The sequence below is a fragment of the Gymnoscopelus microlampas genome (assembly GCF_963454915.1).
Source record: "Gymnoscopelus microlampas genome assembly, chromosome: 3".
Taxonomy (NCBI): domain Eukaryota; kingdom Metazoa; phylum Chordata; class Actinopteri; order Myctophiformes; family Myctophidae; genus Gymnoscopelus; species Gymnoscopelus microlampas.
Genome location: NC_139940.1, coordinates 19,300,538 through 19,372,626, shown reverse-complemented (window position 1 = coordinate 19,372,626; position 72,089 = coordinate 19,300,538). Strand labels below are relative to the sequence as shown.

The following is a 72,089-nucleotide window of genomic DNA, read 5'->3' as shown; positions in this document are numbered from 1 at the left end:
ATTCCACCAGTTGGGTTGGCTCCCTCTGGCAGCCAGGTCAGTTCAACTACAGCTGAACCTGGTGCATAACATCTACATAAACAGCGCCCCTGTGTACCTATGTAAGCTCTTTCAGAAGCGTAGCGAAGCCCATTCCAACCTAACCAAAGCCAGCATAGCAGACCTGACCATGCCCACGTTCACCACTGAAATGGGAAAACGCTCATTTAGATTTGGAGGAGCAGTCAACTGGAACCCTCTACCCCTGACTATAAAGAGCACCAGCAGCCATCTCCTTTTTAAGATAAGGGTCAAAGCATGGCTTTTAGAAAATGTTGCCCAATAGTAGGGTCACCTATGTGTTAGCAATGCGATTATATGTATTTATGCTGTAGGTAGTGTAGCTTTTGATTGTTTTATTTATTACTGTACTGTCTAACTGTATGTATTCTGTTGCAGTGCTGTCTGTTTGTCTCAGACCAAGGACCACAATGAAAATACTTTTATGCGTCTGTATCCTTGACGTTTCTACGATGAACATGATGTTGAATGAACATGTGTTTTTCCTGTATAACGTCTAATAAAATCAAATCAAGGGATGGGGCGATAATCGTTATCATTAAAAACGCACACAATAATCGTAGAGATTTTAATTTATTGTGAAATTGTCCTCTGTCATACACAAGGATGAATTAGCTTTTGTTGAGCGTCAAATACCACTTAAACCCTCTGTACTTGATAACACAGACCTGTAAAGACTGCATTTTATTTGGTATGCTCTTCTTTCACTCTACACAAATCGAGTCGCCAAAAATGGCCAATCTACAAGGTCACAACACGCTGCGTGCATTGTATGCTCTTCTTTCACTCTACACAAATCGAGTCGCCAAAAATGGCCAATCTACAAGGTCACAACACACTGCGTGCATTGTGAGCTTGTACTTAGTTTACACCACTGCACACTTTGTCCTTCAACGGTCAAGTGACAGGGGTTTGCACAATCATGTTTCTTCCAGCTCAGGAACGTTGCTAAAATCAAGTCAAATTTGCATTCATGCCTTCATGTCATCACACTTAATACTGCAATTAGTCCATGAGCCAGACAAGATTTAATTCGAAAGAGTGGGCAAAACCATACCTATATAAATTGTTTATAGGGTCAATATAAGTAAATACATATATGATAACCTTTCCACAGGAGCAGCTTTTTCATATTTATCACACATTTTGTTATTTTCCCCATACGTACATGACAGGTGAAAAAATGTCAAAATTTAAAACATAGTTATCATAATGAAACTTCCCCAGTTGATTACTTACATGAAGACAATGATTTATCGTATTACAAGTTATGCATTAGGAAAATATGCCCGAATTTGCATAACTTTCCAGAATCAACATTGGACAAAGCCAGAGTCAGCATTCTTATTTAATTTTGTTAAGATGTTGGAGTCAAAGGTTTTTTTAACGAGGGAATATTCAATATCTGGCTACATTTTGGGGCTCTGGGTCATGGACTAAATGTCCAATTTGCATATTTAAATATACAAATTCAGAAAACTTGTAGTACAAAAAATCATTGTCTTCATGTAAGTAATCAACTGGGGAAGTTTCATTATTATAACTATTTTTTAAATTTTGTCATTTTTTCACCTGTCATGTACGGATGGGGAAAATAACAAAATGTGTGATAAATATGAAAAAGCTGCTCCTGTGGAAAGGTTATCATATATTTATTTACTTATATTGACCCTATAAACAATTTAATATAGGTATGGTTTTGCCCACTCTTTCGATAATCATTGCTCAATTTTGGGGCTCTGGCTCATGGACTAAATGTACAAGTTACAAGTAAATGTCATTTCCAAACTTAGGACCAAGTTCTGCGAGACTGGTGAAGTCAACAAGGAAGACAACAACCAAAGACCCCTTAATTGCTTCACTGAGGAACCATAGATTTACAGGCAAGATTTGCACAACGGTACCAAAGACAGATGTCAAAGTTGCAGGACCCATGCTCAGGTGCCAGACACACACACACACACACACACACACACACACACACACACACACACACACACACACACACACACACACACACACACACACACACACACACACACACACACACACACACACACACACACACACACACACACACACACACACACACACACACACACACACACACACACACACACACACACACACACACACACGGTACCAGGGCTGACACCAAATAATGCGTAATCTGCATAACGGAACACCAGCATCACTTGCCCTTACACACAGCACATCTAACCAATTGAAGTCTGAGGTTCCGATTCTGCCAAATGTCAACGGTTCTCTGAAAAACGTATGTTTCTATATCAGTGGTTTTCAAACCTTTTCATGTGAAGGACCCCCAAAATGACATGAATTTGGCCGCGGACCCCCCCCCCCCCCACACACACCTCAAAATATTTTGTTCCAGGGACCCCCCAGAAGCAAAGATTTGAGTTAATGTTTGCTTTAAAAGAAAAATATATACATACATACACATACATACATACATACATACATACATACATACATATTCACAATTTTTCTAAAATAGCAGATCTACAAGCTCATAGCGCGGCACTCGGTGCCACGCTATGAGCTTGTATATCTGCTATTTTTGAAAAGCCAAAGTGTAAAATGATGCTTTTTAAGCTCAAATGAAAAAGTGACACAGATGCGTTCCAGGTCTTAATGGGTTCAAAACATCAGAAGCTGTGCAAAGTGCCGTACAAGGTTTAGGCAAACAGCATCAACAGGCATCCATCGGTGCACACATGTGTGCATATTTATAAACCCATTAGAGCAGAGGTCTTCAACAGGGGGTCTGGGACCCCTAGGGGGTCCTCAGAGTTACTACAGGGGGTCCGCCAAATCTTTGTGTGATAGGATTTTTTTTTTTTTGTACATTAACCACTTGAATATTATATCGCTATTCTGAGGGGAACATTAGCCGAAAATAGCCGATCTACAAGCTTTGTGAGCTTGTAGATATTTTCGGCAAAGAGAGGGGGAAAAGAGCACACTAAGTACAGAGTGAAAGTTTACTTAGTGTTGATGGTTTAAGTGGTTAAATGTCTGAAAATACACATTAACATGAAACCAATGAAAAGCAACACAAGTTTATGCAATATAAGGATGAATTAGCTTTTGTTGAGCGTCAAATCCAGTACCACTGGACTTGTACTTTACTTGAGTATTTCCAATACTCCACTACATCTCATATGCAAATATTGTACTTTTACTCCACAATTCCTACAATTATTTGAAAACATTAGTATAACTTTACTTTAGCTTTCATTTTGATTATTATTATTGCAAAACATACATCCACTTCAGCCCTATATACATTTCGGCCATTTGAAAATAGCCCATCTACAAGCTCACAATGTGTCACATCATTACGAATTGTGAGCTTGTAGATCTGCTATTTTCATATGTTATACATTTGAGAACTTGAAATGGGACATTGTGCACAATGAGTACTTTACTTTTGGTACTTTAATGCCAATACTTTTGTACTTTTTGCATAAGTACATTTTGAATTCTGGACTTTTACTTGTAACAGAATAAGTCTCAATACCACAATGTAGAAATACAAGTAAAAGTACTGTATTAAAACAGGCTTGAGTCAAAGTACAAAAGTATAAGCATCAAAAATATACTCAAAGTACCAAAGTAAAAGTACTCATTCTGCAGAAATGTCTCTTAAAGTTTTCAAAATGTATTCAAATATTTTGAAAATATCAAGAATGCAAGCTCACACCAAAGCAACACGTTGTGAGCTTGTAGATCTGCTATTTTTACTATCTCTCTCACACACACACACACACACACACACACACACACACACACACACACACACACACACACTAGTGTTTAGGGCTGAAGTGGTTAGTCCATGTTTTGTAATAATCAAAAGCTACAAAATAGCTACTAAGGGTGCGCTCCCACCGCACTTTTATTTGGTACTAGTCGGAGTGGCGAGATGTCGGCGTGGAAGACGGTTACCCTTTTGTTTTACCTCTGGGGCAGAATCTGCCAATGCTTTGTCAATGCAAATGCGTGGATTCCTGGTCTTGCGGATTTTTTCCAAGAATCCACGCATTTGCATTGACAAAACATTGGCAGATTCTGCCCCAGAGGTAAAATAAAAGTGCAGTGGGAGCGCGCCCTAACTCAAGTTTTCATATCATTGTAGTGGAGTAAAAGTACAATATTTATCTCTGAGATATAGTGGAGTAGAAGTAAATGTATTGAAAATTGGATCTCCAGTTAAGTAAACGTTTCTCAAAATTGTACTCAAGTACAGTACTTGAGTACATGTACTTAGTTACTTTACACCGTACTAGGCCTGCAAAGCTGGTGTCAGCATCACGACCGTCATGGATTAACTTCAACCTTGTGTTTGCACCTTCCCCATTTACGGCCTGTACATCTACATAAACATTCAAATTTCAAATATAAAGTGCTTACTTCATGGCCACGGATGTTATAATTATGTACGAGCCCTCCAACGTACCTGCATCTTCCGTATTGTTCATTAAAAAGCATTTTAATCCGATCGGTGGCCATTTTCCTCATAGAGTTATAATGTAGCATAGTGCAATACACCTCCCAGCCGATAGGGTAGCGTAGTTTAAAGCATATGGTGAATAGACGGAGAAAATGGCCACCAATCAGATTAAAATGCTTTTTATTGAAAAATACGGAGGATATAGGTACTTCTGAGGGCCCGTACACTAGAATAACATCCGTGGCCATGAAGTAAGCACTTTATATTTGAAATATGATCGTTAATGTAGATGTACGGACTGTAAATGGAGAAATTGCAAACACCAGGTTGAATTTAATCCATGACTGTCATGATATGACAGTCAGTCATGTTTCAGGACTACAACAAAGACGGTTCATATTCACTTCACACAGCAATGCTTCATCCTCACAATTCCTTAATGCTAAGCAGTTAATTAGCTAAGCTAAGTAGCTAACACACACCTGCAGAACACTTACCTGTTTGGTGGTCTGGATGGAGATGTTTTCACAGTCTGGTCACAGTGTGTTTTAACAGCTTTTTTCACCAAACTGTTAAACACTGATAACTCTACTCGACGTCCATGTGGAGCAACGTTACTTTAGGAGTTGTTTATTTCACTATAAGAGTCTTTTTGGTTGCAAACAGAGTGGGTCCTTTTAACTCTATGAGTGGGTCACAAACATTTGTGATTGCTGGAAGGTGTGAGGGGGAGGGGCTGACAATTAAAGGACTCTAATAGCCCCGCCCCTCCCTCCTTCCTAGAGCAGTGGTTCTCAACCTGTGGGTCACATGATTTTTTTTGAGGGGGGGGGGGGGGTTCCCTGACAGTGAAGTGACAAATAAAGGACTTTTAAGACCTTTTTAATACCAAAAACACAAGTACTACATCAAAAGTAATCAACAAACCCAACATCAACAAAATACTATAAAAACTGGTCAAACATTGGCCAAATTGTCAAAAAATATAAAATAGCCCAAAAAAATAGCCAATCTGCAAGCTCACAACGCCTCGCGTTGTGAGGCGTTGTGAGCTTTTACATCTGTTATTTTCACAATATTTATCTGTGGAGTCAAACTAAATGTAACGCCTCAACTCCTACTTTCCAAGTTCTTGTCAGGGTGGGGGGTCCCCAGTTCAAATGTGATTATTTTGGGGGGTCCCCAGTTCAAATATGATTATTTTGGAAGGTCACGGCCTGAAAAAGTTGAGAACCACTGTCCAAGGGCAGGGTTTCTCAAAGTAGGTGCCCCGGCCCCCGTTGCACCCTAGGGTGCCGTGACACAAGTCCAGGGCCCAGGGTGGGCGCAGAATACGTTGATAATATTTGCAAATCATCAATATAACACTTCAGTTTAACCACTTCACCTCACTGCGTTCTTTTTCCATCTACTGTACACCAAATCTCTTTGCCAAAAATAGCCGATCTACAAGCTCACAACACGTGATGTTCCCCCCACACAGTGGTGGAAAAAGTACTCAAATGTTTTACTTAAGTAAAAGTATCAATACTGCAATCTAGAAGTACTCTGTTACAAGTTAAAGTCCGGAATTCAAAATGTTACTTGAGTAAAAGTACAAAAGTATTGGCATCAAAATATACTTGAAGTACCAAAAGTAAAAGTACTCGAATGTTTGAAAATAGCAGATCTACAAGCTCACAACGCGTCGCGATGCGACGCTATTTTCAAATAGCCTATGTATAAAATAGAGCTAAAGTGGTTCATGTATGTTTCATAATATCATAATCTATGTCTGAAAAGTAACTAGTAACTAAAGTTTTCAAATAATTGTTGTGGAGTAAAAGTACAATATTTGCCTCTGAGATGTAGTGGAGTAGAAGTAAAAGTACTGAAAATTGGAAATACTCCAGTGAAGTAAAAATTCCTCAAAAGTGTACTTAAGTACAGTACTTGAGTAAATGTACTTAGTTACTTTACACCACTGCCCCCACAATAGGGATGCTGGGGTTCAGGTGGTTAAACGACGAGTATAAAGTCCTTTTCAATCTGTCCTAATTTAAAGGAAACTGATATTCTGATATGAAGTTTTCCCCGTGACATGCTGTATCTTTGGGGGAAAGACTGTAAGAATGTAAGGCGCTTTAAAGTAACATTGTCATTCAGGTGGTGCCGTGGATGGAAAAGTTATTTACAGGATGCAAACAGAGCTACAGTATAACTACAGTACAGTGGTGGAAAAAGTACTCAAATGTTTTAATTAAGTAAAGGTATCAATACTGCAATGTAGAAGTAGCCTACTCTGTTACAAGTAAAAGTCCGGAATTCAAAATTTTACTTGAGTAAAAGTACAAAAGTATTGGCATCAAAATATACTTAAAGTACCAAAAGTAAAAGTACTCGAATGTTTGAAAATAGCAGATCTACAAGCTCACAACGTGACGCACCGCAACGCGTTGTGAGCTTGTAGATCGGCTATTTTCAAATAGCCTATGTATAAAGTGGTTCATGTATGTTTTATAATGTAATCATTTATATCTGCAAAGTGACTAGTAACTTCAAATAATTGTACTGGAGTAAAAGTACAATATTTGCCTCTGAGATGTAGTGAAGTAGAAGTAAAAGTATAGACAACTGGAAATACTTCGGTAAAATAAAAGTACCTCAACATTTTACTTAATTACAGTACTTGAGTAAATGTACTTAGTCACTTTACACCACTGCAAACCAGGAAGTACAAAAATAAGCTTTGGAAAATGCTAATCACCACACAGGAAGTACAGGATGCACAGGAAGTCACCATCAAGTCAAGTAATCTTTATGTACAGTATATAGCATACTTGAGCATAAAGAAACGATAGGAGTTGACCCAAAGTTCTTTCCAATCGAGGATGGCCAAATGAAACACACGATAACCATAATAAATTGTAAAATCCACAAAAGCAAGACTAAAATGTAAAACACATACCAGTAAATCACAAGACTATTAAGAGTAACTAAACAAAACAAACAACTGATTAAAACGCTGTAAGGTATTACAAATAAATTAAATTAAATACATTCAGTGGACTCGAGAAAACATCAAAGGTGGGGCAACCTCAAACTAAGCTAAAACCACGAGAAAAGGGTGGGTCTTTAGATTTGATTTCAAATCGTCAACGGGGCAGAACTTAACAGTGGTACAGAATGTTATGTTTCTCAAAACAGATTCTCAATCATAGAGCCATGGAGAAGCATGCATAAAGAGAATTAAAGAGTCCCTAAAACTGGGGGATGCCACATGGCAGAGTATGACAAGGTCCCTGATGTCAAAGTTTCAATCTTTAAATAAAGGCCTAATAAAGAACACATTTGTTCTAACGAAACCCTTACAGTAGACTAATAGTAGCCTTACATCACATCATCTAGTTAGTAGTTGCGGGGTTGTAATGTGACGGTCAAGTAAGTGGAAATAACATCTTATTAGGCTTTGTTAGGTCTTATTAGGCTTTGTTAGCCTCTAGGAATTATGTTCCATAATTAGCGTATAACTGTGTTTGTTTGTTTCTGTCTAATAGCAGAGAACACCATTTCTAATAACGCCTTTTGTTACGTTTCATTTCTAATTAGAACATAATTAAGGGATAATAGTGGAAAATAAGGGTATAAAAACGTTTGTTTCTTTCTAATAAAAAAACATTATTGCTAATAAGAAACACATTATTTGTAATAACGGCTTATTATGTCAAATTAGTGTACCGTAAATTGTGCTGCGACCATTATTTTTGTGTGGTTTTTTAAAGATTTAAAAAAAAAACTGATACTTTTAAACTATTGATAGTATACAGACTGACAGGAAATGGGGAGAGAGAGATGGGGAGTGACATGCAGCAAAGGTCGTCGGGATCGGGATTTGGCATTAGCCTAGGTGCCTGGACCACTACGCCAGCCGTTCGGGCCTAGAAATGGGTTTTTAAGAGGGACTTAAACCTCGTTAATGATCTGGTCAACCTGAACGATCAGCAGACCCCTACCAGATGGTCTAACAGTACGTTTTAACAGCGGGCGACTCTCGGGCGATCGCCGGGCGACATCGTCCAAAAGATAAAGAAAATCCATCTTTCATCGCCCCCCCCGCCCACTTCGCCCTATCGCCAGTAGTTGCCGGCTCTCATAGACATTTAATGCACTTCCAGAAAATACTATCCTGATCGCCCGCTGTTAAAACGCACCGTAAGGGTACGCACTGGCACATAGGGTTTTAGCATGTCACTCACTCGAGGCCCCCTTTCCACCAAAATAACTTTGGTTCTAGAACTGGTTCCGTTCTAGATTCTTGGAACCTTGTTGATTTCACGGAACCGGCTGCGAACCAGCATGCGTTTCCACCAGTTTTAAGCACCAGTTTTATAGCCTGGGATCCAGCCTGATTCGCTATGTTCGGCGGACTTTTTTCTCTCTCTCCGCTTATCAGTCTGGAATGCGCCCCATTGACTCGTTTTGCAGAACTACACTGGAACTACATATGTTACGTTAGGCAACGTCGTTGCTGATTGGATGTTGTTCAGACGAATGACGAATCACAACGATGACACTGTTTTTTTTGTCCCGCCCCGCACCACAGACCAATCAGAAGCCACGGCACGATTCGAAACGTTTGTCATGTCCCGCCTCCCTTGGAGATAGGAGGCATTCCAGACTGAGAAGCGAAGAGAGAAAAAAAAGTCTGCCGAACGTAGCGAAGCAGGCTGGATACCAGGCTACCAGTTTTAGGCGACATTGCTGAACGTTTAGAGAGCCCGTCTGAGGAGCAAGAGTCCACAATTGCCCCAGGTTTGATTCCGAGCCTGGCCAGCAATGTGGTAAATATGATCGGTCGAACGGTCCTTTTCACAGGGACATGGCAGATACAGTTTCCCTTATCTTTTCTTTTTTTCCAATGATGATTTTTCGCTTGCTTTTGCCATTGTTTATATCGCATAGCATCTTCCAACCTGTAGAATAGTGAAACGCCCACTTTGGTTCCCAGTTCAGGGCAAGAAAAAACTTTCCGAACCAGCTTTTCCTAAACCAATTAATTTTCAGTGGACTGGAAACACCCTGAACCGGTTCAAACCCGATGGAAAAGGGGCCATAGATCAGTGGTTCTCAACCTATGGGTCGGGACCCCCAGGGGAGTCCCCAAATGATTCTGTGGAACCGAGTCAAACTAAATGTAATGCCTCAACTCCTACAACTCCAAGTGCTTGTCAGGGTGGGGGGTCCCCAGTTCAAATATGATTATTCTGGGGGGTCAGGGCCTGAAAAGGTTGAGAACCAATGACTTTGATAGCTATAGGTGCTAGACCATGACAAGCTTTAAAAGTTGAAAGGAGGGGCCCACTGTAGACCCCTGGTTAACTGAAGTATATACAGGTTTAAGTGGTTAACCCACTGCTGAAGTGAGGAGAACAGTGGGACGACGAGACCTAGGGGAGAGCGATTGGTAGGGGGCTTATAAATAACAGAAACACTTTCTACCGCCCTTTAAAGCCATTTCTTGCACTGCGGGGCTCCTTTTTCAATGCATACTGTACAGTAAAAAAAAAAAGTAATATAGGAGCCTGGATGCCGAGTTTCCAAATCCCATCCACAGATGGAGGAAAGGAGATGTTATACTGTTGAGGCGAACAACAGGAGTCCAACTTTCTTTATTGCCGTTCTGAGAGAGATTAAGCGCTTTAAATCTTATTTCAGTTGAGGTATAGCATTCCAGTGCAGCCCCCCCCCCCCCACACACACACACACTTGTATTTCATCGCTTAACATGTTGACAAATTGTATGCGTTTACGGCTCGAGCGGCACCATTCTTCTGCTGATCAAATTAGTGATTAAGGCTTTAATTAACTGAGATTGCATCCAAATCAAACACAGGGAAAAAATGAAAGCAGAGGAGGGTTTCAAATGTTCCCAAAGCTGAAATAGCTTCTCGGTAGCTGAATTAAATTAACACAGGAAGAGATCCTATCTATGTAATATTCGGGGCGTCTGAAACCGTTCCTTTATCCATGTTATTTCAGTGTTCCTAACACGAAACAGTCTGCGTCACTTCCAGAGAAAATAGAACGGTATGGACAGGTCACTGCATTTTTCAAATACATACATTATCTCCAGGAAAATGATAGCCTTTCAGGAGTTTAAGTCACCACAGCCTGTTAAAAACAGAGCAGCCTTTTGCAGAAAAAGCAACTGCAATAAGCATAGCATAGCAAAAAAAATGAATTAAACGGTGTGTCATAAAGTGAGGTCTTCATTTTCCTGAATCCAAATAAGGCCTGTGGCATACAGCCTGCACGTTCAGTTTGATATACAGCTATCTACTGTAGCTGTCAGGTGGTTTTCCAACACCATGTCCAGGTTTGGATGTGATTTTGAAGTGAAAAGAAAAGCTCTCATGAATAATAAAATGTGAAACTCAGCTTGACACGAGGGGTAGCAGTGACATCATCAGAGCGATCAAGCAGAGATCCAGCAGATTGCAAGGCTTGACACAACGCATTACACTTCATTGTCTTTTGAGATACTGGAGTTTACAGAGCTACTGGACCAAATGCATACATAAACAAACTGCTAACCAGCGTGGAGAGACAAGGACATGCTATTATGCAGACCAGAAAAGATCCCTTCACAATCCAGCGATTCCAGCCAAACCTTGTGGATGACTGACAGCAACCACATGACCTGAAACCTAAACATTGTGCTGTGTAAGCACTAAAGCAGCAGCACCAGCAGGTGACCCTCCCAGCAGAGGCTCCAAACATGGGCATAATCTAGCCAGACCTCAGCAGGCTCCAGTTCAGTCTCCTATGGCCTGGAACAGGGGTTCCCAAACCTTTCCATGCCAAGGACACACAAATAGACCATAGCGTCTGTCTGCACCCCCATTGCAAAATGGCTTTTAAAAGAACCTAGAAAATAGTAAATATTGCCGATCTACAAGCTCACAACATGTTTCTCATCGGGAGCTTGTAGCTTTGAGCTATTTTCGCTACTTTTGAAATCTTTTTTAAATCTTCTGAAAAATGTTGAAATAATGACATATGCCCAAAATAGGGACCCATATTTAAAAACATTTATATACTACACATTTTTTACAAATTGTATTTTCTTTATTTTCCGCCCCCTGCCCCCACTTTGAAAACCTATGTCCTATGACTCCCAAGCTCCCCTGCAAAGACCTGGAAATAAAAGCCAAACCAACAGCCAGTATATGGGACAGACCCCAAACCAAACCCCAGTGGAATTCACATCTGGGCCAGAACACTGGGATGCGCTCAAACCTGACTCGTCTCAGCATCATGAGTGCCTGACACCGCGCAGGATATCCTGGCAGTAGAGGTTTTAGTTAAGTGGCACTCCACCCATGCCTCAGTGAGGCGAAGGGAGCTCACCGCAAGAATTACACCCTGTGTGATTGTTTGTCACCCAGATTATTTTTCTCAGAACCACCCTCCCTCCACCAGCTTCATCCAGACTGGGCTAGAATAGACATGGCCGGTCGTTAAAGCGTTACCCTAGAAAAGCCTATAATGACTACCTATATCTGCGTTTGATTCTCTGTGGGGAGAGTTATGGTTCAGACAGAGAGAACGAGCCAGTTAAAAATATGACCTCCAGGCACAGTGCTATGTGGGTTATTGCAAACCTCCTCTTGCTCTCTTTATGCGTTTCCTCCTCCTTTTGTTCCCAAGTCGAACAAGTGGGCCAAACTGGAGTCACAAAAAATATATATTCTGACTTTCATGAGAAGTTCTTCTCACCCTGACATCTTCTGACAGTTGAGAATAAGACATTTGGTGACTGACAGAGAGGAAGCTATAACTAGTGAAATTATAAGCATTATAAGACAATGCATTGATGGCCTGTGAATTAGGGAATTTGTCAGAATTACCTAGCGCATAACTTTTGCCTTGCTTACAAGGCTTGTGGGTCTGTGAATTTGAGAAATTAGATCTCTATTCTCGACCACACACATCATAAAAACGAACTACACCAAGACGTGTTGTGGACTCTCTCTCTCGCTCAACTCATTTGTCTCATCCTGTGCTTTGATGAGTGCCTTTAGTGATGGGCTTATGGAGATTAGGCCAGGCTCTGAAGTCTGTCTCTTTGATTATAGAGACTATTTACTGGAGAGAGAGAGAGAGAGAGAGAGAGAGAGAGAGAGAGAGAGAGAGAGAGAGACACAGACAGACAGACGGAGCGATGTGCCACCACCACCCACACCAAAGCCTGCGTTTGAAGAGGCAGATTGAAACAGAGGAAGTGTGAAGGATGTTTCCCCATCTCAAAATGGAGGACGCAGACAGGGTAGAAGGAGGAGAGTCTGAGATTCATGAAAAGTCAAAATTTTGCCAGGATCGGTGTCTTAACTAGCCTGCTTATCAACATATCCTGAACAAAAGGCTTGTGGTCTCTTTACAATGCAGTGCTTGTGGTGAGATTATCCCCATATGTTCTCATATTTCAAGATAAATCTTCTAGCCTCTGTAAATGATTGTTAGAGACAGCCACAAAACTGCTGCCAAACCCTGCTCTGTTTCATGCAGTAACCTAGAGGCCTCAGGTACTGAAACGTGTTAAATCTATTCAGCAGCCTCATATCTGCTTTCCTTAATATGGTTATACTTCAAGGTGAAAAGAGCTTGTTGTGCTTTATAAGGGTGTCAAAAGCAATGGGTGAATGTCAAATTACAACTCCAGAGGCAGAAAAAGGCCTTTTATGCAAAGCTTCACAGAGGAGCAAAGGCCGTCCGCAGCTCAGGCAGAGAAGGGTCTTACTTTGCAGACCATGTATGTTAGTAACATGTCTAAAGCATTCTGGCAGTAACAAAACATGACCATGTTGATTGCGGTCACCCATTGCTGCCCCGATTTATCATAATGTCCAAACAGCCCCAATGGAGACATCATATTGCATCCCTCTGCACTCGTAGCAGCCGCAGCCAAAGTACAGTAACTGAATTACCACTAATAGTGTGTGAATGGTGATTTCTCTCTTTCTGTGACAACAGAAGAATGTGGTGCAAACCCAAACATCATTAGGAATGGAGAGGTGTGGAAAGACAGCTGTGTTTTGTAGTTAGGCAGTGTTCTCTCAATGCTCTTGGAGTTCTCTCCCTTCACTGCAGCACGTACGCTGACTATGTGAGAGGGGACAGCTGTTAGAGTCGTAATCGCCAGTGGACGGGATCTCCATTCCCAAGCCGACACTCCCTTTCCCCAACATCGGCCGCTGCTTAACCTCTGTGAGACTGGCAAAGTGTGCATATTTTTCTGGGCATTTGTATTTGTGTTTGTGTGTGTATTATGTGCTCACGTGAGAATTCCTATGATTGATAGTCATTCCAATATTATTATTTTATTTTTTGCACTTGGATCTGTCACCCAGAAAGACAGTTCACAGAACATTGAGTAAGGATTTAAGACTAAATGGCACCAAAATGTTTTCCTTGTCAAACAGACTGGAGGCAAGGGCCTGATACCATCATATTTCAACATTTGGTATTTGGATATCAAGCCGCTCATTCATTCTAGTGGTTTTAAGTTTATGTCAGATGCTATCCATTATATTCATTTCATTCCAGCTTGAGTTTGTCTGCTCAAGGGGGGCTGTGAATGAGAACTCAGCGAAAATCCATTTCTACGAAAAAGGCAGTTGAAATTCATCACACAATCCCTAGGCTTTCCCTTGAGTTTAGCATGGATATGTGATTGGTTGTAGGTAATTCTATATATAAAGAGGTGTTTCAGGCCTTTCGGGAAATTTATTTTCAAAGAGTGTGTGCATTGTCAAGCTTCATGCTCCCAGTCAAATTCTATATACAATTTCTGCAAAGGGGTGTATAGACAGAAACAGGGTGACCATAAACCAATATAAAGTCATTTACCCCATAGGTATACTGAAGCATCTTAAATGTCCAGTATGTATAACAAACAATATGTCATGCATAAACCATGTGCCATGCCCATTATTCACCACACTATGCTAAGTGCACTGTTATGAATCCACATGCACGCACGCAGAAATACAGTAACATTTACATGAACTAGGGCTATACAGCCTGTGCCCAATAGCCTATACATCATTCCAATACATACACTGACAGTCCATGTATGTATATCCACACACATACACACACCTTTGCCTCCTTGCTCATCTTGTGGTAGGCTGCTCCCCTGGCGTTGACAGGGCAAACAAGGGCTCCCATTGACAGGGTCACCCTCATCCCCCCTCAGGAGCAGATGTTCAGAGTTAGTGGGCAGTTTGAAAATGACAGATCCACTCCCGCACCATTTTACATTTCCTCCACATCCACTGACACATGCTGTGAGGAGGTGATGAGAGAAGACAGAAGACAGATGGTAGTGCCTATAAGAACAGCCTATACAAGTATTGAAAACAATATTCTCACATTAATGTATCACATTTGTGTTTAAGGTACATACAGTAGTATACAGTATGTACAAATGCAAAAATGTGGGTAGGAGAGCACTGGCTTCTGAGGCAAACATGCATAACTCATTCTTGTCAGGATTCAGAAGCTGGACCCAAGCACAGGAATGAGCAGGCAGTAATTGTAATTCGAGGGGCAAAACTAGTTTCGCAATAGATTACAATAACAGGACAAATATGGATTGACCGGGAAGATTCACAGTGACAGCACAACAGGCTGTCAGAAACGGACTTGTGGAAATCTGACACAGTTTTTAATGGAGGACAAGGCTTTAAATACATAAAGTGCTAATGAGACACAGGTGAACATGATGGACAATTAACACATGATTGGCTGGAGCTAACAGGAAACAGGGGAATAAGATTAACAACAATTAGCATGAGATTGGCTGGAGGAGCTGTTTGTTCATATGCCTGATTACCAAGGGGAAGAAGCTATTTAGAAATATACAGCCAGTGGCTCTGAAGTTATGAAGCTCTCCTTGGTGGCATCGGGACAGTCGGTAGTTGTTGTGGCTAGAATGTTTGATAAGCCTGCAAACGTAGCTGAAACTGGATGGAGGGAAACTCACATCTGCTAATGCGCTGTCCTCACAACCCTTTGCATTGCTTTGCGGTGTGCAGTTCCCATACCAGGCAGTGATGCAGAAAGGCAGGATGCTCTTGTGGTATCTCTGTAGAAGGCCCATAGTTCCTTGGGGCCCATACCAAACTCCTTCAGTCGCCTGAGATAATAGAGGCATTGATGTGCCTTCCCTACAACGAGGTCAGTGTATGTCCCAGGTGAGTTTCTCAGTGACGTGAACGCCAAGGAATTTGAAGTCGCTGACCCTCTCCACTGCGGTGCCATCACTGTAGATGAGGGTGTCTGCCTGCAGTGGTGGGTTTAGTAGAGAAGGGGGCTCAGAAAGCAGCCTTATTAGGGGGCTCCTGTGTTGAGGGAAGCAGAGGTGTTGGAGTCCATCCTTACCACCTGGTGTCATTCTGACAGATCCATCCGCACAGGCTGGGGTTGAGTCCTAGGTTTCTAAGCTTGGTGTCAACTGTCAAGTCTGGAGGAGCCTACTGAGCTGTAATCTATAAACAGCATTCTCACCTAGGAGTTCCTTTTCAGTGTGTAAGGCATTGTGTAGTGTTGTGGCTATAACATTGTCTGTGGATCTGGCATATTGGTGTGGGTCTAGGGTGGGTGGTACCCAGCAGTTGACCTAACCCTAAACTCTTTGGTAAGCAGGCAACATAGAATCCGGGGAACATAGGTATGACCCGCTTTGACATGCTTCTCAAAGCATTTGCTTACTATGGAGGTGAGTGCTAAGAGTCATTTAAAAGTCTGCCATAAAAGTCCGAAGGCGTGGCCGAGACTGTTTTCCACGCCCATTTCCACCTGATGAGTGTTTTCAATTGTTTTATTTTTTAATTCAAATAAAGCTGTGTTTGTATGAAAACTTGGGGAAATATTGCAGTCATTACGAACACAAAAGTTCATAAACACATTACATTAGCCATGTTTTTCTACACAATCTTTTTTACACAAAGGTTGATTTATGTAAATCACATGAGCAAACAATACTTTATTACTTCTACCAATTATGTAAATTTGACTTTTTGTACATTTTTCTTCCCAGCACATTTGCACTGCCTTGCAGAGGACTGCACTCACTACTGAGTGCTTCTTTATGTAAATTCTCAATTCTCAATCCGGAGCACTTTTATCATCAGTTGGACTCAGCCTTTGTACTCTGGAGAATTATGCAATAAGTATGTTCTTTTTCCACACAGAATGTAAGCCTTGTCCAAAGATAAGTGTGCAGGGACTGAATATCCATCTACCATGTAACATGTCAAACACTTACTTTAGCATAGAAAAGTACACTATGTTGATTCCATTGATTCAAGCTGGTACACAATTGATTCATTGAGCATTAAAATAAACATGCTCTGAAAATGCACACGGCCCACCCATCTTACCACTAAACACGGCAGCCTTAAGTGGTCACACGGGTGAGCCAACGCTTTCAAGATTTTCAAGTGGGGAAGCGTTGGGAACCACTATCATAGAATGTAAAGGTCCCTATATGCTTTCTTGAAAAGACAATATCCAGCTGTGCATCGCTCTTCTCCCAGAAGATGACGAGAGCAGAGAGAGAGAGGGTGAAAGACTAGACACTAGTAGACAGGGGGGGGGGGGGGGGGGGGGGGGAGAGAGAGAGAGAGAGCAGCTGAAAGTAATCTTCTACAATGGGGAGAGCCGGGTCACTGATGGGTTTCAGATGATGGTGACAGGGGGTTATACTGCATGGTCTCTGTGAAGGTTTAGTAATAATACACTGCAAAATCCTGAGTATAGAAATGTAACCTTATGGATGGGTCCATTTGGTTATATTTATACACTTTCAACAGTTACATTAACACTTACTGTGTACCTTCTAAGAACCCCCCACCACCACCACCACTAGTCCTGAAACATGACTGTCATACAAGCGTCATGTGAACCATGGCTACACCACCACCAGACCCTGTCATGATGGATTCCGATGACAAAAGAGAGAATTTTGGAAATATAATTATATTTACTGGATGCAAATAACTCAATGCAAATTACTAGATGCAAATAAGAAATAACACATTTTCTTGGTTACAGTGACATCCTGTTTGTGTTTTGGATGGGTTTTTTTAAGTAGGAGAAATTAAATGGGAAGAAATCAAATTTACAACTGCTTTTGGTGGTGCAATGCTGACATGGTTGTGTGTGTCCCAGCATGCCATTTAACACTGAAACACAGCCAATTAATAATAATAAAACCTCACCTCAACTCTATTAATTTGTGCTATCTGGAGCAGTGAACTGAGATGCCCCCCCCCCCCTCAAAGGTGCCACAACAAAGCCCCTGGTTTGTACTGGCACCAGCTTTACAACTGTCTCCAGAATCACTGACTGTCACTGAAATTGCTTTGCCCCTTTCTTGTGGAGAGGACTTCAAGACTTGTGGTTCCGAGAGCCAAGCTCATCTGTTTTTATTGGACTAATTTTAGACAGACCTCCAGTGGTGTTTTCATGTTCAGTGAGCAATTAATTGGGTCACGAACATGGACTTCTGTCTAAGTCAGCTCAAATCAACTTAAGTGGGTCGTGGTGCCAGTTATTTTTATAGCTCTAAACCGGATTACTAAACAAACTGAAACAAAGGCATCAGGAGGAGTCAGGACACTTCAGACATCTTTGTATAAGCTGCAACAACTAAATCACGCTGTGGTCAACAACAACTTTATTGGAGTTTAATCTTCTTTCAGATGTTGAGTTATTTCTTTCATTTACAAAACTCAGGCACGCACGCACGCACACACACACACACACACACACACACACACACACACACACACACACACACACACACACACACACACACACTAAAGAAAGTTTAGTGTTCTCCTTTCATGAATAATGCTGTTGGAGGTATATCAACACAACAGGAACCTTGAGTGAACATTTCAATTCTATGATTGTTGTTCAGATATTATGCGTTTGTTAAAGTTAATCACAAAAGGATTGGAGGACCATGGTTGCATTTGCACATTAACAAAACGATAGTGGCGTAATACTGAAATGCATTTGTTCTTTGTTATTGTGTCTTTTTTTTTGTTGCCTCACTTGGTTTTTTGACTGTTGCATTTCTTTTCTTGATGCATTTCAGTTACACAGGAACAGCAGATTGGCACAGATCCCAACACTGCTGTTAAGACTCAGACGATCAGCTGATGTGTGACACACAAGTTAAAAAACACACTTTTTTTCATAGCCTATTTTGGGGCTAAAGTTACTGTGTGTATCTTAACACAAAGCCCAAAAGGTCCGGACACAGCTGGAGCCAATCATTTATATGTTTTGTAGAAGATAAACACGCACACCTGCACGCAGACACGCAAGCACACACACACACACACACACACACACACACACACACACACACACACACACACACACAGAGTAATAACTGCACAACAGATGCTGCTGCCAGGCACTCACTTCACAAGGCCATTTAATTCTCATACATATTTCACAGCTAAACATGCTGTTACAAATACAATATACAGACACACACTATGATAACGCACACACATACACACTTCTGGAAGCATGCGTCCCAGTTTATCCCATGTTAGCGATATCCAGATGGGTTGATATGGCCTATTTTTCTTGACCGAAAACAACTGCGTAATACTCTAAGGCAATTACAAGAGGATATCACAGAACAATGACATAGTCTCGTATGCATCTTCCCCTCTGTGACTGAGACACGAGAGTCCTGGTTGAGCTCTCAAGGACCAGCTGGTCAACGTTTATGAGGACATTACATTCTGTGGAGCTCTAACCCCGGAGGCCACCAGACTTTCCCCTGAGGCCGAGGTCATAGGCCCTAGGGGCTCTAGACTCTAGCAGAGGTGGCTCAGTAGCACTTAACTATGACATTCTCTGGGTGGTCTCTGAGCAGTGGGCACAGTTATTTGGCATGTCGACGTAGCAACATTGCATTTGACTGATGCCTTTGGGCATTTGGCTGATGTGGCCTGCAGTGAGTGCAGCAACAGAATGTGCTACAATTCCCAAATCACACATAGTCTGAGGCAGTGGCTTAAGACAGAACGTATACAATACATGTAAGGAGGAGATAAGTGATTCAGCGGTGCCTGCTTAAAGATCTTCCAGGATCTATATATGATTTACTTTTGGTTTTATGATACATTGATCCCAGAGGTGGGTGAACCATGAGTTCATGGTTCACCCTATATGGTGGTCCCCATATAGAGTAGACTATCACTACTAAAGCAATACCGATATAAATGGTTTACATATCACTTACATTTGTCTAATTAGTATAATGTATGTGAACCCACATCGCAGAGGCTTATATGGAAAAGTATATTACCATGCATGGTGAATTTACATCGGTTTACCCTAGACTTGGTGGTAATCATGGAAGCCAATCCCGCTAGATCCCAAATGTAGTCCAGTCTGTCTGCAGGCTCTGCATCTGATGAGCCTTTCATGGGCTTGTGTGTATTGGCAGATGCAACGCTGTCTAATGGAATTAATGCCCCACTCAAGAGGGTGTGTTTGTGTTCCGAGGGCTGAGGTGAGGCAGGGGAGCTACCCACACGGTCCTGCTGTGCTGTTGGAGTCAGCAGGAGGCTGATCCAAAAAACACCCCACTCACCACTCAAGGCTATATTATAAATACAGGGCCAATTCAATCCACATCCTGTTTTTATTCATATAGTCTTCTCTAGTCTTACGCAACACGCTTCTGAAATTGTTCATGTCACATTAAGCACATATGGATGCACGCGCACACAGTGCCAAAGTCACTAGCCTTTAAGTTCTCAAACTTTTTCTGGTGACTTTTCCACCCACCCATTTATGGAAACTTGTCAACAGTCATTAACTCAGTCTAGAGAGCAATGTGTCTTCAGTGTACTTCTTGTAAAACCTTTTGATTCATTTTTTAAGAGAGTGCTCCACCTACTGGCCAATGTTGGAATTAAAATGCAAGTCATTTAAGTCTCATAAAGACACATGAAGAATCGTTTCCATATCAAAGTTTATTGCTGACATGCATGTAGATTTCTGATGAAGTACAAAAATATGTCTTTTATACAAACGTGTTTATCATCTGTACAATTACCCAGTTTCTTTTTTTTTGTATTTAGATGCCCATTGTTCAACCAAGCAGCTTACAACACATTATCCCATTGGGTTTCAATGATCTACCACCACATCATATCATATCCTACATTATCTAGTTTCCAGTTGAAATAGTCAGCAAGTCCAATACATTGGTTACATAGTGAAGACTGAGCATCTCCCCATTGGAAATTTGGGTGAACAATCCCAAAAGACAATTTGGATGTATTAGAAACTAAATATTGGATCAGTCTTCTTAAGAACGATAATATTTTGTTTCAAGATTTTAGGGTAGAACCCCCCCCCAAAAAGAAAAAAAAACATAATCTTTACACGGTTGTTGTCGTACAGCTCACAAGTTCATTTCAAATATCATGCAATGAATCACGTCTTATACAAAGAGTTTCACCACACACTATGTCCATGCTTTTCAGTCCACAGAACATTGCAGTCTATCAATACAACTCCGTCAAAATAAAATGAAAAGAAATATTGACTGTGGTAAAAAGAATCCACCAGCTAGAATGTGAAAACCTTTCTCTTTTTTTTCTCGAATGAGGGACAAATAATACATCAACATCAACTGTCTATTGAACCTCTACATCACCATTCAATAGTTGGATAATATTATGGGGCCTCATGGAATATGGCATTGATAGACATTCGCTACAGATGATCACTTTATGTCAGCGTTCAACAAACATGAGTGTGTTCATAAAAACAAAACAAACAAAAAAACACCCATTTCTGATGAACAATCTAGGCTACTACAATACTGCTTTATACCCAAGGGAATTCACATTGAGGTGGGAGAAAGCTGACATTTTCTACGATATCCTGAATGTGGTGGCTTGGTGGCCTTCGGCTATGCTCTAATGCAGTGGTGGTCAAAATGGGGTTCAGGGTCCCTCAGGGTTCCTTGAGGGGGTCCAAATGGACCATTGCAGGTCTGTAACTTTGAGTGTGTACAAATGGAACCAAATGGACCATTCTGCATCATTTGCACACAATCAAGAGTTAGGGGGGTCCTTGAAATGAAGGAGTTTGAGAACCACTGCTCTAACGCATGCCAATCGATGTGTTGAAACAAGAATTGGTGTTGTTTCAATAGAGGGCACTACGTACAGTGGGACTGGCGCAGTTGCGATGATCCATATTTACATACTGGCCAGAGCGTGCAGCCTTGTATGGGTCAAGTGGGTGGGGGGTGACAGCAGTACAAACCACTAAAAATCACTCCCATCAAAATGAAGATAATGTGCGAGTATTATTTTTTTTCTGTAAAAAATAGAACTATGCAGAGTCAGTCTCATTAGTGTAGCTTAAATTGACCACAGAATCTGTGGCAAAATGACGATTAAGAAAAAAAAAAAAACATACAAGAAAACCATACAGACGCTGTTCTTCCATGAAGGTAGCTGGGACAAGGGAAGAAAAAACAATGGCTAAGGTTGAAAGGTTTGAATAACGTCGCAAACACTTTCTTTGCTTAAAGCTGTGAGAGAAGAGGAGATGTTTTGGACTGGGTTCACAGGCACGAATCAAGAGTAGTCCAGGACAAAGAGGTCGTCCTCAAGGGGGATTTATACTTGGTTGCGTGCCGGTCTCGCTCACCGAAAATAGCCCATCTATAAGCTCACACACACACCGATGCGTTGTGAGCTTGTATTTTCGGTGCACGACACCGCACAAGAAAATACATCAAGCAATTCATGGTACATCTCCATTAGGAGATTAGCATTTCTTTGCCCTTGGGTAGGCTTGGTCCGTGTCTGGAATACCTGTCCCAATGTCTGGGAAGAGAAAAACAAAACAGTCTACACAAGTGAATAAATAACAAATCAACTTACATGAAATTACCAAGAAGCAAAAGAGGAAGTAGTAAGAAGACAGCGCCTCTACTCATGCAATCAAATTTGGATATAAATAGGAAGAAGTCTAAATAGCCTAATGCAGACAAACAAGGGCAAGCTGCAATATAGAGATGCCCAACATAGTCACAGGTTAGTAGCAGTGTTTGGGAGAATTCCTTTGGTGAAGATGTGAGTATATCCCACGTCCAAAAGGACCTGACAACTACACTTTAAACCTGTAATTTCTCATGAGACGTTACAGTATCGATTACCGCCCACCTGCTAGTCTTCTCAGGTAGCCTTTATGGCAAGATAATACAAGCATTTACAAGTCAAGCTAAAAGAGGGGGCTTGAGAACGGCAATGTGTTCAAACTTGATATTTACCCAATATACACTTAAGCATTTGTGATGGGGGATGATAGCTGAGCCATTCAACCAAGCCCCTTGTCTTAGCAAAGCCTGCTCTGGTTTTCACAGTGTCTGCCACTGAGGCAGGCCAGTTAGAAAAAAAGAAAAGAATGGGAGATAGCTTAAGGGGGGGCGTCTGCGAACGTCAGAGCTTAAAACCTAATTCATACTCTCATGAATCATATCGCACCGCAGTGTTACTTGCCGAAAAGAAACAATTTTCAGCTTTCACTACTCCGCCAGGAAGGGATCTCTCCCAACAGCCACATAATAGGACCAACTTGTCATATTGCTATAAAGCCAGATTTATTCTTACTTTATCTACAAGCTCACAATGCCTCACCAAGTTGTGAGCTTGTAAATCGGCTATTGTCCATGCTTAGCACAGGTGCACATCTAACTAAATATCAGGCTTTTATCAAGGAATACACTGAGGAGATAAAGCACCTGAAGCGTGACCTGGCAGCTCCTCAAGACAAGAATGGAGTTTATGCGTCATGAGAAAACTACAACATGACTACTAGCCAGATCATATCCCAGGAAGAGAGAATAGAAGAACACACTTCCACAGAAGAATACTCCTTTGGAGGGGAATAGTCGGAAGTCGCTATGCAAGATTTTTTTAAATCAGCTCTTAGTAGGCAAGCGACACAGTTGTACTGCGGGGGTATAAATTAGGCTTAACACAACTCTGCAGCACTTCAGAGTCAGACAGACCCCTTTATTTGTATGAGACACACTCTGGGCCACAAATCACACATGCAACACACGCACAGATACTGAAGGCGAATCAAAGTGTTAAGTTCACATTCACACGCGAAAAACACTTGTCCCCTCATGAGCCGTCTTGATGAAGGATAGAACAGGGAAGTAGAAATACCTGGAAGCCATTTGATTCTGAACGAGGCTGGAGGTATCAGTTCCTTGGCTAACAATCATTTTTAAGACATGGTTTTTGGCAATACAAAAAAAATAAAAATAAGTCAGTGCCTGATCTTCACTGTAATGGCACTGAGGAAGTGTTACCACCAAACATGCCTTGGTAGGGGAGGATAAAACAGTGTTTTCTCATTCAGTTCTTGGCGTTGTGACTTCCAGGTACCCGACACTAGCTGCCTAGATGCTAAAAATAGATTTCCACAGGGATGAGCGAAAAGCAAAGAGACGATGCATTCTGCATATAATCAAAGGGTGCATCATGTGCACAGTTTTGATATTTTGCGTCTTCGATGTGAATAGAAAAGGGTAAATGCTACTTATGTGGTTAATAGGAAACAAAAAAAGCTTATTCAGATTGTGAGCGTAACCCACTAGAAAATATTTCAAGGTTGTTTTTTTAACTGCTCCGCCAGAACACGGTAATGCTATGTCGTCGATGGTAGCATTTAGACTCCCCTTTTACAATCCCTTGTTTTTGTTTTTTTTCTTTTCTCAAGAACAGTGAACATGGTTTACAAACAGAGAAGAGAGACTTAAGCCAGAGTTATACTTTGTTGCACCCCGGTGTCATGCTCCAAAAAGAAACTGTCTACAGGCTCACAACGTGTCGTGGCTTGTACATCGCTTATTTCTGGTGTGCAACACCCGCATGCAACTAAGTATAACCCAGGCTAGAGAGAGGTAGATTGATTGATTTGAAGTTGTTGTTACAAACAGGACCAGTCCGGGTTGTTTTGGTTACAGGAAAATGGAGAGGGAGAAAGACAGAAAGAGAGAGAGAGAGAGAGAGAGAGAGAGCGAGAGAGAGAGAGAGAGCGAGAGAGAGAGAGAGAGAGAGAGAGAGTGAGAGAGAGAGACGGAGTGGGGAACATGGAGGTATGGCGGAGTGATGTCCGTGATTAGGCTGATCTGAGTTGAGGCAATACCGTTGGGGAGAGATGGGGTTGCTACATGATTCTGGTCCTGTATTGCTCAGGGTTTCCAGAGTATGATGGGTACAAAGTGTTACAGAAGGGGCAATCTCAGTATATGGGAGATGGAACACAGGGCTAAGTAGTTTCTTCAACACTCCAGGTAGGGTGTTGTTGTAGCGACTGTGGTAGGATCAGGGGTGGTGTGGAGGGGGGGTGAGGGGTCAGGTGGCGGCTTTGGTTCAGATCCTCCACCAGGCCTTCCCGACTTCACTCTACAGGAGGGGGATCCCAGACGTAGGGGGTGAAGATGCAGGTTCTGTTTTGGTGGACTCTCCTCCGTGTCTGGTTCCCTTAGCTTAGCCCAAAGCCCACCTATAGGGGCCCCTTTACCCAGGGCTGAGCCAGGACCCCTGTAGGTGCGTTCTGTATTGGGGCATAGCTTTCCCCCCTGCACTCACTGAACTCTGTGCGCCTAAGCCCCTGGGAGGGGGGCAGGGCCTAGAGGCCAGAGCCTGGGACTTGAGAGGGGTGTGAGGGACGCTACTTCCGTAGAAAGCGCTGGGCCAGGATGGCAGCGTCCAGGGGGCTGACGGGTTGAGCATCGTGACCCAGGCGGCGCACGGGGGGGATGCTGCCGAACTGCCGTTTGCCACTCTTGGCCTCGTGGATAGTGTTCTTTTCCTCTGCCAGCAGCAGCTGCTGGCGCATGTAGTTCTCAAACTCGTACTGCGAGGACTCCTCTGTCATCTTAGCCTTGTGGTGGAGAGTAGGGGGGGGGGTCTTAGAATTTTGCTAAACATGCCCACAGCAATTGATCTAAACATGCCTGCAGCTGCCCACAGCAATTGGTCTAATGTGAATTAATAATGCATCAGAAAAATAAAAACCCAATGCCCATTACTAAAACCATCATACTGGTCCCCAGTCAGGGCAGTGGGGAGGAAACATAATGGTTTTAGGCTCTTACCTCCTGCAAAAGCTCAGGGTGGTTGACCTGGTCGTCAATGTCTGGCACTACCTGGAGAGGACCACTTAGCGATGACACAGACTGCCTGTGAGACAGATAAAGACAAACAGAGAGAGGCTTGTTGATTGGAATGGGTCACAAATTTGAGGAATTACATGGAGTCTCTATACTGCAACCTTGTATGCAAACATATCAAGTCAAAACGTATGAGTGTATATTCCTAAGTGATGTTTATCATTGGTAGAACATTAGTGAATAAATACCTCGGCATGATACCAAATATTGTCAATCATACAACTAGGCCAGAATCAAGCCAGCTACATAAAGTTATAGAATGAAATCTTGAAAGTCAACTCAATCATGTAGCAATGGTAAAGCTGCTCATTCAATGTCAAAATAACATGTGCTTAATGGCACAATTCAAATTAGAACAGAAGGGTGATACATTCCATGTAGTTGTTGTAGTGTCCAGCAGGGGGAACACTCACCATGAGGCAATGATGCCGCTCAGGGACTCCAGCACCTCTCCTGCTGTCAACCTCTGCTGGGGGTCCAATACGAGCAGCTTACGGATCAGGCACACGGTGCTGTCTGATACGCGGCCATCCCTGACAGGAGAAGAGAGGAAATGGGGCGCAGGCAGGAAAAGGTTACACATCCACAGCTGTCAGCATTATCTGAAGGATGCGACTAAAATCAAGAGTCAGCAAAGAGGAGGAGTGGGAGTGGCGTAGTTAGTATTAAGGTGCCACGCTGTGAGCTTGTACATCTGCTATTCTTGAAAGTTTTTGAAAAATATCGAAAATGTTGAATAATTCTTATTTTTTTACATAAATCTTCTCTTCTGGGGGTCCCTGGAAAACCTTTTCAGATGGGAGCCCTCGGCCAAATACATATCAGTTTGGGGGTCCTTGACATGAAAAAGTTTAAGAACCACTGGCCTATCCATGCTATAAAAACAAATACATGCATGCTAGTGCTGTGTAATAAGGCACTTTGCCGACTAAAGGCTTATGGATACAAAGCACCGGGATGATTGAACACTCACTCTGGGATGGAGTACTCGGCAGCCTTGATCTTGCGGAATAGCTCTTGAGGTATGCTGTCGTAGAAGGGAAACTGGCCATAGAGCATGGTGAACAGCACCACGCCAAGAGCCCACATGTCACTGGGTTTGCCACGGTACGGCCGGCCTGGAAAAAAGACAGGAGGACAGGAGTTCAGTGTGTTTTAGATCAACATACAAGACATCAAATGGACAATTGGGGTGTGGGGTTCGAAATTAATCAATGAAAAAGAATGTTGTTTATATATTTAACATGTGCACGCGTAGTAATGTTATTTTAATGACAGTGTCCATTCCATCATTGGCTCCTATAATAGACCGCTGTCTGCGACACAGACAGAACTCAAACATACTGTCATTTCTACTTGAAGTCCATCACATTCCCCAAACATATCGCATTCCACTGCCATGTGGAATAGTGTGTGGCTACGATCATTTAACCCATTAAGGCCGGGAAAGAATCTGTGTCATTTTTGAGCGGTGCAACCACTCCTATAAGAGGGTTTAGGACCCATCCGTGGCGAAAGTTTTTTTTTTCGTCATGAAATTTGTCTTTCGCTGTGACGCCATGCTGTGGAAAACGGGCCCATAGGCTAAGCTTTGCAGGACGTGCTGTGATTGGCTAGCGAGACACATGATGAAATTAACTTCAAACTTCGCAGACGCGCTGTGATTGGCTAGCGAGACGCATGATGAAATTAATAATAATGTAAAAAATGTAAGCACGTCACTTCGCCGGACGTACTGCGATTGGTTAGCGAGACGCATGATGAAATTAACAACTCATAAATATCACCGCTCACTTCACACTGATTTTTTTATTTCTTTGGCTATTTAAAAAATCAAAAATGGCAGATCTAAAATCTACGAGCTTGTAGATCTGCTATTTTTTGAAAAAACGTGAAAGATTATTTATTTTATATATCTTTTTTTAAAGCCAACATTTTTAACTAAAATCTTTGCTTCTGGGGGGTCCCTGGAACATCATATTTTGAGATGGGGGTCCGCGGCCAAATACATACAATTTTGGGGGCCCTTGTCATGAAACAGTTTGATAACCACTGATTATAGTAACATCAGTTTTTTTCAAAAAACTGTTAGGATTTAGAAGACATTTGTAGAATCCCCAGAAGCAAAGATTTGAGTTACAAATGTTTGCTTTGAAAATATATATTCAAAGATTTGCACAAAAGAAGAAAAAAAAAATCACAATTTAGCAGAAATAGCAGATCTACAAGCTCATAGCGTGGCACTCGGTGCCACGCTATGAGCTTGTATATCTGCTATTTTTGAATAGCCAAAGAAATCTTAAATGACAGAGATGCGTTCCCGGATTGAATGGGCCAAGGCAGGGCCATTAGAGGCAGCCGTGGAGCACCGATGAGCAAGCCGGAGCTGGGCCCGGAGGGGCGGAGCAGCACCACATGCAGTGTTGTCACAGCCAGTCCGGCGGCAGCAACAGCGGCAGCAGGCAATTATGGTAAGGCTTGTGACACATGCAAACACGCTCACACATACAGGAACAGGCACAGGCTGGGAATGGGAGGGGAGGTAAATGGGAGTAGTTTCCCTCCAGTGACTCATCCGACGCGTGACTCACCAAAGCTCCGTTTTCATTGTGCGTCTGTCACGTTACGCTGATATAGCGACACACTCTGGGGTTTCTATGTACACATTTTGTTTTCCCTTTATGAGGTGGTTGGTTGGTTGAAGGCAAGCAAGGTTTTTTTTGTGTGTGTTGGCATCACTTATTTTTATAACACCTGCCTATTGTGTCCAGAGTGAGGATTCTAGTAATTTATGCTGTAGTGAATGGACCGTGGGGGTTTAAACATCCTCTCTAACGGCATAAAGAGCCGTTTCAACTCATCTAGCAACAATCGATGCTGGAATGCCAAACAATAAGATTGATTTCCTCACTTAAAAACTCTAAAGGAACTACTGTATGTCTTACACACAGAATGCAAATCCATAAGTGTAAAGTATGACAATGCTCAGCATCATCATTTTTAAACACACAAGGAAATACTAAGCTCAGCATCATGATTATTAAATCAGGAAATGGAAAAAAAAGATGCAGCTATTTCTATAATTATACCAATCTTCCAAGATTGCAACACATCCTGATTCTTGTTGCCTAATAGCCGGACAATCAAACACGAGACCGACTGCCGAACGTTATGCCATGCACTTGAATGACTCGCAGCTTCTCAGCTGGACTCACATTAAGCAGGTTCAGCCTTCTGAACAGGGGCCAACTGCCTTTCAAGGCCATGCATTATGTGGAAACAGGAGCATTTCAGGACAGGATTAACATTGAAGACGCAACGAGTGACTGCCAACGCTGAAAAATGCTTAACATATCTAGCATTCTTATCACCCGCAAAGATTAACATGTGATGTTGGCTGAATAGCCCATCTGTTTGGTATGGAAACAAGTCGCCTCAGCCAATTTGTTTGCCTCAAGGCGGGCAGGTCTATAAATATCAGAGTGGGGCTTTTACTGATCAATACTGTTACATGACAGGTACCGACTAGCTCACTGTACTTATCCATTACCTCACAAGAGCCCCTCGAATGCCATCACGTTTGTGTTCCCTGTGCACTGTCAACAATTCTAATATAATCCCATATTTGTGGCCTTTGTTTTTAAAGTGAAAGTGAAGTGTGTCAGGCACATTGTGTTGTTCTCTCACCACTAAGTACATCAGGGCTAATGTAGGCCGGACTTCCTCTCTGGTCCTTTAGCAGGTCATCCTCACTCACCAGGTGCTTTCCCAGGCAGAAGTTGGTGATGGTGATCCGGTGAGTCCTAAATTAAAAAACAGAAAACAAATGGGTGAGTTCGCTGATCGCACAGTCCCTGCACTTACTTATACACTACACACAGGAATGCACAGCCAGCACCCTAATAATAGCTTGAATGCTTCCATCCCATCGCAGGAAAGCTTAGAATGTGACAGGCAGGCCACACTGCCAAGTAGTGAACTGACACAATTGGATGAGGGTGGCAGGCCTACTTGATTCTAGTGTCTAATATATCTCAGGGCCTTACGACTTGCAGCGGCAGCAGATGCAATAGTATCTGAAAGAGACTTATGCTGCTCATCGTAACCACATCCAAAGAGAGCCATCCCACTCCCATCATGCCTGTGATATCTCCCGACGGTGTGTGCCCCAGACACACTGGCGCTTTGAGGTTGCCGTGGAAGTCCGGCTAATTTGGTTTCTGTGGAAACACTGTGGGCTGATCCCATTTCTTTGCCTGACTCATCAAAGATAAACAGTTTGTGTGTGGCAGAGTGAAATCATATAGGGTTTTAAACCAGGGGGACTATTCTGCCTCTCCTTGTTCTTTAGAGAGAGAAAGAGAAAATAAAAAGCCATGCTTTGACAAACATGTGAGTCAGCTTGTGGCTTAGGATAATTGTCTTGGTGACTAAGACTGCGTGGCACTGGGCTGACGAATAGGGGATGTAAACCTGTATATGTGGTGGGGATGGCTGCTAGATTATGCACATACATGCACACCTTTAAGTGCACCCACTCAATTGGTCTCAACTTTAAAATGCACGCGCGCACACACCCACCAGTGAGCATGCATGCATGAATATGTACACACACACACACACACACACACACACACACACACACACACACACAGCTGCAGTCTACAGCCTGGGTCCACTCAGGATCACGCTCCTCACTCACATCCGCTTTCTAAAGAACCTGAGGTCAACAGCTTCCTCTATTCCCTCTCACTTTCACACCCTGCTTTACCCACGCATCCTCATCCTCATTCTAATGTCTGGAGCCAATTCCCTTTATCACCCACACGTGTGGATGCTCTGATCTCCCATCGTTCCACTCAAAGATCTGTTTAAATAATAATTTTCATCCAATTATATGTTCTGGGTGTGTATTCAGAAAACATCAACTGTCCAACTGTCCTCTGAAGCGCCATGGTGGCCTCATGATCTGCACAAGGACAGGCTGGAGAAACAAAATATGGTGCTCGTAAGGGCCTTCGACATTAAAAGCCTCCTTTGTGGAGGAGCGGCTCCATCTTTTGTCTGCCCGCATCACGACCCAGGCTTCTATTCTTGCACCGGAGATTGGGTGAATGAGATTGCATGTTCGCCTTGCTGAGGCGAGGGTCCCCAGGGACATGGGAGACCACACCATCCCCGCTTCCTGGTCATGTGACCCCCGGGTACACAGGAAACCAGAAACCCGAACGGGCCCCCCCACACACAACTCCAACCCCCCCTCCTTCTTCCCCAACTCTCCCCACAACCTCCTGCTGAAAATAAACCCTGTCCCTGCTGATGAGATGGAACAAGGTTGAATACAGGGCATCCTCAGCACAGGGACTTGCAAATTGCACATCCCGAAAATACCTCTCTTTAAGAGCTAAACGTCTGAGGGTCTCTCTTGGGCAGAAGTTAAATTTGATCCTGTGAGAGGGAGGCTGGGAATTGCATTACGCGATGGGCCGGGGCCATTTTCCTTTTTTTGTCTCCATTTTACAATCAATTTTAGGACTAGAACAAAATAAACTTTTCAGTAATAATTTAACAAAGGTGTGGCTGGCACTGTGGTAAAAATGGAGCAAGGTTTGTAAACAACTCATTTTACTGCAGCGGCAAACAAAATCATGCCAAACAAACCAGCGAGTCAACAGGACAAAGTGGGGGGTGGGGGGTTGAGCAGCAAGCAAGGGCAGCCGCATACAAATGTCAAATGTGTGAGCTCATCTTCAACACAATGGCAAAACGATGGCTCACCAGACACCCGCTGATGTCAATTAACTGAAAGCAATCTATACAGTAGACAAAGTCCCATTAGCACCTGGGTGTGGGGTATGGCTGTTGTTTGCATACTGTGTGTTGGTGCATGATGTATCCTATCCACATCCAACTGCCCGTCAGCATTAAGATGTCAAGGCAAATCGATGCAGCTTTACATGCATACGTACGTACGTGTACACACACACACACACACACACACACACACACACACACACACACACACACACACACACACACACACACACACACACACACACACACACACACACACACACACACACACACACACACACACACACACACACACACACACACACACAGTCAACAGCCGTGATGAGTGATCTACAGCATCCTGCACAACAAAATCCTTATGGGTCAATTTTTGCACTCTCAAGACTGAAATTAACACTTACGATTTTTATGTGTGGATTTTTATGTGCCTAACAACTAATGAGCTAATTGATGCTGCATTTCCCAGAGTGACGTTAGGACAGCGGGAGACAGACGAGAGGCTAAAGGAGGGGGGGGGGGGGGGGGGGGGGCTTACTCTCGTTATTCCCATACTGAACTCCCATTTTGCATGTCTAGGTGTTGGGGGACAGGAAATGCACTAGCGAATGCAAGTTCATGGCAAATGGTCAAAAGATCGAAAGGAATAAAGTATGAGGAACCAAAGGACATGCCAGGAAGACAAAGAAAGCAGGAAAGTAAATGCAAAGAGAGTGGGATGGTTGCAAATGAAAAGAAGCAGAGAGAAAGGAGAGGGTAAACAGAGAGAGGTGTGTGTGTGTGTGTGTGTGTGTGTGTGTGTGTGTGTGTGTGTGTGTGTGTGTGTGTGTGTGTGTGTGTGTGTGTGTGTGTGTGTGTGTGTGTGTGTGTGTGTGTGTGTGTGTGTGTGTGTGACGTGCATGGCGGTGTGTGAGTCAGCCCTGAGCTATGGGGCCTTTGGCAGGCCTCTCCTTTGTCTCCAGCTGGGACGGAGTGTTCCGCTCGTCTGCTCCATGCTCTCCGCCACCCCTCCCTCTCTCTGGCCAAAACACTCTCCTGTTTCATCACCACCACTGCTGGTGAGGGCACCGGAGCTACAGCACTGACACTGTGTGTGTGTGTGTGTGTGTGTGTGTGTGTGTGTGTGTGTGTGTGTGTGTCTCTCACGGTGAGTGCATGTGCTTGTGTGAGCGAGTGTGTAGAGAGAGCCGGTGAATGTATGAGTTTGTGTGTGTGTGAAAGTATTAAGAGTGACGGCATACCTGGGAGCATTACATTTCAATGCATCCACTCATGCATATAAAACCGGTGATGTTCCACAAGAGAATGAGTGGCCTCTGTCGCAAATAGAACAGACCCGTGATTATGCACAATCATGCTGTCGGATGTGTGCATGCTTAGCTGTGAAGGTGTGTGTATCTCTATGTATATATAGATAAGCATGCGTAGGCTCGAGAGCGTGTGTTTGTTAGTCATGTGGCCCCCGTATGAAAAAGGCTAGCTTTATGGGGTATTTTTCCAGCGTCTCTGAGCGTGCACTCTCTGCTGCGCAAACACGTGTCACAAAAGGAGGAAAACGGCAATAGCCGTTTGCACTCTTCAAAATGGTCTGCTGACATAATGTCTCTCACTAGTAACTACAGCAAAGAATATGATTGAAATTCAACAAGATTTGGATGAATTTACAGCGGAATTAGCAGTTTTCGAGGGGGAGGAAAAAAGGAGTGTGGCTGAAAGCCAAACACCCCCCCAATTCACTCACACACTCAGCACACATGGGGTTTGGAGAGGGCTTTATGGATGGAGGAGCTTGCATTCCGCAGAGCCTATCCGATTTGCGGCACTCTGTGACCTGAGGTGCACTCACGCGCACACACACACACACACCAGGGTTTATGTGTGCAGTGCCATTCCCCTGTATGTGTGTGCACGCTCACAGACACACACACACACACACCCATTACCACCAGCAAGTTTCCCGCAGAGAACAAAGCAGAGATGCGTTCTTCGCCCCCTGTTTTACACTAGGTTCTAGCCCCCTCTCCTCCTCCTCCTCGCTCCCAGGGAATGTGACTGCGGGAAATGAATCACCAAGTCTTACTCAACACACAGGCATGGGGGAGAACCAGACAGGAGCGTCAGAGTAGTTTCAGTAAAAGTGACTTTAAGTTAGCATGGCTGGTCCCAGGCTCTGGGACTGAGAACTTCACCCCTGCTTGGGTATAAGGTCAAATGCACACTGGATACAGGTCGCTGGGCCTGGCTGTGAGGCCTCTCATGCATGACTGAGTCTAAAGTGAGCGACTTACTGGCAGGCTAACTTCACAACTAGGTCTAATGAAGACGGGCCCCAATGAGATAGCCTGACTGGCAGATTGATCGCGGTTCATCTTACCGTTTGTTCAGCACCATGTTTCCAAGCTTAAGGTCTCTGTGCACAATATTTTTCTGCAGAGAGAGAGAGAGAAAAGCAGAGGAAAGATTGGTCAAACTGCTCTAAGTGAATCACTGCAATCAAAACAATCTTTCATCTCATTTCTGGGAGTGGCACACGAACATGGGAAATGAGTCATCGAAGGGATGTATGACCCGAAACAACAACAATGCAGTTTGCCTTCCATGCTGAGAAAGGCACAAAAAGTTCTAGCATGCTTCCTTTTATCATTGAGTTGCCTTCACCAATGAAATTACTAAATAAATACAATTCTGTGCAATTTTAGTATCAGTATACCTGATGTATGCTTTGGCAAAAAAAAAAAACATTTTCAGCTGAAAAGCGTTGAAATACAACACATTTATGAGTTGCATACGGATAAATAAATCGACATAAGCGTTGCAGTACCGTACATACTGTATTTATGTACACGTACATACATTATAGGTCAGCTGGACCTCACCTTGTGCAGGGCCTCCACAACTCGCACCACGTCATAGAAGATGACGATGGCCTCGCGTTCGCTCAGTCGCTTCTCCTTGATGACATAGTGCTGCAGGTTGATGAGGTCCGCTGTCTTGTCGCTGAAGTCGTGGGCACACAGGCAGTCCAGCACCAGGCAGATTCGCTTCTTCATCCTGCGCACCTTGTTGGCCTCCATGTCCTCCACTATCTCGTACGCTCGGTCCTGGGAAAGCACATAATACGACAAATGTGAAGACAAGGTTTTATTTCTACAGCACATTTTATGCAAGTGCTTTAAAGCGTACAAAGAGGTTTTTAAAGACAAAAAAAACATTTAAAAGGATAACAAATAATTTGTATTTCTCCCCCCCAAACTACATATGTGTGGCATAATAACTAAACACTGCCTCACCTTATTTTGGTATAACTATGGGAACAGAGAGTTCCTCTGGGTTCTATTTTGGGCCTAAAACATTGACTGATTTAAAGATCATCACCAGAATTATGACTCTGATCACCAATATTTAAAAATCAATTCTATGACTGGAAATTCGTGTAACGTTTTCAGCTTTCCTCCAAGTTCTAGTTAGAATGGGAATCCTTGGGTGGAAGCCGACTTTTTATATTAAGTTTGTTGAAAAGCTAGTGGTCCGATAATGCACCAATACCACCCCCCCCACCACCACCACCACCACCAACTACCTTAGATCAATATACATCACAATCAGCTTGTGCATGAATCATGTGGAATGGATTCCTGTAGCGTGCGACACAATCAAAGTGATCCACTCAACATGGGAAGGACGCTGACCCGGGGATGCAATCAATAGCAATGCCTACAGCCAACAGTAGCACGCTCTAAATGTGAATGGAACACGTCCGCCCCTCCTTACTGGGGGATGCGGTAACTGAGGATGAATAACAAAAGGTCATTCTTCTGCACAGGCTTATGCCTAAGGTCTAAGCAGAACCAAGGCTCCTCCATTGATTTCTGTATCAGGTTGTCAAAGGGAGAGCTACAGCCTCTGAGCGCTTTCATTACCAACTGCTTCTAGTGCAGTGGGGATGCTCTATAATAATTCAATCAATATTGCGGGCCTTGAATGAATCAGAGATTGCCACAGCTCAATGCTGCTATTCTGAGAACACTACTATAGTGGGACAGGAGCTTCTGTAATACAGAAGAGAGAGACCAAGCAGATGGCACAATAACAAAGTTAACGCAGGAGACGTACGGGAAGAGAGGAAGGAGGTGAGAGAATGAGTCACAGTGAATGGATGGTGCTGTGAATAGAGAATGACTGCAGATGAATAGGTCTATGGGTTTTAGCTGTGCTCTCCTTCCTATCCACTGAACCAAGGCTGATTAAAGCGAAAGTAGCTAATTAGTCCCAATGATGATGAGCTCACCTACAGTATGCAGACTTACTGAGGCACTAAAAAGAGCACGTCCCTACTTGTTTTGAAACAATTTCAGAAACTTCTGTGGTGATGACATTGTGTTTTGTAAAACGCACGCCCACAGAGGTGCCGACTAATACAGACTAGTATATAAAGTCTCAATGTTCTCTCTCTGTCGCTGTATAACGAAGCTCATGTTTCTCTTTAAAGTATTCAAAAAGTCAATTTGTATGTGTGTATCATTTGTATAGCATTTTTTTGAGAATCGTGAGCTTTCTGATAAATTGTCAATTTGATGTCATGCTGTTTGCTTAAAAGCTACAGCATTCCATTTCCTTAGTATTGAGCTTAAGCTCTTCTCCATTGCAACTTTGATGAGTGAGAGAACCATATTGGTTGCAGCATGGATTTGGGATAGTAGTCCACCCTGCCTTATGGTTTGACAGACTAGTACCTGGAAGAGGCCGTGGTGGTGCACCACTCCATCCTGGTTGTGCAGTAGGGACAACAGGGAGTACTCCGTGTGTAGCAGCATCTTTCCCTGCCTCTCCTCCTGGGTCTCCCCGGCAGAGTCCGCCCGCTCCTCCAGTGTCAAGATCTAAAACAAGGCAAAGACACACAAAAGGTCAGAGGTCACCTGGCACAGACTCAGATGGGGATCAGAAACGGGCAAAAGCCTGCGCCACTTGAGATTAGGACCATTCTTAAAGGGCTGAATAATTCAATTCAATTCAAACTTTATTCCAGACACTCAGGGGGTCCATATTGCATACAGATAAGAACATACAAATATAAGAATAATTTAACTTGGAAAGCACATGACCATAGCTTAGCATGTAGCAGGGGGTTGAACTATGCAGCTGCAGATCTTTTGGTGCAGGGGCTCAAGCAAATAAAAAAGGGCACAGACGGCTCACTATTCGATGATGCCCCGCCTTTGCCCTCCATAACCACTAAACTACCACAACCATGCAAAACATAGCGAGCCGTTTCAGAAATGAATTGCATGACAGAGACTTCATTGCTTTAATGATGATTAGACTGGCCTGCTTGCTCACAAGTACCAAGCCAATAATGGCAAACTTAAAGTGTGATGGTGGCAACTTCAAGTCCTACTGATCTACGTTTTTTCAAACAGACATATAATGTTGTTTATTTGTGGTTTCATAAAAACACGGCCTACCAGAGTCATATAATTCACCGTAACCGAACTGGGGCCTGGGGATGCATTTCATGACAAAATGGATTTGGAATGTTGGAAGACGCAAGGTTGATTGATTGAGACAAAACCTTTTGGAAGGGGGGCAGTTGGAAAAACAAAACAAAATCAAATACAATTGACACCAGCCAAATAAGGGGGCACTTTTAAACTCTGAAGGCAAAAGCATGCCTGTGCAGCTGGGGGCAAAAGGCAGGGGACTAAAGCTTTGACACATCGGCACATGTACCAATGTGTAGTAAACAAGCCATGCCGTAGACACTGAGGCGCTGCAATACTGGGGGGTTGGGTCTCAGAATTACTCACCTCATGGACATGGCATGAGGTCAAAAGTTGACATTCCAGGTGGGGTGCTACCTTTTTCATTCTTTTCCTCCTCCTAATGTGACTCTTGTGTAAAGACATTAGTGGATTGCCCCAATAAAGAAATAGCCCGACTGTGGCCTGTCGTTTGACACAGGCTGAAACAGTGGGAGCCATAAAATGAACAGTGACAACAAGGCTACTTAAGAAGAGTAGCCTTGTACTTAAGAAGGTCAAAAGTTCAGATGACTATGGAGATACGGGGCCATTGTTTGGATGGGAATGTTCAAACTGCTTTTGAACCATGAGCGTACAGTAAGTCATTGACATCAATACAAAGAAAAAGTGTACTAAAGAGACACACACTCTTACCTTGAGCTGATAGAAGTCATCTGTACCGTCTTTCCGGGCCAGACACTGCACTATGCTGGGCACTGGTGAGTTGCCCAGGCGAGGCCCTGCAAGTGAAAAGGTGGGATGTGGGGGGTCGGTTAGCAGAGGAGACAGCTGCTTGACCAAAAGGTATGCTACAGTCTTAAGTGTGTGGTCTCTGCAAGTCATTTTAGGCTGCATGTGCATGCACCCATTCACACCTCTCAGACTCTTGTTTTCTTTGGCACTAAGCAGTGCGAATGCTGTGGAAGTGTGTTATGCTGAAGATCTGACAGGTTTTGAGAGTATGGAAGAGACAGGTCTTCTTGAGAAGAGGTAGGAAGCAACAGACTGAATTCTGAGCTTTTTAGCCAATGTCAAGGGGATCAGAAAAATTCTTCACATTCTTGTCTCAGATGTGCACACACAGACCCCCCGCCCCATCCCCACTTCTTTCCTGCACAGTATATACACACACAGGCCCTCTTTTGGGGCTTAAATAAATCTCAGCAGCTCCCTTACCGAGGACGAAGGGCCCGGCTCTCTTGGCATTGCTGCCAGATATCCCTGGACACAGGAGCTTGCTGGCCCGGCTCGAAGTCTCCCCGGCTCCCCTCTCTGACAAGCGCCGCTTAGACATACTGGAGCTCTGCAGGGGGAACAAATACATCAGATAAAGATAGGCAAATTAAAGCACTGAAGAACGACATGTGACTGCAAGGATGCAAAGTTGCAAACTCTCTGCAGATTCGCCTGAGCTACACATCCAGGACTAAAGTGGTTCAACGGAGCATCTGACAAAATAACTATAATAAAACAAAAACAAAACTTTCATGCGCTTAAAAATAGCAGTCCTTTAAAAAGAATGACCATACCAATGACATCAGGAGTTGTCCTCCTGTCTCACTGAGAGCAAGGCTGTGTTATGTGGTACAGTACCAAAAAAGACAGGAGAGAAAAAGGGGGTAAAATTCAGGGCAGCTCCTCCCAGCCTGTTTTAAACACCCCTCCCACACGTTTACCAACACCTCAGTGTGAATGGCAGGCCATTATGACTCCATTCAGCATGATGGCTGCTAGTGTCAAGGGCAACACCTAAAGGTTCAGCCTCCACATGGAGCATTGAGAATGGGCCCATGTTCTGCAATTGAAATGTGAAAATGCAACTATGTAAATACAATTTGCTTCACAATGAATTGCCCGGAATTCTTTCATGAGCGTGGCAGTGCTGGGCAATTGACAGATTTTGCAGTGGTTCGTAACATTGCAACAGAGGTCCGGCTTTGGCATTTTACTGTTGCAATGGCAAAGCATTCAGCAAAATCCTTCCACTCTTAATCTGCATGGTTTTATCTCAAAATCTGTACAGGCAGCTTATCTAGGCCTGGCTGGTGAGGCATGCATGCCTCCCTCTCAGAAATGACATGCATGTCCCTGCAGGGCTGAAACCTTTAATTGCAAAGCCTTATACTAGTAGGATATTGGAAGTAGAAACACATACCAGAGGAACCAGTGGCAAATTGTGACACATCATGACACAAACTACAGTAAACTGCCACGGTAGACCTGCAGCCCAGGATTTCAGGAGCTTGAGGTAGGCCATGCTTTGTTTGCTTATAATGAGCTCTCCTATGATGATGATCCCCCCCACCACCCCCCGGTTCCCGTAATAAGGAAGTGGTGCCTAGAACTGAAGGGAGTGATTCACCCAGCTGTCGCCCCGGGGGTTCCCTCCCATGGACTAGAATTCCTCTCTGAAAATTATTTAAATGTCATTGTGATGACACCAATGATGATGTGAAATAGGTCCCACAGCTCTCTGACATGTGCCTTATCAGTAGGACAAACTGAACAAAGAAATAACAGTTAAATTACCAAGTATACATTATATCCTACACCTCTGCGTTTTCAAAATAGTGGTTGTGCAGAATGTGCACCACTTGCCGGGTAGCGTTTTGGCTACGCGGAGGCATGCAGGAGAGTTGGCACTTGGAAGCCAGCGTGGGCCGATATGAATTCTCACTTCCATGAGGTTTTCTGTGATCCCAGACAGCAGACAGTGTCATCACATCTCTCGCCTGTCTGTCGCCATCACTACTAGTCATCACCCACCGAGGGCGATGAGCTGAGGTTTTCATGTGACAACATTTATCTGCACAAACCACAAGTGACCCAGAGTCACAATACAGATAGTAAGAGAACAGTCTATTCTAAAGCAGTCAAAGGGACAATGATAAGACAAATCATTATGATCCAATGTGTCTGTCTGGCCACAACTGGATGGCACCCATGAAGCTGACAGAATGAATTTAAATTGAAAGTTTAACTGCTGCAGTAGGCAAGTATTTCACATTATTACCAGCCAGTTTCAGACAGCCATGTATTGCTGGGCATTTTTTCCCTTTCTTAACAATTTTGAGTAGCCAATTTAGTTTTTTTTACCCCTTTTTCTCCCAAATTTGGTCGTTATGCCAAATGAGAACTCCCACACACATTTCTGTGTTGTCACTGCTGTGTTGTATCCTACTGATTCACCTGCCAGTGAGGAGCCCCCACCGGGGAGGAAATGTGCCGCCCCCAGCCCGTAGGAGTACGTACAATGACCAATATCACCCTCCCTGCCCTGCTTCCCTCCCCCAAACATGGGACAATTTTGTTCACATAGATGCCTGACAAAGCCGGAGGCACCACGGTGGATTCAAATTTAGAATCCACAACCTCCGCGGTGGTGGGCAGGGACTTCCACTGCGCCACCTGAGCGCCCCTATTGCTGGGCAATTAACCAAAAATATATCGAAACCGATATTTAGAGCCAATCATGTTATGACCAATCATGGTCAAGTGACCTTGTACTTGTAGATCTGCTATTTTCACTCTTTTTTTATTGTCCATTAACAGTAATCGAGGCAAAATGTCACCCCCAGCCCAGCCCAAGGGCCATCTGTAGTTATGCATGGGTTCAACTCATCACAGCTACCTTAATTCCACTGTTTTCCAGTAAACCTGACCCATATCCCCTTAGCTTGGAAATCATCCACTTAGTCAGTGTTTACAAATCGTGCTAAACCAACGCATGCACATTGAACCCTTAACAGTAAAGTTACTCAAGGGTAGAAGGTGCCCCACACGTCACAGCAATTTAACCATTTACCCACTCAATGGTGGATGCCCTGCTTCAAAGAAACTTCCGACAGCTCTAAACAGCAGAGGTCAAAGTAACCAACTAATGCACATTGACCTAAATGACATCAGTGTGATGACAGCCTTGATGATGACACTAGTCTGCCTCTCTCCACAGCCGATGATCTACAGTAGCAAGAGGGACAAATCTGCCTCCAATTGTACCAGAGAAAGGAGAACAGAAACACTTGTTTCTGAATCACAATATCACACAAAAGGCAGAGAGACATGCTGTCAGTGCCCACGAAAATGTGGGCTCTGTAAATAGCATTAGGAGCACAAAACGACCACATCGGTGGCTGCAGATCCACCCACAAGACTATCTATTGTAGCAGATATACCCTGGCTGCATGCCACTCAGTGGGCTCTGCAAGGAACTCCTACATCAAATCTTAATCTTAAATCTTAAAGCTATGGTGATCTAATATGACTTAATATGAAGAAAAAAATGAGGGGAAAAACTAAATCACTTTATCAACATAAGCCCAGGGGGAGGCAATAAATTGATCAAATGCAGGGTGTAAGGACAAAGGGCTTGCTGCCTCTCCTGCAAATTATTTCCCTTACAACTCGAACAAGGTCATATGGGCTTCAATCCTATTGTCTGATTGAAATGTTGAGAAGCCTATCAATCAAGCCATTTCTAGTCAGCTATTATGACTGCAGTCGCTGGCTACATCGCTAGAGTCAGAACGTCCTTGACCATTACTACATGGCCAAGACCACAAGGTCATGATGCAAACAACTGGATGTAAATCTTTAGAATCAAGACAGAAATAGGTATTGCTTGGAGACATCTTATGACCACAGGGTCCAGACATCTGGCAACAGCATGTACTGTACTGTTAATCCAAATAAAACCCACAGACTGTGCATGGGCAATGATGCAACTCGTGCACAAGCAGACAGTAAGTAAGGCTTATCAACAGTGTTGCCACATTTTGAGAGAGATATAAGCAACCAGGTCTAGGAAAACGAGCCCAAAAGAAGCAACTAGGCCACATGAGCACTTCTAAATAGCCGATCTACAAGCTCACACTTCTTAGATCTGCTTTTTCCCCAAAACTCTTGCAATAAAATGTGGAATATTTGTTTAACATTATTACAACACAAATGCTCACTGTGGCACAAAACATGGCAAGTATACTCTAGAAACAAGCCCAAAAAACCGCAACCACCAATTGTTACAAGCAACTTTACAGAAAAAGAAGCCCCAAGTCGCTTATAATAGACCGATATGGCAACAGTGCTTATCAGGGAAGCAGGGGCTACTATGTTGTCCCCACAACAATAACTATCTGCCCGCCTCGCTCACGCCACCCCCATAATAATGTCATTCATTGTGAAGTTACTCTTGAATGAATGCAGTATTTTACACAAAAATCATGCAGCAAGCGAAGTTAACATATTTCTTGAGATGGCTCCACGAGTGATCTATAACACCAAGCTTATGATAAATGGAAAAAACAATGAAGTACAACAAAGCTTACTGGATTCATTGGTTTTAATAAGACATGGCCAACAGAGCGGCCAGCCACACAAAGGGGGCACGTACTGCAAGCAGTGTTGCCACGTTGGCTTATTATAAGCGACATGGTCGTCTATTTCTGTAAAGTTGCTTGTAAAAAAAAATGTAGTTGCGTTTTTTTGGGCTGGTTTCTAAAGTGTACTTGCTTATTTTAGGCTTTCTTTTAATCAATATTTAAAACCAGTGGTTCTCAAATATTTTCATGAAGAGTGCCACAGGGGAGCATTTGTATTAGAATGTTTCAAAAGAATATTCCACATTTTATTGCAAGAGTTTTTGAAAATATCAGACCTAGCAGCTCACAACGCGTCGCGAACTTGTAGATCGGCTATTTTCAAAAACCCCATGCATATAGGTTTAACAGCGCTCATGTGGCCTAAGACACTTCTTTTGGGTTTGTTTTCCTAGACCCGGTTGCTTATTTCTCACACAACCTGGCAACACTGATTGCAACAAGCAACACAACAACGAGTTGGTGGCGTTTGAATGCGAACTACCACCAAACGCAGCATAAATGCATCAATATCGCAGCGGCCACCACAGTACATTATTCACCCCATTGCGTATCATGTAGGCATGAGGCGATAATAAAGGCAAATAAGTTACACAGCTAGCGAAGTTTCTCTCACTTCAGCCGACAGCCGGGAGGCCATTTAAACAAATTAGCTCCAGCTGGCTAAAGCTTCATTTAAAATTCTCCGTCCGCTTGCCCCCCAAAAATAACAGATCTACAAGCCAACGATGCATCGGAGTAGATAGTTCTGTAGATCTGTTGTGCTTTGGACAGCGACACCCTCGTACCATGGAGTTATATCACACAGCAAAACCTCCTTTCTCTCTCTAACCTGGTTTCTATGCTTCGTCGTACGACGACGTCGCGCGCGGCCCGAAAAAAAAGCCGATATACAAGCTCACAACACCCCGCGTCCACGACACCTTGTGAGCTTGTAGATCGGCTATTTTCGAGCCGGGCGAGCGATGGAAGCGTTCCTTGTGTTCGCCAACCGATTCTTCTTACCTCGAGCCCAACGAACACCGCCGGGGTTTAAAGTCTCACGTCGTGTCGTTACAAGCGGGACATTTCTTTCACATAAACGACGCCGTTTAGTTCCTCCAAATGAAAGGGGCCAAGGAGGAGGGGGTATGGTGGTCTTTTTAGCCGCTGCTTGCTTTCCTGCTGCTACCGAACCAAGCGACAGTCTGTGGGAAAGCCTCCGCTGCTCCGTCTCCCTCCTGCTCGCATCTTTCCACAGCGACAAGCACCACCTGACAACGGAAATGACGCACGTGATTACAGCAATGACCGACAGCTACTTTCAGCCTAGCGTTGCCAGATTGTGTGAGAGAAATAAGCAACCAGGTCTAGGAAAGCAAGCCCAAAAGAAGCAACTTATTGGCCACATGAGCACTTCAAACCTATATGGCAATCTACAAGCTCGCTTGCTTGCTTTTTCAAAAACTCTTGAAATAAAATGTGGAATATTTTGAATATTTGTTTAAACATTCTAACAACACAAATGCTCCCTGGCACAAAACATTTATGAAAATATTTGAGAACCACCTGGAAAAAAAATACAAAAAATTGAAAGCAAGCCTAAATAAGCTTTATAAATAAGCCCAAAAAAACGCTACTAACAATCTTTACAAGCAACTTTACAGAAAAAGAAGCCCAAACTCGCGTATAATAAGCCGACATGGCAACGCTGCCCAGTCGCCCTGTGTTTTAGACTCAAATACATTCTCTTAGGAGGTGGCAGATCCGGTCCAAAGCGGATACGGAAACTGTCTGAATGCGTGTGCGTGTCCATACACACTTGTGTGTGTGTGTGTGTGTGTGTGTGTGTGTGTGTGTGTGTGTGTGTGTGTGTGTGTGTGTGTGTGCGTGCGTGCGTGCGTGCGTGCGTGCGTGCGTGCGTGCGTGCGTGCGTGCGTGCGTGCGTGCGTGCGTGCGTGCGTGCGTGCGTGCGTGTGTGTGTGTGTAAATCACCGGACACAGTAGGCGGGCTCTAAGCACCATAATCTGAGCACCAGGCTTGCCACGGCTGGTGACGTGAGTTTTTTTTTTCTTCTCTCCTGGTAAATGATTGAGTGCCGATGATGAAATGTTTTTTCATAATAGAGGAAGGTTGCAAAGTGAGAAAGATTACATCATCATGCTATTACAACTATAAATCGATGAAAATACATTTGAGCCATTTGGAGCTCTGCTGCTGTATTGCTGTAATGAGCGACTGTATACGTGCAGTATCAAATTGCTCTCCATTCAGAATAGAATATGACTCAGATTGAAACTGTATATCCTTGATTGCAAATAAATTAGACCCCTGCGGACGAGCTTACATTTTACTTTCATACCAGTGGTGGTGGAAAGTAACTAAGTACATGTACCCAAGTACTGTACGTACTTAAGTACAATTTTGAGGTATTTGTACTTTACTTGAGTGTTTCCGATTTCCAATACTTTCCAATACTACTCCACTACATCTCAGAGGCAAATATTGTACTTTTACTCCACTACAATTATTTGAAAATTTTAGTCACTTTGAAGATTTTTAATATTATTACATAACTTAGATTAATCACTTCAACCCTGAGTACTTTGGCTACTTGAAAATAGCCGATCTGTAGATCTGCTATTTTAAAAAGATTGTATAGTTAGTACATTAAGTAGGTATAAGTGATATTTTTGGATTTTCTTTTTTGTTAAAAAGGTTAAAGTGTTATATTCTGATAGTAATCATTGCTACAGAGCGTTTGTTCGGTCACAGGGGTCTCTCCAGCTCTAAAGTAAAGAGAATAGTAGTAGGCCTACATTTTCAGGTAGGTGACAACATTTAAGCCAATCAGGAGAGAGCACTGAAAATGCATTTTCTGTTTATTAAAGAGCTGGAGAAATATGGGAGACTACTTTTACTGAACAAACACTCTATAGCAATGAATAGGCCTACTATCAGAATACTGACCCATTTTGCAATTATTTGAATAATTGCAAATCACTTACCCTACCTTTAAGTATATTTTGATGCCAATACCACATTGTGGTATGGATACGTTTACTGAAAGACGGGGTGCCGTAATTTTCAGTGATTTTTCCCTCCCCTAAAACATAATCATCAGGTATTATGGTTATGCTAGTAGGAAGATTTTTTTTAAGAGTGTTAAAATTATGTTTTTGTGTGGACACGCCTCCAGTTCATTAAGTACACCTGGTTCTCACCTTAGCACCTCCTCCACCACCTTAGCACCACCCACCTGTCCTAGTCCCTCCTCCTCCTCATACCCACACCTGTTGTGTTATGATAATGAGGGGGAGGGTATGTTTTTACTATGTCACTAAAGCGCTGTTTTTCTATTGGCACGCTTGACCCTCAAGGTTTCAGCCTCCAGGTAGTAACTCAAAATAGTCAGAGAAGACATAAAACACCATAAAAACACCACCAGGGGACTTAATGAAGTTCTATCAACCTCATAGACACATGAAAAACAGAAAAAGTGCAAAACCATGGCACCACCTCTTTTTAAGTAAAAAAATGTGTACTTCCACAATGTGTACTTCTACTTCCACCACTAGTTATTACCCTGTTATTAGTCTGGCGTGGCCTAGTTGCCTCCCACAATTTTCAAATGTTTCCGATAGCATTCGGAGATTGTGGAATAGTTGTCTGGCTACGCGAGACTACCCTATAGCTGTTATTTACATAGCATGTGTTGTTGCCTTTGGTGTTTAACATTACACTTTTATTGTCCAAATAAGAGGTTAACTTGAGTCAAATGCTTTTAACCGAACAAGCTTAACCGAAATTTCCTGTTGTTGGAGTTTGTCCCATGACTCAGTATTTTACTACTTGACATTTTAAATGCCAGTGACCTTAAGAACCTCCAGACCACCCTTCCGAATTTAGAAAGCCTTATTTGACTATTCTTCCACCCACCACTCCCAGTGCCAATTCAAACCAGTGGGCAGGTATGAGGGAGACTTGAGTCAAATAAAGAGGGCAACCTACTAACAGTGGTGTAAAGTAAGTACATTACTTAAGTTCAATTTTGAGGTATTTTTTTTTACTTTACTGGAGTATTTCCAATTTTCAGTATTTAACTTCTAACTCCACTGCATCTCAGAGGCAAATATTATACTTTTATTTTACTCCACTACAATTTTTTGAAAACTTTAGTTACTATAGTTACTTTGTAGATTTTGAATATTATTACAAAACTTACATTAATCACTTCAACCATATATAATACTTTGGCTATTTGAAAATAGCCGATCTATAATTAAGCTCACAACAGGTCGCAAATGAGCTTGTAGATCTGCTATTGTCAAAAGACATTACTCTTCAGCCTATTTCAGCCATTTGAAAACAGCCAATCTACAAGCTCACAATGCTCGCGATTGTGAGCTTGTAGATCTGCTATTTTCAAAAGATTTTTTGAAAACATTTCAAAACTTGTAAAAAGTACATTTTGAATTCTGTATTTCTGTATTTCTACAGTGCAGTATTGATACTTTTACTTTAAATAAAAAAATGTGAATACTTTTTCCACCACTGCCGAATTTAGAAAGCGTTATTTGACTATTCCACCCACCACTCCCAGTTTCAAACCAGTGGGCAGGGAAGACAGTGTGTCAAATAAAGAGGGCAACCTAAAGGTTGTTGCACTCTCCTTCCTGCCTTGACTCAGCAGAGCAGCAGTGGTGGAAAAAGTATAAAATGTTTTACTTAAGTAAAAGTATCAATACTGCAATGTAGAAATACTCAAATCTCAATTAAAAATGTAGTTGAGTAAAAGTTCAAAAGTATTGGAATCAAAATGTACCCAAAAGTAGAAAGTACTCATTGTGCAAAATGTCCCATTTCACAAGTTTTCAAATATAAAATGTCTAAAAACCTTTTGAAAATAGCAGATCTACGAGCTTGTAGATCGCTATTTTCAAATGGCCGAATTGTATAGGGCTGAAGTTGTTAATGTATGTGTTGTAAAAATAATCAAAATATACAAAGTAACTAGTAACAACATTTTTCAAATAATTGTAGTGGACTAAAAGTACAATAATTGGAAATACTCCAGTAAAGTAAAAAATACCTCAAAATTGTACTCAAGTACAGTGCTTGAGTAAATGTACTTAGTTACTTTACACCACTGCTCAGCAGCGCAGCATATGCCCCTGCATGGCCACATGAAACACTTGTCAGCCTGTGGCTTTTATGGTGTCCTGCCCACAGTTTGGAAGCGGAAACTGTGAATCATAGCTCTAAATGCAAGGGTGGGGAGAGAAGCTTGTTCCAAATGCTCTTTGGTCATGTTTAGGATAGACCGGCTCAAAGCTGCTGAAATGCTGAGTTGACACTGGAGCTTTATTGTGTTTTTTTGTATGTTGTATGAGCTCATGGTCTTCTTCATGTACAGCAAATTATCCCCTTAATTATAGCTGTTAGTTATTATAGCTGTTCACAATATTTAATTTATTAATCAATGACCGTTGCTTGAATGGTATTCTATGGGACTGCATTAGGCCTATGTGTTTGCAGTTAATATTAACTTTATGGTTTCTGTTCTCGTGTAGAAAAGTTAATTTATCTATGCCCAAAACTGCATAAAAATGGCTGTGTTGGCCTACTTCTACTTGTACAGTCATTGAGAATAAAGTTGCCTTTGTAAATACATTGAAAGTAAGGGACATAAAACATAGAGGCATTTTTGTAATGGGGTTATAGGAGGATATTTGGTGATGTGAGCTGGCAAGTTGAATCCAGAGCAGTCTTGCTGATCTCAGCTGTAGCTTGCGTGACTGTTTGTTTTGAAGACAGGCTGTGAGGGCAGGTAGTGGTTTTCGTCTCTTCTTTGACTAGATTATTAGGAAGTCCTCACCTGAATCCCCCACCCCCTGATCCATTCAGAACAATGTCTCAGCATGTTTTGCCTGCGTGGTATGCAACATTATGAGTGTGAAAGTGTGTGGTTGACTGGGGGAGGGGGTTATGAGACGTGCTGAGACTATCATAGTTTCACTTTTGTCTGGAGGCACACTGCACACAAATAACTTGGGCACTGACAGGGCCGTTGCCATAGCAATTCTGATTGTAGATCTATGCAGGTTTCGGGGGGAGCATCATTTTGGGTGGATGACATTCAGGCACATTCATATTCATATGCAGTGCTCCAATGACAGAAAAAAGTCAAATCAATTGGTAGTGTACACCTACCATGGTCTATTGGCCACTGGGACATTTTAATTGCTTCTTCATATTCTAAATGACAAGTTAGTGTTTTATTATTAACAATACTAATCTGGGGCAACAAGGATAAACCACTGACTGTATATAAAGAGTAAATTGACCATGAAAAAGTTACATATACATAAAACATAAGTTACTCAAAGGACAGTAAAACAGCATAGCCTGGCTGGCATGGCCAGACTAATATCACTGCACTATTTAATTTTATTTTTTTCTCTGGCAGATTCGTCTGGTTTCCAGGCTAGCAACAGCCAGTCAACTAGCAACAATTTAAAGGACTATTGTGAATTGTTCATTCATATTTCATCATGTGAATAGGCGATTAAAATGTGTACTTTTACCTCATACGTAACATATAGCCAGCAGCTCCCTCTTGTGTTCTTGCTACTTAACTGCAATAAAATTGGGTTAGGTATACAGCACATAATCATCACCCTACTGCTTCACCACTGAAATAGATAGGGTGCAATGGTGCATATAATATTAACAACCTTACAACAAAGCCCATTCAACAATAGTTTTTCCAATTTATTTTGTTCAATGTGTTAAAAAATGTGCGTTCTATATTCAACATTTTTGTAATTGCCAAAAATCCTTGTGCCAACTCGCTTCAAGATAAATGTATGTACACATTAACAAACACCATTTAAAATAAATATACTCTTCTATAACATATTTACATATCAGACAATCCAGAATATAATATCAATAATAATAATCTGGCTACCATCACTGAGCATATATTTGAGTTGTCCATCAAAATCCCTGTGAGATTAGAGTACCACTGGCTGCAATGTTTTAAATTATGATTATTTCTTTTGCATAATAAAAAGGTTACTGCCAACATATCTCACGCCAAAATATGAAAGAAAGATTTATCCTTTTTAGTTTCATCCAGGGGATTCAGGGAATCCGTTTTTGAATCCCAGTGGAAAGGGCACTTGGGTTTCTTCAAAGGGTGCAACAGTTAATTGAACTAATCGATTTAATCAATTATAAGAAATAATCGATACGTTATTAAAATAATCGATTAATAATCAATCCCTATTTTGGGCATGTCATAGGTGAAAAGTCTTTTAAAAAGTAAAAAATAGCCAAGCTTGTAGAGCTGCTATTGTCACTACTTTTGCACAACACCATTGTATGGCAAAGTATAAAATAATGCTTAATTGCTTAATCGATTATTCAAATTAATGAAAATCTTCAATATAATAATAATCGCTAAGTAGATAACCCATACTGTAGTTGCAGCCCTTGTTTCTACCGATTCCCCTAGTCTCTTTGAGTCATTTGTTCACTGGATGATGGAAGAATTATCACAACTCTCTCTCAGTACTGTGAACATGAAAACGTATACAGTACAGTAAAAAAAATCTGAAAATATGATGGACAAGAGATCTTTGTGCAAAGTTAAATAACTTTTTTCCAGGGACAGCAGACTGAAAGAAAGGCTTAAGTAGATCAAATCTGATGTTTAGCTAACACCATACATACACATGTACAACACACTGATACAGGCCTACATCTGGAGGCATTTAAGTTCCCATTTGCAGCAAACATATCCCAATGTATTGAAGCTTGATCCACTGCACTTCCTCATTTGCAAACTGCAAGCATTAGAAGTTTGCTAACCTGTAACCAACCTTGCAGGTCCATTTGTACACTCACGCAGTTACAGACCTGTAAGGGTTAATTTGGAACCCCACTTTCAGAGACACCCTTAAAAAACAAGGTTTTCTGTCTGAGTGCACATGTGTGTGTCAGTCACCATGTTTTTGCGGGTACAACAGACAGTAGACAGGTCGGTCCACAGTAGAATGCACTGTTGCTAGCCGTACACTTTGTGCCCCTGACTGTGGGCACTGTTGCCATGGTGACCAGGTCACAGACCGTCCATCATGGCCAGGAGATCGTCGCCTTTGTTGGTGGCACTGGGCGAGGGCTCTGTAGCTTCTGTGAACTCTCCCATGATCTTGGCTAGCTCAGCATTGGCCTGCTGGTCCTGAAAGTCAAGGTAATCCATCAATCACAGTGAGGAAGCAGTCTGCTAGTAAGGCTTATGTCTTATTACAGTACATCCTGTTAGGCTGGCTGGCAAAGGCGTGTATCTCTGATCATGTATAATCTTTAGCTTAACTGCCGCTGCCTCATCAGGTGTTTTTTTCAGCTAAAAAATAAGAATCTATCTATCTCTAACTATTGATTCACAAAACCTGTGTGTGTGTGTGTGTGTGTGTGTGTGTGTGTGTGTGTGTGTGTGTGTGTGTGTGTGTGTGTGTGTGTGTGTGTGCCTGTAAGTGTGTATGCATGTCTGTCTGTGTGTCCCGGGCATAACTCTGCATGTGTGTCCCCTATGACCCAGGGGTGTGCAGAACAGAGTAGCAATTCGGTCGGACCAACGGTTTCCGAAAACCGACTTCCCCTGATTGGCCAACCCAATCCGCCGGTTTAAGTGATTGGCTGAGACGATTTGTTTGTGCCGCGTTGCCAATATTGCCAATATACTGTAAGCAGCAGCATGTGCAATGGAAGAGATGTGGTCATAGTAAAGGAAGCAAACAAAAGCGGCGTCACGACGCAAAATGCGATGCACGTGGGTGGAGCGGACGGGTACAACATCAGATAACATGAGTATTGCACAATGGCTGGGGCATGTATTCCCAACTTGCATGGAACAATGTCCTATACACTGAAACAAATCAACATGAAAAACAAAACAAAAAAAACATCAGGTTGTACAGACAAATAATAATGTTTACCGTCGTTGCTTGAATGTTTATGACTTCATATGAAAACTCATCTGGTCTTGATATCAATGCCTCCCTTGGGGTGAGAAAAATGTCAGCGTTAAATAATTAAACAGGTCAAAGCATTTTGTTTCCTCACACAGAGTGGGGGAGCAGCTCATACCCGATATAGGACATATCTGACACATCATTCCAATTCACACCACATAATGACAATTCACAGACACATGAACAGACATTTTTAAATAGGAGAAACTCACTCTTCTTCCTCGTCGGTTGCAAAGAGGTTGACCCGGAAACCAGTGCCTGTGTTGCCAGGTTTCTGTACCTCCAACCCTCCCATTAACCTTGCCAGCAGATTTAGTTCTTCTTTGGCCAGGGGGTTGGGAGCAGTGTTGACCTGGTAACACAGAAGAACGCCAATGCACATTATGAGTTTGTTATCTTTCCCCCTCAAGGCGTTTTCCATGCTCCTGTTCTGTCCCTTTTCATGGTATGTGAAGAGTGATGTCATGTGGTACTATGTTACATGTATCATTACTCCCTGGCTTTGTTGAATACTTGCATCTAAGGCAAGGTCTGTTATTTCCTGATAGCAGACCACTGTTCCTAAAAACACACAGCCCCAGATGGCGTTTATCTTACAATAATTACCAACTGTCCAAAGCCGTTACTTTTCAGGAAATGGAAAAAAGAACCTGGGTTCCAATGGATCCAATGTATACAAAATATAAATAGCCTCACAAAATGCTTTGGGCTTGTAGAGCAGCAATTTCCGCAGTATTTGCGGGGCACTGTCATATGACTAAAATAGGCTGTCTGCCCGACAGCCACGCTATCGTACTGTGACACTCTTCAGTGGTCATCAACTCTCTCCAAAATGTCATCAAGACAAAATGATACTTCTGATGTACTTTGCACATGAGAAATGGGTCACAATATTTCATTTACTCACACAACTTGTGTGCACACAGATGATGTATTTCATTCCAAGTATTGCCTTATACAAGATTTGAATCCAGCCAGTGAATTTGCTAGCTTACCTTAGTGTGCTGTGCAGAGTTTTTAGATGTCCCTGACATGTGGGTCTCCACTGGGCGACTTACACTGTACCTAAACGTCAACATGATTACAATATAAACAGGCAACTGATTAAAATGGAACACAAAAATATGCACGTTAATTATTAAATAACTTGCCGTTGTGCCAGGCGACAATATATCGTTGCTGTCGAGTTGAAACCTTGTGTCCAAAACCGTTACTTTTCAGAAAATTGAAGAAAATAACCTGTGTTGCAATGGATCCATTGTAGTTATTTATTAGAGTCACAAACTCTTGTTAATACTTTGTGTTGGTTAAATGTTTAACCACTTTCAAAATGTTTCAAAAATAGTAGATCTACAGACACACGCTATACATAAAAAGTTGTAACATGGAGACTCCAGAAGGTTTCTGGCTGACAGCAACGATATGTAAGTTGTTGAGTTGATAGTATTCGTTGATAGTATTCGTTAATATACTGTATCTTTTCAACAATGCAACCAAGAACAATTCTTGAACATTTTCTGTACTTAACAAACCAACTCAGATTGTGATGTTGGCATCTTACATGTTTGTGCCTAGTTTGATGACTCTGTCTCCAAACATGTCAAAGGAGCCCTCTTGGAGAGGACTGCTGTAGGTTCCTCCACTTGGGAACTGTAGCCTGCTCACCTCCTCGCCAGTGCAGCTAAACAATCTAGTTATTAAATATACGAACACACAACATGCCATATTTTCAGTATTTCTTTCTTTAATGAATCCTTTTTCAACAATCTCACTAGTTCAGATATTTATATATATATAGGATTTTTTTTTTGTGCCTATATACAGGTACCGTAATGAAATGTCTATTTTTATAATTGTTATATTATAGAAATTATTCACACCTTGCACTCTTCTAGTAAGAATAAGCTGATGGTGTTCTGTGACCTACTGTATAACAAGAAGCTACTTCCCAAAAGATGTCAAACAAGTCAATGATTTAAATAGTAGAGGAATAGACTGGGAGAAGCTGTCATGATCTTTGATAGAAGCCCAAGCCCATATTCTATTCACACTCACATATGTGAGTTCTTCTTCCCAGGTCATGATAAACACATTTTGGAGCACACACACAATCCTTTGCCAGCTGGAGCCCTGGCTGAAAGCACACAGTAAAATCCATAGTGTTAATTTAACTCCAAGAGTGTACGAATGTAACTTGTAATGGTACATTTGCACACTCCTTGGGTTAAAGTAACACTCAGGGCTTGACAGCGCAGAAGCTTCTTCAAATTACTGTCTGGGTTAAATTAACACCTGACAGTGCAGAGGCTGCTTCAAATTAGAAACAGACGTCTTGCATAACAAAACCTCTGTAATGCAATTAGCTGCAGCTACGCCCAAACCCATAGAGAGAGAGAGTGAGTTCCGTCACGTTCTGATCTCACTGCAAAGCGGGCTGCTATGGGCTGTAGTTCCAAACATTGGAACTTCCTCATTGAGATAGACAGAGCATTTCCACATTCCATTCTTACAATGGGAGTATATGAGTGTCATCACTCTCATACTAGATCATGCTGGCTACGCCTATCTATCTTTACATGACAGTGTCTGGGGACAGAAAAGGCACATCAGAATGTATCCCTGAGTAGAAACTAAAACTCATCTGATGTACTAAAGGGCAAATTATTCTTTTCACTTTGAGCAGCCTATGGCTCTGTTCCAAAGTGTTACCTGGTCAATCCAGGGGGCTGTGATCCATAGGGAACAGGACCAGTGGTGGGGAGGACGAAACGGCCGTTGGAATTTTGAACTTTGTCTTTCAGGAAGATGGACACCTGTGCATCACAAATGGAGATGTAAATTAAAGCTACAATCCAGGACTTTAACCGCTTAAGCCCTATATTCTATACTTTGTCATATGACGGTGTTGCGTGGAGAGAATAACCGATCAACAAGCTTGTAGGTTGGCTATTTTAAATATTTTCAGATTAGAAAATGTTTAAACATTTTCAGCTATAAAGTCCCAAAATAGGGACACCAGGTTGAAATTGGTTCATCTTAGTGAATGAAAAGTTACTTTAATCAATCAATCTGCATGGTAGAGAATGGTAATACAATAACTAGTACATCTGCAGTGGTTGGAGAGGCGGCCTCCCTTACAATGAGGAATTTGACCTGAGGTGTAGGTAGGGTATGACACCTGCTGGTTGACAATGGCAGTAATGTTATTTGAAGCAGACAGCCATAGAGCTTGGCTTAGTTCGGACATTGTTGCAACTACCTCTCTCCATTGGGAGAGGGAGACAACGGAAATAATAATTACGGATTGTAGATTTAATACTACAGAAAATAGAAAAAGCTGAAAAATGGTCTGAAACCTCTGTGAAGTCAGTGAAATACCAGATACGAGACAGCAGTCACTCAAAATCCTAATTCAGTGGTGCTCAAAGTGGGGTCCAGGGACCTTGTTCCTTGTGGGTTCTAAATGTATCTTTACAGATCTGTAGATCAGAGTTATGGGGGTCCTTGGAATTAAATAGTTTGGGAACCACTTGCCTAATTTATACTAGTGTATATACAAAGATGTTGCTTGCAAACAAGAACTGATTTTTAAGCTACCAACGTGTCACATGGAGGATAAATTAAGCTTAAGTGGGGCTATTCAAACTCCCTTCCCCTAAGTCAAGACTTACCCTTATGTGCATGTCTTGGAAGAAGATAAGAAGTGTTTGTCTGATCAGCTGGAATTCACCATTAGATGATGGTGTATACATCTTATGAAAAGAAAAGAAAATACATAAAATATGTTAGTGTCAGAGTGAACAGCAACAATCTCTTACTACCATAAGCCTCCTCGGTTGGATGGCCAGTCAAACTGATATTGCACAATGGGCATTGCCATATTGCAGGGACTGACAAAGCAGATGTTTTACTTTCCCCAGCTTTAAGCTGTTTATTAGTATTTCTGCCACAGGCTATGGGATCTGAAGTCGCGGTCCAAAGAGTTCCACCCTAGTGGTCAGTCACAAGTCACAATAGGGGAATACAATTTGAAGATGGATGGACAGAGTGATTAACTCATTGAGTGCTTTTCATGTGTTTTACCGATATGGTGCAACGTGCCAATCACGTGTTTCACGTGTTTTTGAAAAAATAGTAAAAACTCACCAAAATCTTAATGAACACAATCACAACAGTTTGACACAATGCATGGCACATACAGTACAGCAGCCGCCTCTAGTCCACACAAAATACACTGAAGAAAAATACTAGAGGATATGAAGGTAGGCATGCTGTACCTCAATGAGCTGTTGGAATGTCTCGTCAACCTGGCTGAGAATGGTGGGGGTGTCCTTCACAAAGTCCTTGATGGCATCCATGTGGCTGAAAGTCACTAGGAGAATGTCTTTGGGTCTTGGACAGAGAAGCACCTGGTACTTAAAGGCCATGGTCATCAAGTCATAGAGCTGTGAGCAGGAAAACAAGGCAACATAATTCAAACACAGCTTTATTGACTAATCACGCATCAGTGATGGAATAAAAATAAATAAAAAGCATTATGAATATAGATAGAATTACACATACGTACATAATATATACACACACAGTAAATATTTAGTAAAAGACCCGAGGAATAAGTGGCACTGACAACTTAACACTCACAGACTACCTGACAGCGCATTTAACCCATTCATTTGTAGATGCGTTCCGGGAACGCATCTACAAATGTCTTCTAAATCCTAACAGTTTTCTGAAAACCGTATGTTGCTATAATATCAGTGGTTCTCACACTTTTTCATGTCAAGGACCCCCAAAATGATATGTATTTGGACCCATCTTAAAATATTTTGTTCCAGGGACCCCCAGAAGCAAAGATTTGAGTTACAAATGTTCGCTTTGAAATTATGTATATCCAAAGATAGCCAAATAAATCTAAAATGACACAGATGCTTTCTCGGTAGGGCTACGTATATTCACATGTAAAATCAGTGTTATGAACAGAACACTACACATGCCTTGTCCATGCTAGCTTGGTTGAGTCTCATGATGGAGGCGTGGGCCAGTCTGTCGAAAACAGTCCGCAGGGCCTTCTTGGAGTAAAGCTCCTGTGGTTTGAACAACTCCTCCAGAAACTTCTTGTTGAACATGGTGGTGATGATGTCATTCATAACTAGTCAAATGCAAACGGTAAAACCGCAACAGGACACAAATGTAATGTGAGGTTAGTTACTTACACAGATAAGCATTTGAAGCCGGGACATTGGCTCATAAGCAGGCAGATATGCAGTTTAAGGCACGCAAAACTAGGGCTGGACGATTAACTGAAAACATATCGAAACAGACATTTATCTCATGTAGTAGGTATATTGAATATTTTTTAAATTATTATTATCAACGAATCAACACGAAAAAAATCGAATAGATCTTTATAATCGACTAAATCCATTAGTTTGATTAACCACTTAACCCTGTGTTATACTTCGTTACAATGCTGGCACAGCATACGAGTGTGGCGAGCCTCAGCAGACTGCCAAATACATAATCACGAAAATAGACAGTCTACAAGCTTACAGGGCACAGCTCTGCGACACGCTGTGAGCTTATGTCGATCTGCTATTTTAACTACATGTTTGTTTGTTTTTTAATAATTGTTCATTAAGCGTAATCGAGGCAAAAGTTAATAATCGTGCTATTGATTTGAAGTCATATCGCCCAGCCCTACGCAGAACCAGTTCTACTTATGCCTATTCCCAAAGGCCCTAACAAAGCAGCAGGTCTGAGGACCATCAGCAGTGTAGCCTACATGGTAGCTTGCTTGCAGCGATGTATTCAGTTATCCTGACCAAGCTCAGGTTTATTGTTTGAGTCAGTTAAAAGTTCCAGCTCACACCACGTGGCCTTTGTGGTTAAGAGTCCGTGTACACCCTGCGATTGAGAGGTCTGGGTTAAATCACCGGCCAAGTCATGCCAAAGACTATAAAAATGTACCCAATGCCTCCCTGCTTGGCACTCAGCATCAAGGGTTGGATTGTGGTAAGTGACTGACGTCCCTGCGTCATTCATGTCCAGGGGGTGTACTTGTACAGCAAGCTGCCTATAATGCTACAGACACAGGAGAAGATAGGTTCCTTACCTATGGGCCACATGGGCTAATTACTTACAGTTAAAAGTCTTGTTGAGTATTTTACTACTTGGGGGCATCATGGGCAAACTCAACCATAGTCCATTACTTGAGTTATAATCTCTGCAGCATCTGTAGTTCTCTCATATCATCTCTTATTACCATATATTATCAAACAATCGTGGCATCTTGTTTTGTTGGCTTGTTGGTTTCCTCTAGGTCTCTAGGCCAAAGCATAGCAGAAAGCTACTGACGCACCATTGCATAATGATAAACTATGCAGGAATACCTCTCCGTCTGTCCTCCTCTATCCAGGCAGCTACAGTGGAGTCTTAATGAATTGAAGAAGGAAACAATTAAAATAACCGACAATGTTCTGACAACCACACAGGCTGACAGGCGCCCTGTGTCATGCACCTAAGATCAAGGCCAACATTTTAACTGCTTAATGGATAGAAATGAAGATGAGCTGAATATTAACTAGAATTTAACATGTAATTATAACTATCAATAAATACAGCAACATTTTCTAAACATCTTATTTTGAAACGTAAACGTTGTCTATAAATGAGGTGAGAAGATAATCAAAATGTGGCATTAAAACATGGCGTGCCTATCATGGCCAAGATCTTAAAACTGATTGTGTGTTGCCATCCTGGGGTAAAAGCTCCATTGAAATGGAAGAACAATGTTAGTGACTGACAGCAGGATAACTTGTTGCTCTTCTTCTGATTTAAAGAGATATCACTATACCTAATGCTCAGCGAATGCGAGCAGAATGTTAGATATATATCTATGCATAGCCATGGATCACACCGTCATGTTTCAGGGCTAATAATCCATGCAGTGCTATGAAGTGGTCCATAATTGTACATTGATTGTGCATTGTATGGCGTCAAAGTATTGTCTCTGATCTGGACTCTTCACTGATTGACCTGCATTGGGAAAATAACGGATTTCTTCAACAACCCAACAACAAAAGACAGCAAGCTGACTCTGCCTATGGTTGTTTGCCATTGCGTCCAGACCCCGATTTTCCCTGAATCAACTAAACTTGAACACTCGCATCTACAAGCTAACAACAACGAGCTTGTAGATCTGCTATTTTCGGCGAAGAGGTTTGGTGTACAGGGAAAAAAAGAGCAGACCAAGAGCCAAAGGTCAAGTTCACAAACTATTGAGGGTTTCCGTCGTTAAATGTCTGAAAACACACATTTATCATGAATCCAATATTTAGTGGGAGCCCCTGCTTCATCTATCTCTCAGCTAAGGGGTCCTTATTGGCCTGAAAGCGTTGAAGACCATTTTATAGTATGTATAGTACAGAGTGACGTTAGCCTTGGCAGCGTTAGCTGTGTAGTTGCTCAGCTATAGCTACCTTTCTTGGCTTTGTCAGCAGGGATATTCTGGGCTCGGAGTCTCTGATCCAGAATATAGAGCATTTCTCCACCGAGGTTGATGAAGAGCAGCGGTAGGGTCCTCGAAGACATGGCTGTTTATGGCGTCTCTCCGATAAAGAATAGGTGCGGATTTCGCTAGCTTGCAAAACAAAGCTTTTAGCTCGGATGGATGGATGGCTGCAGTAGTGTTGTTCAGTCAGGGTGTAAAATCATAGAGGTGTAAACATTAACAACACGCTCGTCAAACAGCACCTCCATACGCATAGAACGTCCGGTTGAGGGACTTCAAAATAAATAAGTTGATATGTTGCAGATTTTCTGTTGAATGACAAATAAACTGTAGACATTTTCAGGAATGTGATGTGCGCAATAAAATAAAATAAAATAAAATTAAATAAAAAAATAAAAAATAAAAAAATAAAAAATAAAAAAAATAAAAAAATAAAAAAATAAAAAATAATAATAAAAATAAATAAATAAATAAACTGATACATTGGCCATTTAACCACTTAAAGCTCATTATGGTTAATCGGAGTCCCTCAGGGCTATATACTAGTACCTTTTCTGCTTTCTGTTATTGTGGGGAAAGCTTTTACTGAAAATAGTCGATCGACAATTTGTACATGTGGGTAAAATTCTATGAATTGCTACATGTAATAATTTTGGATTAACTTGCTGGTAGGTTAACCGACTTGGTTGAGCTGAGTAATTAATTAGTTTCACTAGGAGTTTTGTTTTTAAGGTTCCTGGGAGTCATGGATGTATTAATATTATTGTTGTACTGATTTGTATGTTTGTTTTTGCAGAGATGTGACATTTTTAATCTGCCCCTTGGCCAGTTCCCACTTGTAAAAGAGACTCTGTCTCAATGTGTTTTACTGGTTAAATAAAGGTTAAAAAAAAAAAAAAAAAGCGAAAGCGAAAGCTTTCCCCACAATACAGATGCTGGGTTTTAAGTGGCTAAATGTCTATCGTTTGGAATTGGAATAGTGCAAAATACCATAAAGGACTGTGTAATAAGCCAGCTGTTGTCTGTGTTCTGACAGAATGGGAAACTATACAATTCAAATGCACCTTCAAATAGGCAGACATGCGGGCAATCAATGAAAAGAACTGGGAGACAGAACACGTGCAGAAAGCTGTAGTTGTGTATTGTATGATTATTGATTAATTTCCCTATTTGGGATTCCTAATTGCGCCAATATAAAGCCTTGAACAAAATAGCAACAAGTTGTACATCGAATGCCAACTCTTACCTGATATTAAGTATGTGTTTTGTCTAGCTTAGGCTCATGAGAAATTCTGCTCTTTTTTTTTTCAACAAGCCAGTTAGCATTCTTAAAGATGTGATCTTTGATTGATTGATGTTTTTTTTTTAAATGCATACATGACCATATTTGTACATATACATATGTACAAATGTGCAAATTCCAATTTAAACTCAAATATGAAAAATCCCATATGGGTGCCCCTGTGTCCTCCAGCACCTAAGGCACTCTGCCTTCAGAGACAATTTATCACCTGTTTGAAGCATAACACCTTCCATAAAATTAAAAACACATTTGCACAAGCCAACTATGACCTCACATCATTCTTTTGATATGGCAAGGGTCCTCCACAAATTGGTCCACTCCTGTATGTTAAAATGTATATTATAGTAGAACACATAATCTATTAAAGAATGTCAGATAGTAGTAGTCTTGTGTAAATGTTGTAGTGTTAATTTGTAGGTGATCACAGTTGCAATGAATATCATGAAAACATACACATTCTTCTATTACTGCCCAGACATTGTAAATTGACTTCTGTAAAGCAATCGTTTGCATATGGTAAGGCTGCTGAGATATTATATTTGAAAAAAAAAAAAAGACATGTTAAATACATTGATTGATTGATTGATTGATTGAATACTTTATTAACATGCTTGTTAACAGTACAGGTAGTACAGTCAAAGGCTACATAAAAGGATTACACACAAGCCCGGCCAGGGAGCTTGTTTCCATAGCATATTCCCCAATAGAACACACGAATGTCAGACAACATGCAGCTGCCTTGTGAAATTATGTTGTAGCCTATATCATTTTGAGGCATTTTGCACGGTCCAAAACAACTACAAACGCCTTTCACTATTGATGCATTAACTTAACCACTTAAACCCCATATGGGTAACTGGAGTACCTCAGGGCTCAATAGTGTCTTTTATGTTTTGTTACTGTGGGGAAAGCTTTCGCTGAAAATGGCCGATTGACAAGCACACAATGTGCAGCGCTGTCGACAGGCTGTCGCGATGTGAGCTTGTCGATCGGCTATTTTCAGCGAAAGCTTTCCTCACAATACCGATGCTGGGGTTTAAGTGGTTAACATTAGTCTTATTTTGAAGTCCGTCGAACGGATGTTAAATGCTTAAAACTTGACGAGCGTATTGACGGTACAATGGTGTCGGATGCTTGGGAGGGTCAGTAAAGCTTCTTCTGGTTGCCAGGCCACGAAGAAAAGGACCAATCAGGTTCCCGTGCGCCACTGCGTAACTGTAGGGGGCGCGGTGGTGGTTCAATCTGGGGTCTGTAGACCCTCAGCGGGGTCCTCCAGTGCATCTCAAGCAAAATACGTTTAATTTCACTATAATTTGGAAAATATTACAATACGAGTGACTATTCTAACAGTGTTTCAATATCACCATGATTCATTTTTGCTTAAAAAAAAACCCTGCATAATGTTGCAGAATTGGATCATTAATACAATGAAGGCCACTATGTCATTGATTAATACACAATGTAATTCATTTAAATGAATGCAAGTGAGGACAATTAAAATGTGTATAAGTTATGCACATGCAACATTAAATATGACACTTAATTGCACTGACTTAAGTTATGTTATCACTTAAAAATATCAACTGTTTTTAGCATCAACAGTATTTGAGACAGACATGCTCAAAGAATAACATGATGACTTCAGTAATGGCAAATCCTTCTTTATCATAAAATAGATAATAGTAGGCGGAATAAGATAGTTTGATTTGTGTTAAGTTGAAACTTCTCCATTCCTGATGCGGATTTCTCTTGCCATTCTACACACTTCAAAGAACCCACAGCAACAGGTCATCAAGGCATCGTTGCACACTGTCCCCTGCCAAAGTTAAATGTTAGCACAACGTTACTACACTTACAAACACAAGCTCCTTGGTCAAAGCATTTTGCAATTCAAACATCTCAGCAAAGAAGGAAAATGCAGCATTTCATAAACATGTTGATAGTGAAACCTCTTCCTGTCTTTCACAACTTTATGGACAGATTGCAATCATACCATTACAGCAGAGATTCTTTAAAGGTGATTCATAATCAGATAGAGTGTGGGCATAATATTATTAATTCCCACTATTCTTATTAGTGTGAGGCATTAATACTACACTATGTAACTTTTTTGGGTGAATACATTTTTAGTTTGACCAATCTGGTACAGTATGTTAATACAATAACTAACACAACTGCTGTGATTGTATTGTCTCCCTGACTCTCCCTGACTCTTCTATTGAGAAATGCAGATCCTGTGGTCTGGTATGACCACTACTGGTTGACAAGTGGTACTGCCTGAAGGTAAAAATGTAATATCTTCCATGAGCAAGCAGGTGTGCTCTATTGACTCAATGATACACCTTTCAGGGGACACGGGTTCAAATCCCCAGTAGGACACGAAAGTTACAGAGTGCACCTTTCAAATTGTCTGATGAGAGTACCACATACCTGAATACCGTATGTCAACCTCATGTGAGTCCTCATTGCTGTCATGCCTCCTGGCACAATTCCCAGGCAGCAGTGCTCACCATATTTATTTGCTGCGTAGCAGCTCAGTGCTATTGGACATATGCATCCCAGGGCAACTGCATGAAACAAGTATACTTTGTTGTCAAATACAGAGAAAACAGCATTTATACAGTATGAAAAATTCACTGACAGCTGTGTGTACAGTACTTTTGGGTTGTTTACATCAAATAATGTAATGCTGGCAATGAGCTTTGGCGGGGGCAATGATTACTGTACTCACACACAAGGAAGTCACTGCAACAGGAACACAGGCCAGTAGACCATTCTCCCGTTTGAACATTTGTCCCAAATGAGCCAGCACCTGGTTGGTGGGTGATTGCTGGATTGGACATTTTTTGTCTGATGGATTCACTTGCTCAGTATCGGCCACGTACAGTATATGTGCAGTTGTTGTTCACACTGGAACAGAACAAAGTTTCCTCAGTCAACTGTTGATGTGTCACAAATTCAGCATTCTGCAGGCTCTGTAGACATACAGAGCCTGTATTCTGATCTCTTGCAACAATGCGTGTGAAGGAAATCCAAAGCCCTAAATTACATAAACCAATCTTTTTGTGCGGACACACTCACAGGATGCAAGTGCAGTTCATTTGTTGAAATGTGTTAAAAACAATTAAAATAATAATACTCTCACAAGGCACAACTTATATAGGGAAAATTCACCCTAAAACAGAATTCATGTGTTGTACATGTTGCACAGTTCAGTCAACATTTATGAACAAAAAACCTGTATATGAGCAGCTGAGAATTTCTTCACATCAAATTAAATCTTGGCTTGTGAATAAAGGCCTGAGTTTTGCACACAAATACATTTTATTGTGACTATAAAACACATCAACTGTAAATAGTACTACTACCAGCCAGCAGATCCTCTCCAATAGTCTAGTTACCCATTCAATTATAATATAGTTGCCTTACAATACTTGCCTATTTCTGTTTCTCATCTCTAGTTTGCAGACTTAATCATGTCCACAAACACTCAGAGCTACACTGTAACATTCTCTCTCTATTAAGTGTCTACATTTGTACACTCTCTCTTGAGTTAAAGGAACACATTAAATTAACAAAATTAGGCTGTTTTCAAATAAACACTGAAAACGTTACATTTACCGTCAAACATGAGAAAAGAGGATATCACTCACCAGAGAACAAACAGGCTTTTAGTCTGCACTCCTCCAGATCACACACGTATATCACACAGGAAGTTATGACACGTTTCATTTATGAAGAGCTTGTGGTTTGAAGAGTTGTTTCCGAGGATGACAACGATCTTCACCACAGAAGCTCAGATGGGGACAAAATGAACGTAATTTGGTTTACTTAGTAGTTGTCATATATGACTAGTTCTCTAGGACAAATCTTGCATACGTCAAGAAGTGAAAGAACATCCCACACATAGAATGTCAGCTCAATGAATGTCCCACACGTGTACAGAATGTCAGCTCAGTTTAGTGTTAGGGAAGTGAACTTGTGCATGTCCACCCCGAAAGCACCCTGAACTAGCCAAATGTGCATTAGGTTTGACAAGCACCTTCTGGCTCTACATAAAATGGAGCCGTTGCGGCATCTCATCACTGTCTTAATGTAAATTCGTCATTTTATCTTAACCCAACGTCATAATAATCACCGTGGTCACTAGTCTCACTACTATAATTTTAATAATAGATATGTACACATAAAACGATGACCACCAACAACGCTCCTTTAAACAGCACTGCTCTTTTTATTTCCAACACATTCTGACAGATTACAACATGAACACATGGTGATTTTCCTTGATGAAAACTAATATTCCATAGAAACAATCATCTACACAAACATTCCAATCCACATTCTCCTCTATAGTGAATTTTGTTGTTTTTTTTCGGACACCTCTCTGTGTATGCTGGCGACGGATTGCTTCATCTTCAACTTTTGTTCTGCTTTTTGTTTCTGCACCTCTTGAAAGACCTGAGAAAAAGACACACAAAACCAATATGAAATATTGTTTTAGTCAATATGCACCAGGTGAAAGGACATATCAAAATCCACAACCAGAGAATGCATAACAGCATTAATTGCCATATGTGTTGACTACCTTGATGCAAAGAGCCTTTTTGGCCAGCCAGCGGCGGGTGATGCGTCTGTAATACTCTGGAGGGAAGGTGTAGGTGATGCCGAGCTGTTGGCACACATTCTCAAAGGCATCGTAGTTAATCAACCTAAGGTTCTTCAAATGCTTCTTCCTGCGATCGATGGCCATAAGCATACGTCTCTTATTCGCCATGTCCTGGAATTACATTTAATTTGAACTGAATCAATGGAGGTAGCAGTCAAATGAAAGTAACAAATGGTGAGGTGAAATACGTTTTAAAATTGACATGCAGGTGAGGGGTTATTGCAAAAAAAAAAAAAAAAAATGCTGATGCTGTTCATTCATGTTCCAGATCAATTGAAGGTCTTTATGAAAGTTATGAAAACCCAAAAGCCAGGTCAAGTCATGACAATTTCAACACATGTGAAATATGAATGTAAAACTGGGTGTGGAAATTTCCCGGCATGACCATGGTATGTACTCATTTCTAGAGGGGGTTGTACACAGGATATCCTGTTGCACACACTAGCCTCACACCACAGTGAGGAAAGGAAATGTAGAAAGATATTCATATGCCAAATCTCTGTTGTGCTACTCCACTGTAGTTGCAACATGATAGAACACTTTGTCTTGAAATCTTATTTGCGTCACTAATAAGATACACAGGATGAAGAACAGGTGACTCATTGCAACCTAAAACATAGCAACATATGCTGATTTCACTTGCTTGCTTAACACAGCTCCTACGGATCCTTTACACACCTTTTCATGCTTTTGTAAGTGCTCTTGATAGTTTCTGATCCTTGCAGTCAAAATGGCCACTGAAACAAAACAAACAATAAAGTGAACATAGGGTTTCCAACTTTCCATCCAAAGAGGAATTGAATCCAACAAACAGGGGTGTGTTTTATTTGACCCCAAGACCAAAAGCAGTTCATGTTGCAATAAAACAAAATGTTTTAAGGGAACCCACCCTTCACTTGCAGCGAGCTGCGGTCACTTTCATCCATCTGGACTTTTGCAATCAGCTGCTCCCTTTTCAGTTGGAGTTTCTCACTCTGAAGACACATGGAAAGCAGTAACTACATTGAGCCTTCACATCGTTACTGTCGGGCAGAAACCTTGTACTATCTCCATATTTCAACCTCTTAACAGTATGTTGTTTTCGTAAATGAATGCCCTACTTCATCATACAAGAGTGTCGCACACAAGTAGTGAAAATAGTCAATCTACAAGCTCACAACACGGGTGAGCTTGTAGATGGGATATTTTCAAAAAACTATTAATAATAAAAAGCAACGCTTTTTGGACATACAAGGTTTCCACCTGACAGGGACGATATACTTCATGATTTTTAAAGAATTGGTATCAGCATTTCAGTATAGGCTTTGAATAATAATTTTGAATAACTCTGATAATTGTCATGAAACCATTAAATACTTGAAGAAAAATACATACATGGCTTGCCAATTCCAAATTAAGCAGCCTTTGGACAACGTCATCAGTCCTATGAACACAAAGCACATCAGCTTTAGAACAGGAGTCAGTGGTGTAAGCTGAATCATTCTCTCTGACGCACACACACACACACACACACACACACACACACACACACACACACACACACACACGATTTCCAAGGTAGACTTATAGATTATAGTTTATGTACGTTTGAGCGAGGGGAACAGCTGCATATTCCATTTTCAGCATGGTTGGGGGTAGATCACTGAGCTGGCTCTCAGGGACTGTGGGAAGAAAAAAAAAAGTATTTCAAACAGTGCTAACATGTGGTTTGCTTATCCATGCAACGGGACACTTTGCAAGCTTAGTAAAACCTAGTATGGCTGGGTGATATTAGGAATAGTGATAAAATGGTACTGTAGATGTATATTTTGGGGGGCAAGACAACAGATTTTAGGTCATGGGCCACAATGGTCAGAAAACAACATCATGATGGAATTCAGGCTGGATTACTTGGTATAGTGGTATAGTGTACTAATACTATGATGCTTTCTAACACACAAAGTAGCACCCTAGAGCAGTTGTTCCCAAACGTTTTAGCTCGAGACCCAGACTAGTGAAAATAGCAGATCTACAATCTCACAATGCGTTGTTTTCTAATTCATGGAATTTCTTAGATTTTCTTTCTTTTTTTTAATAATTAAATTCAAAATGTAGGAAATGAAAAATAAATAAAGGGGATATCTACTTGCGACCCATACAAATGGACCTGCGACCCACAAATCGGTTCCGACCCACTGTTTGGGAACCACTGCTCCACTTCAGGTTGTAGGTCATGTCATGATCATCTGCTTGGATTCTGTAGCTTCCTTGTTGGCTTCGAGATTTGGGACATCAATGGCCCAACCTTACCTGCTCCTAGAGATTTTGTGTTTCTTGTGTAGGATTGAGAAGATGGGCTGCCGTGTAGGTTTTTACCTGGACACTCAGGGTATTAAGTAAATGAAATCTCTGCCAAATTGGCTAAGGAATCTATGTTGAGGGGAACTGTATTGATCTGTTTCAGTTAACTTGGGAGAATATGATGGAAATAGTCCAACATTATGTTCTCATGTAACACATACAGAAGTGAAAGGCAACAGTTATTTAGGGAGTTGCCAGATCTGGGTCTGTCGGCTTTCTTTTTCAAGTCTATTTTTGTGTTATGGGATGAATTTCAATAAACTAACTCTTGCCTGTGGGGGGCAGCATTATACTTTTCAGTGTATAAAATGGACATGAGTTGGCTCTGTACTTTTTTCTCTCAACACCACCAGATCTTTTTGCCAAAAACAGCAGATCTACAAGCTCAGATCGGCTATTTCTGGCCAATATTCCCCCCGGGATATGGAAAAGAAGCAACATTGTCATACTACTACTTTGTGTATACATTTTTGTTGGTATATGTAATTAAAAAATAAAAAATGATGCAGGATGAATTAAACAAGTAAAGAACTTGTAAGACAAATGAAATCAATAACATGTAATGTAATGTACGAACCTGCAATAAAGTATTAAAAAAAAAACATTGTCATACTATGGAGTATGAATTACACATAGCATCAGAGGTGGACGAAGTACTCAAGCCCCGTACTCGAGTAAGAGTACAGATACTCCTGATCAAATTTACTCCACTACAAGTAAAAGTAGCTCAGTCAAAATGTTACTCAAGTAAGAGTAAAAAAGTAATTGCTTTTAAATATACTTAAGTATTCAAAAGTACATGCTTTGATAAATACTTAAAGTCCAAGTGAAAGTAAAAGTAGAAGTACATTTCTTAATTTTTATATCAATGAATTGCTGTAAAACACCTATAAAAACATAGAAAATACTGAGGAACCAGAACTAAATAATTGTACTCCTATACACCCATACATGATGTAACAAAGAGTAGAGCGGAGGGGGAAGCCAGAAACACGGCTAGTGTGAGAGTAGACGTGTGGCCAATTGCATTTTAGGGAAGAAAAAAATATAACAGTCAACCTAAAGGCCAAACCGCACCAATGCAAAGTCGCAACTCCTTACAACAAAACCGTTTTAAGGTCAACCGCACCAATACAACTCCTTGCAACTGCCACTGGAGATAATAGTTGCAAGTAGTTGCAAGTAGTTCCATGTTGCAAGGAGTTGCATGGCGAATCATTGGTGTGGAGTGGGCTTACTTCACAGCCTTCACAGGGGCGGCCATAGCTGAGTGGTTAGGGAGCCAGAGGCCTTGGTTGCCCCAGGTTCGATTCCAGGCCAGGCCAGCATATGTATTGATGAAATGAAATTTGTCCCTGAGCAAGACTCTTAACCCCTAAATGCTCACAGGTTCTCATTGGAAACAAGACCGCAAGGACTTCCATGAACGACCTGTTAAAAGGAATTATCCTTATCCTTCCTAGAAATGTACTTAAGTAAAAGTAAAATATTTGTCTTGGAAATGTAAGATCAAGTAAGATTAAAAAGTATAAAACAAATCTAATACTCAAGTAAAGTACAGATCCTCAGAATCTGTACTTAAGTACAGTACTCAAGTACATTTACTCTGTTACTGTCCACCACTGCATAGCATACTGTACCTTGCTTCTTCTTCCTAGCAGGTCGGGCATAATGCCTCACTGTCTGAATGGGAAAGCTCCCAGAAGCTGAGGAGAAAGGGTAAACAATCCTTCAGTTAGTGTAATTGCTCTTTAACAAAACTTTATTTTCTCAACTGTGTTAAATATCTGAGAAACAAAGATAATGATTTCAGCCTTGGCAGTGTTCATTTAATGTACGTCCCATGCGCAAAATATATATATTTTTTTCTCTTCTCGTTTCAAAATCACAGCATATTATGTGACATAATATGCTGTGATTTCGACATAATTTATGTCTGTGCTCCAGCACAACACAGACATGCACACAGCTGCATTGCAGTTCCCTTTCTGAGATCATATAATAAGCTCTCATCTATCAATTACTGGTTCTCAATGGGGGGTCCGGGGACCAGGTCAGGTAAATGATTGATAGTTAGGAACCAAATGGACCCTTTCACGTCTGTTCCTCGAGTGTAAATGGAACATTGAGGGTGGGTTTGCAGCGTAGACTGCTGGGGTCCCAGAGATAATAATAATTTTATATATATATATATATATATATATATATATATATATATATATATATGTATGTATATATTTTTTTAAACGTATCAAATACCATGGCCTGATGCATAACAAACTGGGGGTCAGCGAAATGTAAAAGGTTGAGAATCACTTGTGTAAGAGTTGACCACCAGCGTTCTCTGTTAAGTGGCGGTCCATTATGGTGCCTTGCTGTTCTCTTTTAAACCGTACCATCTTATTGTTGCCTAAATAATTAACAATGAATGATTCCTTGAAAAGGTAACATGATCACATAACGACACTAGTATATATGACCATACTTTGTAGGTAAAAGAAACGTCTTACCAGCGCTGTTTCCATGCCTCGGTATCAGCGCTGAGGTGCATGAGGGAGTCAGTCTGGACATTAACACACTGCTCTCCCGAAAAACCACACAAGGCGATTTCAGAACGCTTCGTAAAGCCATGCCTGCCATGAACATGGCTGCTAAGGTAATGGGCTATTTCAAGAATTGCAGCGATCAAAATATATCAGGCAATAATAACACTTGTGATTGTCGGTTGTCACCTACAAGGGGATCGCCATGTTGACTAGACCTAACTAGTAGATATAGGAGAGGGCATACGCCAGACAGGCAGCTCAATCTTCTAGGCTCTGCTATCGATGTTAGAGTCGGTCGATGTGACATACGTTTCCAAAACGAGTAGCTGTGTCCACTTTGAATTGACCATTCATCCTAGGATTAAATGGACCATTCAATATGACACACACGCACACGCACACGCACACGCACACACTCACACTCACACTCACACTCACTCTCTCTCTCTCTCTCTCTCTCTCTCTCTCTCTCTCTCTCTCTCTCTCTCTCTCTCTCTCTCTCTCTCCCTCTCTCTCTCTCTCTCTCTTCCATTTCGGAAATACTGTCTCTCTCTCTCTCTTCCATTTCGGAAATACTGGTAGGGAAATGGTGTGCATTTTAAGTCATAGCTCTGCTGATGTCTTATTGGATACAGCACTAGTCTGAAGACCCATGTGCTAAGTAGATTCAATAGACCATGTTCACACGGTGGCCATATTACCATTAAAGGACAACTTTGTTTTTTTACAACCAAGGTTTATGTTTTAGATTGTAATTAAAGTAAATAAAAGATGAGTGTTACACTTTTTTAATTTACAGCTTTCTATAGTTTTAGCAATTTTCGCAATCTTTTTTACAGTGGGCGGGGGCATTCTGTCCGGTGGCTAAATATGTCTTTTTTTACACAATAACCCGGCGTTTCTTTATTATTATTTACAGTAGCTCTTCTAGCCCCCAATAACTCACATCTGGCCATCAAAGACCACAGGACCTTTTTTATTGTGTAAAAAAGGCATATTTAGCCACTGGACAGAATGCCCCCGCCCACTGTAAAAAATATCGCTAAAATTGATAAAACTATAGAAAGCAGCAAATGAAAAAAAAAAATAACACTCATCTTTTATTTACTTTAATTACAAGCTAAAATATAAACCTTGGTTGTAAAAAAAACAAAGTTGTCCTTTAAGTCAATGAAATGCCACCCCAGTTGCCACCCCAGTTGCCACAGCAACGCGATGTTAAATTCCAAAATGGCCGCCGTGTGAATATGGACTATGGCAGTGCAGTGGTTCTCAATCATGTCAAGGACCCCCAAATTGATATGTATTTGGCCGCGGACACCCATATGAAAACCAGGGACACCTATACAAGATTGTTAGAAAAAATATATTTTTAAATGTTGTAACGTGTTGTGTAGATCTATTTCCAAATACTCAATAGCCAGGGTTGATGTGGTTAATCTGATTTTGATGCTATTAACTCATTTTACTGGGGACCACCTGGAACCCCCCAAGACAGCAAGAAAACGGAGCTCATGGTAATGGGTCCCAAGGCGCAGCTTTAGAGGATTGGCGATTTCCTCCTCCATGTGGATGACGGCTCCATCTCTCCTTCCCCTGAGGTTCGCAACCTGGGTGTTATCTTGGACTCTACCCTCTCCTATCAATCCCACATCAAATCCGTCACCAAATCCGCCTTCTTCCACCTCAAAAACATTTCCAGACTCCGGCCGTCACTCTCAGACTCTACTGCTGAGACCCTCATCCACTCTTTCATCTCCTCCCGCCTGGATTACTGTAATGGTGTCCTGTTCGGGCTCCCCAATAAAACCCTGGACAGATTGCAGTATGTGCAAAATTCAGCTGCCAGAGTGCTCACCCGCACCAAACGCTGGCAGCACATCACCCCCACCCTCAAACACCTCCACTGGCTTCCGGTCAAGTTCCACATCACTTACAAACTGCTCCTCATCACCTATAAAGCTCGCCATGCCCTAGCCCCAGGGTACCTCTCGGACCTCCTGGACGATTACATCCCAGAGCGGGACCTGAGGTCTTCCGACTTGGGGCTCACCACCCCTCGTAGCAACAAGCGGACCCTTGGCGATAGAGCTTTCAGCGTGGCAGCCCCTGACCTCTGGAACTCTCTCCCAATGGAGATTCGCCAGATGCAAACACTGGACTCCT

General features: G+C 41.8%; 4 protein-coding genes across 4 annotated transcripts; all 4 read right to left on the bottom strand.

The window, feature by feature from the left end:
* Positions 1-20,570: 20,570 nt before the first annotated feature.
* On the bottom strand, positions 20,571-43,775 carry stk40 (serine/threonine kinase 40). Its single transcript, XM_084052612.1, has 11 exons — positions 43,540-43,775; positions 38,336-38,462; positions 37,814-37,899; positions 36,374-36,517; positions 34,517-34,741; positions 34,015-34,067; positions 29,517-29,632; positions 26,803-26,947; positions 26,243-26,362; positions 25,755-25,839; positions 20,571-25,540 (listed from the first exon to the last, which is right to left on the bottom strand). The coding sequence occupies exons 2-11, from the start codon at positions 38,451-38,453 to the stop codon at positions 25,328-25,330; spliced, it is 1,305 nt and encodes a 434-aa protein (XP_083908738.1). The 5' UTR covers positions 38,454-38,462; positions 43,540-43,775; the 3' UTR covers positions 20,571-25,327.
* A 5,539-nt stretch (positions 43,776-49,314) lies between these two features.
* Positions 49,315-59,241, bottom strand: oscp1b (organic solute carrier partner 1b). Its single transcript, XM_084053339.1, has 10 exons — positions 59,034-59,241; positions 56,550-56,704; positions 55,833-56,000; positions 55,227-55,307; positions 54,265-54,368; positions 53,117-53,245; positions 52,551-52,620; positions 51,768-51,907; positions 51,520-51,583; positions 49,315-50,762 (listed from the first exon to the last, which is right to left on the bottom strand). The coding sequence occupies exons 1-10, from the start codon at positions 59,143-59,145 to the stop codon at positions 50,643-50,645; spliced, it is 1,143 nt and encodes a 380-aa protein (XP_083909465.1). The 5' UTR covers positions 59,146-59,241; the 3' UTR covers positions 49,315-50,642.
* Positions 59,242-60,946: 1,705 nt separating this feature from the next.
* LOC311038456 (cornifelin-like) lies at positions 60,947-64,244 on the bottom strand. Its single transcript, XM_084047990.1, has 4 exons — positions 64,022-64,244; positions 63,100-63,278; positions 62,799-62,935; positions 60,947-62,184 (listed from the first exon to the last, which is right to left on the bottom strand). Exons 2-4 carry the CDS (start codon positions 63,209-63,211, stop codon positions 62,080-62,082), a joined length of 354 nt encoding a protein of 117 aa, XP_083904116.1. The 5' UTR covers positions 63,212-63,278; positions 64,022-64,244; the 3' UTR covers positions 60,947-62,079.
* Positions 64,245-64,578: 334 nt separating this feature from the next.
* On the bottom strand, positions 64,579-70,157 carry mrps15 (mitochondrial ribosomal protein S15). The gene is made up of 8 exons (XM_084047976.1): positions 69,888-70,157; positions 69,018-69,083; positions 66,623-66,698; positions 66,412-66,460; positions 65,927-66,011; positions 65,716-65,774; positions 64,957-65,148; positions 64,579-64,829 (listed from the first exon to the last, which is right to left on the bottom strand). Exons 1-8 carry the CDS (start codon positions 70,021-70,023, stop codon positions 64,719-64,721), a joined length of 774 nt encoding a protein of 257 aa, XP_083904102.1. The 5' UTR covers positions 70,024-70,157; the 3' UTR covers positions 64,579-64,718.
* Between the last annotated feature and the right edge of the window lie 1,932 nt (positions 70,158-72,089).

Bases quoted from the DNA above. Each gene is read 5' to 3' on its own strand.
- LOC311038456 (XM_084047990.1), bottom strand. From the start codon at position 63,211: ATGTCCAATCCAGCAATCACCCACCAACCAGGTGCTGGCTCATTTGGG. The intron at 62,936-63,099 runs GTGAGTACAGTA...TGTTTCATGCAG, and splicing joins TTGCAGTGACTTCCTTGTGT to TTGCCCTGGGATGCATATGT. The intron at 62,185-62,798 runs GTATGTGGTACT...TAACTTTGGCAG, and splicing joins GGTTGACATACGGTATTCAG to GGGACAGTGTGCAACGATGC.
- mrps15 (XM_084047976.1), bottom strand. From the start codon at position 70,023: ATGTTCATGGCAGGCATGGCTTTACGAAGCGTTCTGAAATCGCCTTGT. The intron at 66,461-66,622 runs GTACATAAACTA...TTGTGTTCATAG, and splicing joins GCTGTTCCCCTCGCTCAAAC to GACTGATGACGTTGTCCAAA. The intron at 66,012-66,411 runs GTATGTATTTTT...ATGTGTCTTCAG, and splicing joins ATTTGGAATTGGCAAGCCAT to AGTGAGAAACTCCAACTGAA.
- oscp1b (XM_084053339.1), bottom strand. From the start codon at position 59,145: ATGTCTTCGAGGACCCTACCGCTGCTCTTCATCAACCTCGGTGGAGAA. The intron at 56,705-59,033 runs GTAGCTATAGCT...GCATTTGACTAG, and splicing joins TGCTGACAAAGCCAAGAAAG to TTATGAATGACATCATCACC. The intron at 53,246-54,264 runs GTAACACTTTGG...TTTAATAACTAG, and splicing joins CAGCCCCCTGGATTGACCAG to ATTGTTTAGCTGCACTGGCG.
- stk40 (XM_084052612.1), bottom strand. From the start codon at position 38,453: ATGTCTAAGCGGCGCTTGTCAGAGAGGGGAGCCGGGGAGACTTCGAGC. The intron at 34,068-34,516 runs GTGAGGTCCAGC...CTCTCTCTGCAG, and splicing joins TTGTGGAGGCCCTGCACAAG to AAAAATATTGTGCACAGAGA. The intron at 25,541-25,754 runs GTAAGAGCCTAA...CTCCACCACAAG, and splicing joins ACCCTGAGCTTTTGCAGGAG to GCTAAGATGACAGAGGAGTC.